General features: G+C 43.6%; 1 protein-coding gene across 1 annotated transcript; it reads left to right on the forward strand.

Moving 5' to 3' along the window:
- The first annotated feature begins 11,313 nt into the window (after positions 1 to 11,313).
- On the forward strand, positions 11,314 to 37,879 carry LOC138642050 (glycophorin-C-like). The gene is made up of 3 exons (XM_069729949.1): positions 11,314 to 11,480; positions 36,207 to 36,251; positions 37,138 to 37,879. The coding sequence occupies exons 1-3, from the start codon at positions 11,444 to 11,446 to the stop codon at positions 37,344 to 37,346; spliced, it is 291 nt and encodes a 96-aa protein (XP_069586050.1). The 5' UTR covers positions 11,314 to 11,443; the 3' UTR covers positions 37,347 to 37,879.
- Positions 37,880 to 72,089: the final 34,210 nt, after the last annotated feature.

Genomic DNA, 72,089 nt, shown 5'->3' on the forward strand with positions numbered 1-72,089 from the left:
AAAAAAATAACACTCGGACCATGTGTCCTTTAAAAAGCTGGCAATTCATGTGCCGAATGCAGCAAAATCACATTGACAGGTTAGAATAGAATAGATATAAACACATAGAATATATAGATATATAGAGGTCAATGAGATGTATATATATATATATATATATATATATATATATATATATATATATATATATATATATATATATATATATTACATACATAGATATAAGAAAAGTCGGCAATTCATCTGCCGTGTTCTGTAAAATCACTGCAGGAGCTGACACAATAGAAGAGATGGATTACATAAAGTAAATAAATTTAGAATAGATAGATATACAGATATCTGTGACAAATACAAATAGTACAGTGTGTGTGCAGCTTGCTGAACATGTATTAAATGAATAAAACATTTTTTGGAAAAAAAATAGAATGGACTCAGTTAGGGCTAGCGGAACGCACCAAATAATTAGAGAAAAGTAATAAGGTGCGTTCGCAGCCCGGGGTCCACCGTGCAGAGATGGAACCTGCTGCTAAGCTATGATGGACTATATGGCGGTACAATGAGGATACAAACGGGTTAGCTTCACCCTGTGTGAAAGAAGCGAACCCTGTTGAGTCACAGGGCCGCAGTACCGCACGTAACAGGAATAATAATTAAATAGCATGAGAGTGCATGCGATGCCGCACTGGCGGATGCCACTAACCACCCAGACTTGGGTTTGGAAAGCGCGGTGATAGCGCAAGGCGCCGCACTGACGGTCACAGCAATAGACGCTGTTTGTGTACCAGTGTTGGTTACAAGTCGGGCGCTAGATTACAATCATCCTCATTGCATGAGCATTCAAACACAAGGGAGGGGATGATTAAAGAGCGACTTTCACTCACAACACACACACATATACAAATGTATACTAGCGCATGGCCGTGCGGCCATGCGAACCTTTTATAGCTGCAGCAAGTTCAGGACCTTCCTAGAGGACCAATGAAAACTGTTACAGTAACTGAGCAACTTCAGGACTTTCCTAGAGGAACAATAGGAGCTGCTGGAGTACCTGAGCATGTGACCCCAGATCTCCACTGAGAGGTTTTCCTTTGGGCATGCTCAGAAGGGGAAAAGCAGGACTTAGTACCAGAGACGTCTGCTCGCTGCTGATCAGTACAGGCTACAATGGCAGAGCCTGGAAAGGCAGCAGTAACCCTTTGCACAGAATCAGACTGAGCGAGACGCTGGGACCGACGTCTCTGCCGAGCAGGCTCCACTGCGGCTGATGCAGAATGAGAGACCGCAGCAGACATGGTTCGATATTCCCCCTGTGCAGCGGTGGGAACTCGACTCCTAACAGGCTCCCATGCAATTTTTGTAACCAGCAGAGGGAAAGCTGATGGCTGGGGGCCGATGTTTATAGCCTGGGAGTGGGGTCATACCCATGGAGCTTCCCAGGCTATTAATATCAGCTCACTTTACTGGCTATCAAAATGGGGGACCCTCCCAAAAATTATGTAGAGTCCTCCCATAATTAAAGGGAACCTGTCACCTGAATTTGGCGGGACCGGTTTTGGATCATATGGGCAGAGTTTTCGGGTGTTTGATTCACCCTTTCCTTACCCGCTGGCTACATGCTGGCCGCAATATTGGATTGAAGTTCATTCCCTGTCCTCCGTAGTACACTCCTGCGCAATTGCCTTGCGCAGTCGTGTACTACGGAGGACAGAGAATGAACTTCAATCCAATATTGCGGCCAGCATGCAGCCAGCGGGTAAGGAAAGGGTGAATCAAACACCCGAAAACTCCGCCCATATGACCCAAAACCGGTCCCGCCAAATTCAGGTGACCGGTTCCCTTTAATAACCAGCAAAGGCTATGCAGACAGCTGCAGGCTAATAATAGCCTAGGAAGGGGCCATGGATACTGCCCCCCAGGCTAAAAACATCAGCTCTTAGCCGCCCCACAAAAGGTGTATCTCTAAGATGTGCCAATTCTGGCACTTAACCTCGCTCTTCCCACTTGCCCTGTAGGGGAGGCAAGTAGGGTGATAGTTGAAGGGGTTCATGTCACCTTTGTATTGTCAGGTGATATCAAGCCCTGAAGTTAGTAATGGAGAGGCGTCAATAAGACACCTATCCATTAGTAACCCCATAGGCACATTGTATGAAAACACAGACACCCAGAATAAAGTCCTTTAATTGAAAGAATGACACAGACTCCTTTAATAGTCTTAATTAAACCATACTTATGACCTCGCCCATTCCACCGACGCCCTTGTCATCTGCAAAAGAGTTAAAAATTAAAAAAAACAACCATATTCCTCACCTTTCCGCAGAGAGGCTGCAAATCCATTTATCCCACGACAGGTCTAGCTCTGTTACATCTAGTTGGCAGGCTGCATGGTTGCATGATGCGACCATACAGCCGGTCATTTAGCAGAGACACTGAGCAGCATGTGCTCAGGGTCTCCCTGTGAACTCCTATTCCCTGTCTGATGTCGGTGCTGTCAGACTGGTCCTGCGAGTTCACAGCCAATTAACTCACTTCACCTATCATGGGAAAGGGCCTCTCTCCTCCTATACTAGTTGGTGACTTGAATAGTTTAAGATTACTGAACTCAATTTTATTATGCATACCCATTTTCACATGTAAAGCGGCATGGAATAAATGGCGCTATAATAATTAGCCTGCTTGGTGGAACAGTAGGATTACACTGGGGAACAATTTGAAAAAAAAATTTCTGTTGAGTTAGGTTTTTGAGCTGATTTATACTAAAATTGGCATGCTGATTCCAAAAATGTAGTCAGTTTTTTTCTAGCACGTCAAGTTTTTCCTCCACAACTTACCTGCCAGAGAAGCACAATTGCACTGATATCTGTAATAAGACTTGTTATCTGATTACAATTCGACTCATATAGAACTACGTGGCAACTTGTAAGAGTAGTCACAACTGAGACAGTGTGGTGAGAGGTGTGTGCAGCTCCCAATACGTCATAATTATCAATATCTTTACACAAAAAATTTATCATAGTAGGAATAAATAGGATTTGTGATAGCTTTTCTCTTTACATTGGGCGCTTAGTTGTAATTTATATATCTTTTATGATTTTTTTCTTTGTTAGTTTTCAAAGCTTGTAACTTTCCATCTCAGTGTTTTATTTACATATGTACATATTTCCTTTGTTTCAGATCATGTCTGCTCCTTCTTCCTCTCCTTGTAAATGCCTATTTGTACTATTTAAAAAAAACAACACTTTTTAGGTACAGTAGTTTACATATTTTTGAGAAGACAAAAATCCTATAGTTCAAAAACTTGACGTGATAGAGAAAAACTGAGATCATTTCTGGTTTCAGCATCCAAAAATTAGTTAAGAACAGTTGTCTGACCTAACTCCTAAAAAAATTGTGTTCCCCAGTGTTATTGAATCTATCAATTCCCTGAGATCATCGCTTCTGTGACGTCACCTGTATTATCAGATTTTTATTCCACTACGACACCTAAATCGTCAGTCTATGTGATAATAATGTCCATATCGCCTCTTGTAATTTTGATCTGCCAGGACAAGTCACAGACATCCATATCTATAGAGAAGGGTATATATTTGGAAAAAAAAGGGCACTATTCGGAAACCTGAAAATGTAAAAAATGAAAGAACTTTGCAAACGATTTCATATTATTTTGCATAGTGGTCAGATGCTGTAGTAATATTCCCTTTCTGTCACATGTATGAAGGTGAAGGATATTTAGAATAGTTAAAAATGGCCGAATAGACGCCTTTACATTGAGTAAAAAACGTATAGTGAATAAGAGCTCCTTATGCTCCTTCCTCCCCCTCCGCCGCCTTATTGTCATTATTTGGTTTTGAATGCATCATTGGTAATAACAGTTCTCTGCAGCGCAAGGAGCACCATCTAGAGCCGCATGGTAATCCACTGTAAATCTCGGCTAAATGACTGGGGATGTGACACTAATAGCAGGTAATGGAAGCTCCGGAGCTCAGCCGGTGATGGGGATTTAGCCACAGACTCATTATCACAATATGCACTGAATATCTGGAGGCAATTGAGATAAGGGTCCTGTATTTCCAGGAAAGCCTTTTTATTCCAGTGATTGCTTTTTAGCTACAGTGCTTACCTTGGATGTATCATATCTCTGTGAGGCGCATGTGAGGATCCCCGGCTGGGAACATACAAAGTCGGGATCATCTTTAGGTCCAGAAGACCAGGGTCAAACTTCAGTTCTCTTGCGCACTATAGAAGGAGAATAATTTATCAAAAAATGACCTACATTTTTTTACTATGATCTATCTGTATTAAAAATAAAAACTAGAAATTTGCAATTTTTTATTTTTTTATTTATTTATTTTTTTTACACTGACCACGGTGTCTTTTTTAGACGCTAACTTGTTGTTTCTGGAAACACCACATTTACATTAGTCATGAACAGACGCTGACTATCTTTTGAACTTAAATCGGTGGTCCACTACTAGGACAACCCTTTCTTGAACTAAATGTTGGGCCCTGATAAAATAAAATAAAAGCTATATGTATATTAGTTGCAGCCTTGGCTTCCTCTTCATGTTCAATCCGTAACACGTGCCATTCCACAGCACCTGAGCGATGGGGACCACGAGTGCTGACACTGCTTGAGCGGCACCGGAACAGGAGATGAGAATAGTTAAGTTTTCTTTTATTTTAAGAAGGGGTTGTCCTAGTAGTGGACAACCCCTTTAAGCATGTAAATGAGCATGTGCAGAGATCGTTGTGAAGAGAGGGGAGAAGGTGAGCTGTGACATCCCCTGTTATGATTGGTGGATCCTGCATTATAAGCTGTATACAGAGGTGTGACCTGCGTCTGCTGATAAGGAACCTGCTGAAAACTCTTCCTAATATAAGACAAAGTATAAACCTAAAAAAAAAAAAAAAAAAAAACAGTGGTTAGTATGAAAATTGCAAGACTTAATTTTGCGTTCAACCTCTTGGCACACAATAGTATTTGGGTCAGATTTTTGGTCAATGTCCATTTTTACTGCCACTTATTTCTTGTATGAAAAAAAAAAATAGCAAAGCTTTTCCTTTACAGATTTATGATCTATGATTTTCAGGAAACAATAAAATGACGTGTGTTATAATGATCTATGACTTGTGTAAAAAATAGATACATCCCCTCGTCTTTTCATGGATACACAATAACATTCACAGAAAAAAAAAACCATTTGAACAGCACCATGGAATAGAATGGTGAAGTTCCGTGAAAAACGCGAATAGAACATGTACATGACCTATTGATGTCTAAGGCCTGTTTCACACGTCAGTGTCTCCGGTACGTGAAGTGACAGTCTCCTCATGTACCGGAGCCACTGACACACGTAGACATATTAAAATCAATGTGTCTGTGCAGATGTCATTGATTTTTTGCGGACCGTGTCTCCGTGTGCCAAACACGGAGACATGTCATTGTTCGTGGGAGCGCACGTATTACACGGACCCATTAAAGTCAATGGGTCCATGTAAAACACGTACCGCACACAGGCGTTGTCCGTGTGCAGTCCGTGTGCCGTGCAGGAGAAAGCGCTACAGTAAGTGCTGTCCCCCCCACTGGTGCTGAAACCGCAATTCATATCTTCTGTGCAGCAGCGTCTGCTGCAGAGAAGATATGAATAATCCTTTTTTTTTTTTTTTAAGTTTATCGTGTATAAAGTAAAGGTCCATGTCCCCACCCCCTGTGCGCCCAACCCCCCCCCACTGTTCTGAAAATATTCACCCAGCTCCGTCGTTGGCTGTCGCTGCTTTCTGTCCTGGCCGCACCTTCTACTGTATGCGGTCACGTGGGGCCGCTCATTTACAGTCATGAATATGCGGCTCCACCCCTATGGGAGGTGGAGCCGCATATTTATGACTGTAATCGGCGGCCCCACGTGACCGCATACAGTAGAAGGTGCGGCCAGGACAGGAGGAAGCAGCGACAGCCAACGAGGGAGCTGGGTGAGTATTTTCAGAACAGCGGGGGGAGGTGGGGGGGGGGGGGCGCACAGGGGGTGGGGACATGGACCTTTACTTTATACACGATAAACTTAAAAAAAAAAAAGGATTATTCATATCTTCTCTGCAGCAGACGCTGCTGCACAGAAGATATGAATCGCGGTTTCAGCACGATGCAGGGGACAGCGCTAAACTTTAGCGCTGTCTCCTGCACACTCCGTGTGGTACCCAGTGGGCACACGGGCGGCACACGTGTGCCGCTCTTGTGCCACACTAATGTGCCACAGAAACGCAGGGGCACACAGACACGGATAATTCCGGTACCGATTTTTTCCGGTACCGGAATTATCTGGACGTGTGGGACTGCCCTAAATGAGGCCTCTAATGTTGAGGTTTTTTTAAAAGAGGATTTTAAAGCAGATCTGCTCCAAAATCCACATAAAAAAATTGTTATAAAAGCTCTTGAAGTTCATTTCCTCTCCACGTCAACGCAAAATCCACTTTGCTGTTTGTGTGACTATTTTTTTTCTTTACCTTTTGGTGTTGATATCTTGAAGATTTCTGCATGTAAAAAAAAAAAAAGAAATGACATTTCACCAGTTTGTGGCAGATTAAGATTGGCAGCTAAGGTCCTGTAGAAATCAAAGCTAAAAAAACCCACCCACATCAGATTTTTATGACTCCAAAAACCTGTGTGTGATCATTCCCTTAGTAGACCCCCTCAGCCATTTTGCCTCAATGACCGTGTCATGCGCAGGTCATGTTGGGTGAGGAACTCCTCAAGCAGTGAGGGGCTTATTCCTCTCTGCAGCTGTTGGAAGACTCTCCGAAATATTAGTATCGGGGAGGGCTGAGAAATTTTAAGAGCAACTGTTTCCAGACTTAAACTTTCAAAAATGTGGAACTCGCCCGCACCACAACAAGTGTGCAGACACCCTGCCCCCACTCCACCAAAGGACTATATACAGCCATCATGCATAATGCCTGGACAATAAAAGGGGCAGCTGTTCAGCTGTGTGGGCAGGATAACTGGCACAGTCATTTAGGAAGCTGCAAAATGCACAGAATTTACCTGACCGATTCCACCTCAGTCCCTTATGCTGCTCCTGTTTTCCCTAATATAACTTCTGTAGTGACTACAATGGTCCATGAGGCTATGTGCACACGTATTCTAGGTTCACTGCGGATTTTTCTGCAGCGTATTTGATAAATCCGCAGTGGAAAACCGCTGCGGATTTATCGCGTTTTTTCTGCGGATTTCACTGCGGTTTTACAACTGCGGATTTTTATTGGAGCAGTTGTAAAACCGCCGTGGAATCCACAGAAAGAAGTGACATGATGCGGAATGTAAACCGCTACGTTTCCGCGCGTTTCTTTCCGCAGCATGTGCACAGCGTTTTTGGTTTCCCATAGGTTTACATTGAACTGTAAACTCATGGGAAACTGCTGCGGATCTGCAGCAAAATCCGTATCATGTGCACATAGCCTTATTGGTCTTCAAATGTGGCATTCAGGATATCGTTCGGACAATGCAGCCAAAATAAACTTTTTATCAGTGTGCATGGTGCACCAAAAAAAAAAAAAGTTAACATCCATAAGCCCAAATTGTCAATTTTTTAAAGTAAATATTTTAAATTAATATATTTAAGGTTTTTTTTATATCATGTTTATTTTATATCAGTTTCTATTTTTTTTGTTCTAAACTTGTATTTCTTTGCAATGTAATTTTTTTGCATTTTATTTAAGTTTATCTCTTTTTCAGTTACCGTACGTATATGCTTGTATTTATTTTTTATTTATCTATTTTGTTACATTTTTTGTAGATTTGTAATTTTATTTTATTTTTAAAATTTATATATATATATATATATATATATATATATATATACACACACACACGCACCAGATGGTGGCCCGATTTTAACACATCGAGCATTCTAGAATGTGTATGTAGTTCATTTATGTCACTGATTGTTCGCGCCCGCGCGGTACATTGCGCAGCCCGCGCGGTACATTGCGCAGCCCGCGCGGTACATTGCGCAGCCCGCGCGGTACATTGCGCAGCCCGCGCGGTACATTGCGCAGCCCGCGCGGTACATTGCGCAGCCCGCGCGGTACATTGCGCAGCCCGCGCGGTACATTGCGCAGCCCGCGCGGTACATTGCGCAGCCCGCGCGGTACATTGCGCAGCCCGCGCGGTACATTGCGCAGCCCGCGCGGTACATTGCGCAGCCCGCGCGGTACATTGCGCAGCCCGCGCGGTACATTGCGCAGCCCGCGCAGCAATGTGGGCATCATATCCCTGTTTTAAAATAAAATTAAAATAAAAAATAGTTATATACTCACCTTCTGTTGGCCCCCGCTTCGCACCGATGCTCCTCGCGCGCTCCGATCTCAAGAGTGCATTGCGGTCTCGCGAGACCGCTATGTCATCATCTCACGAGATCGCAATGCATGGAGCGGTTACCGTCCCATGGTTGGTATGAGCGCAGGACCTGTGATGACGTCACAGTCACATGACTGTGACGTCATGGCAGGTCCTTCTCGCACAGCATCCCTGGCACCAGAACCTGCCACTTGCACTGCCGAGGACAGCGGGCAACGTCAGAGGGTGAGAATAACCTTTTTTTTATTATTATTTTTAACATTAGATCTTTTTACTATTGATGCTGCCTATGCAGCGTCAATAGTAAAAAGATCTAATGTTAAAAATATTTTAAAAAAATAAAAAATCATCATATACTCACCCTCCGGCGCTTTTCCCACTCTTCGCGACATTCCGGTGCCAAGGATGGCATGCCACAAGGACCTACCATGACGTCACGGTAATGTGACCGCGACGTCATCACAGGCCCTTCACACCTGCGCGAGAAGGACCTGCCATGACGCCACAGTCATGTGACCGTTGCGTCATGGCAGGTCCTTCTCGCACAGGCGTGAAGAAGCTGCAGTACCATGGAACAGGCAGGGACAGCGTCAGGAGCAGGTGAGTATTTAATATTCACCTGTCCGCGTTCCATCCGCCGGGCGCCGCTCCTTCTTCCCGTCCTCTTGCAGTGACTTGCAGGTCAGAGGGCGCGATGATGTATTTGTGTGCGCGCCGCCTTCTGCCTGAACAGTCAGTGCAGAGAAACAGGACGCTGAGGAGGTGAGACGGGACGCTGAGGAGCAGCGACGAGAGGTGAGTATGTGATTTTTTTTTATTGCAGCAGCAGCATTACATGTGGCACAATGCTGTATAGAGCGTCTATGGGGCCATAAAGAACTTCATGGAGCATTAAATGGGACATCTATGGGGTCATAACTGCATGGAGCATTATAAGGGGCATCTATGCGGCCATAAATGCATGGAGCATTAAATGGGACATCTATGGGGCCATAGCTGCATGGAGCATTAAATGGGGCATCTATGGGGCCATAACTGCATGGAGCATTAAATGGGGCATCTATGGGGCCATAATGAACTGCATGAAGCATTATATGGGGCATCTATGGGGCCATAACTGCATGAAGCATTATATGGGACATCTATGGGGCCATAACTGCATGGAGCATTATATGGGGCATCTATGGGGCCATAATGAACTGCATGGAGCATTATATGGGGCATCTGTGGGGCCATAACTGCATGGAGCATTATATGGGGCATCCATGGGGCCATAACTGCATGGAGCATTATATGGAGCGTCTATTGGGCCATAAAGAACTGCATGGAGCATTATATGGGGCATCTATGGGGCCATAAATGCATGGAGCATTAAATGGGGCCATAACTGTATGGGGCATTTATGAGGCCATAATGAACTGCATGGAGCATTTTATGGGGCATCTGTGGGGTCATAACTGCATGGAGCATTATATGGAGCATCTATGGGGCCATAAAGAACTGCATGGAGCATTATATGGGGCATCTATGGGGCCATAATGAACTGCATGGAGCATTATATGGGGCCAAACTGCAGGGAGCATTATATGGGGCCATAATGAACTGCATGGAGCATTATATGGGGCATCTATGGGGCCATAACTGCATGGAGCATTATATGGGACATCTATGGGGCCATAACTGATTGGAGCATTATATGGGACATCTATGGGGCCATAACTGCATGGAGCATTATATTGGGCATCTATGGGGCCACAATGAACTGCATGAAGCATTATATGGGGCATCTATAGGGCCACAATGAACTGCATGAAGCATTATATGGGGCATCTATGGGGCCATAATGAACTGCATGGAGCATTATATGGGGCATCTATGGGGCCATAAAGAACTGCATGGAGCATTATATGGGGCATCTATGGGGCCATAACTGCATGGAGCATTATACTACGTGGCTGTGCAATATACTACGTGGACATGCATATTCTAGAATACCCGATGCGTTAGAATCAGGCCACCATCTAATATATCGGGCCACCATATATATATATATCACACATATATAATTTTTTTCTTTATTACATTTTTGTATTTTATGCACTTTTTTCTTATTTAGTTATATTTGTACTTAATTTGTGTTATATCTATGTCTTTGCTTTCTATACTTTTGTATTTTATTTAAGCTTAATTTCTCTTTTCAATTTATTTTTGTATTTATTCTAGTCTATTTCTATTTTAGTTACTGTATATATATTTGTACTTTATATATTTTAGCTTTATTTGTAATTTAATAATAATAATAATTTTATTTCTATAGCGGCAACATATTCTGCAGCACTTTACATTTTAGAGGGGACTTGTACAGACAATAGACATTACAGCATAACAATAATCACAGTTCAAAATAGATACCAGGAGGAATGAGGGCCCTGCTCGCAAGCTTACAATCTATGAAGAAAAGGGGAGACATGAGAGGTGGATGGTAACAATTGCTTTTTTTGTTTGGACCGGCCATAGTGTAAGGATCGGGTGTTAATGTAAAGCTGCATAAACCGGTTATCAGCGCAAGTATGTAACAGTACTTTCTGTTTTCCTTATTTTTTTTGCATTTCAGTTTATTTCTATTTTGGTTACATTTTTGGCATTTTATTTTATCTTTGTTATTTATGTTTTCATCATATTTCAGCTTTCATTGTATTTTATCTTTTATTTGTTATTTCTGCTTTGTTATTTTGTATCTCTTTCAGTTTATGTTTGTTTTTAATCCAGTTTGTTCCTGTTTTGATTGTATTTTTTGCAGGTTACTTATTCTGCATTTGTTTTTTTGCCATTCTAATCTCTGGAAATTCCTCCTGCAGTCCTCTGTTTTTTGTGTGCATCCTCCTCTGCAGAAAAGCAGCCCTGATGGCAGCCTAAAAACAGTTCCTGTTATCTGTAAAGTTGTGCGCCCCTCCCTCCTGTATGATCCACAACCCCCCTAACACATGTTATCTCTCTACAGAGGTCAGGAAACTGCCTGTACAGGAGTCCTGCTCCAGAAGCCTTGCTGCAGCCACCATCACACTAGCAGAAGCCCAGGAGGGATCTGTGACCATGCCTGCGCCTGATGAGAGTATCACTTCTCCAAGCTGTGAGTATGAGCTGCCTACATGACCTCACATGCATGGGTTAACCTCTTCAATGCCAGAGACAGTTGCAAGCGCCACTCGCGGTACAAAGAAAACAGGGAGATGAATCTTGCAATGCAAAACTCAACTCAGAAGGTTGAGTCATGAGTCAAAGCCTACAGAAACCCAACGAAGTTGGAATAATGCAAAAAAATATGCCACAGACTGTTATGCGTTAACCAGTTAAGTTACAGAAACGCAGACAGTGATGTGACAAATTTTTGTGGTGGTCATCATAGAATTTTCAGAATGCCCTCCCATTGGTTCGATCCCAGAAACATCCATAAATCAAGCATGCATGTCTGTACAGTTGAGTCCTCTATTAATAGTTTTCTTTAGTCTATAAATTGGTCACTTTCGCCTCCCCTAGGCAGCTGCCCACCCTTTTTTCCGACCCTGAATACAGCCACTGAAATGCACATGACAAGAGCACTATGTTTAATCCCTTCACCCTCCATGACGGACGTGATCGCCATGGAACGGGTCAAGATGGGTGGAGCGATCGGGAGAGGTCTCTGACAGTAGTGATTGTAGCTAGCAGAAATTGGAGATTTTCACCCAATAAATGCCAAGTGATCCAGCCCAATACCCATCACTTCTTTTGTGATGTGACCATAGGATGCCATTCAGGGGCCTTCCGCAGCGTTCTGCCATACTGGTACTCCTGCATTGCCCAGTCAAAGTCCTTTATGGGGACTAGAAGGAGGTCATTAAAATAGGTTTTAAAACTAAAAAAAAAAAAAAAATATCAAATAAAAACACACACGTCTACAGTTAAAAAAAAAAATTAAGCAAATAACATAAGATTTTTTGTACTGGTGTGTCCATAAACAGTCTGATCCATGAATAGAAAACAATACAGGTTTGGTATTGCCATAAATCGTACTAAGATGTGGAATCATGCCGCCAGGTCATTTTTAATCACAAAATTAATGTCATAAAAATAAAACCCCAAAAATAAATGGTGGAAGCGATGGTAAAATTATGGGGAATTGTGTGTTTTTTCACCAAACTTGGATTTTATTTAGAATTTTTAAGTTGGTAAAGCGATTGAAGTCAGTCAAAATCTACAGCTCATCTCGTATAAAAAAACAACAGGAAAGAAAAAAAACAACAAACCCTCATACAGCTGTGTGGATAGAAAACAAACAAAAAAACTTCTGGCTCTTAAAGGGACTGTCACCTGAATTTGGAGGGAACAATTTTCAGCCATAGGGGCGGGGTTTTCGGGTGTTTGATTCACCCTTTCCTTACCCGCTGGCTGCATGCTGGCTGCAATATTGGATTGAAGTTCATTCTCTGTCCTCCATAGTACACGCCTGCGCAAGGCAAGATTACCTTGTACATGCATGTACTACGGAGGACAGAGAATGAACTTCAATCCAATATTGCAGCCAGCGGGTAAGGAAAGGGTGAATCAAACACCTGAAAACCCCGCCCCTATGGCTGAAGATTGTTCCCTCCAAATTCAGGTGACAGTGTCCCTTTAAATCCTCATAAAACCTGACCAAAGGGGTTGTATGCCCAGCGTAACCTCTGATTGCCAATGATCCCTCACCACCTAGTAATGACCGCCACCAAACAATTCATCCAAATCTTGTGACTTATTTTTATAGAAAACTTACAGGTGGACACAACACATGAAGCTGGGTGGGTGCAGAACAACAAACATCTAAACCAAGCCCTGGAAAGAATTGGGACCACCCATCCCAGGAGTGCCATAAATAACAATGAGGCAGGACTCCTGACCTCCATCAATCAACCCATCATGTTCTACTTCTCCAATTATTAACTACTTATCCCTCTAATCTTGTTGCCTAAATCCCTGACCATTAACCTCTTATTCACCACCCCCTTACCACTACTCCATGCAGTCAGGGAGCATGCCGCTTCTACTGTGCTGGCCCTTGATAAATTCTACAACTCCCTTAGGCCTTGTTCACACGCTGCATTTTACTAGGTTTACAACGCTTTACAGATACCCGCAAAGTGAATGAAATATCTGAAATCTCACGCTCATTTTTTTCCCTTACCATAATTTTTTTTTTTCTTTTTCAAATCGGCAGCATTTTTTACTCATTCAAATGAATGGTAAAAAAACAACAACAAAACTTAAGTAAATATGCATCAAAAACGTACACAATAATGCCTCAAAATGTCATTTTTTTACACAGCACTGTTCCCACCAACACTCTGGTTCTCGGTGCAAATGTTCAACATGTTCACGCAATTGAGTATTTGGTGCATTTTTGATGCCGCAGATTTTCCGCAAATCGCTCCAGTTGATTTGGAAAATCAGCAAATAAAACTCAAATTTTCAGCAAGGGAAACTGATCCGTTGCAGACTTTTGCAAGACACGCGGCGTAAAAAAAAAAATCAAAGTGGGCACGGCAATTAAGTAAATCTCATCCACTTCTGCTGGATCTGTAAGGTGCGGTACTTTTTTTGTGGAGCAAAAATAGGCAGCGTCAACAATTAACCGAAAATTCATTGTGGGAACTGGACCTACTGGTCTTTAATTTCAGCTTCCGTGTCCTTTTAAGTCATTACTGTGTATGCGTCTCTTGTCGCCGTGCGCTCTGTCCTGCCGTCCTTCCTCCAGTCCTGGGGTTCAGGATACACAGACAGGCACATTGCACCGTCATGCTCTCTCCTGTAACGGCCGCACAGTCAGTCTTCCCCTAATGTAAACAGGATATCCCTGCGTCCGGTCCTGTGCACCGATCCAGGAGGCCACTATATATATATTTTCCCTGAAATCCTGAGATCTCGAGCTGTCTTCTTCTGTTAAAAGGTTACCTTTGGACATCTTGGATAGCCTGTGTAAATACAAGACATTTTGCAATTTACTGCTTATTGACATTTTAAGCCTTTCTTGAGCCATTAAAGCAAATCCGTCAACAGATTTTTGCTATATAATCTGAGAGTAGCAAGACATAGGGTCATAGATCCTGATTCCAGCAATGTGTCACTTACTGGGCTGCTTTGGTGCAGTTTTGATAGAATCCCTATGTAGGTGTAGCAGAGCTATGACTGCTGAGCGGTTTAGAACCCCACCCACCCTCCTGATTGGCAGATTTCTGTGTATATTGTCAGTAAGCTGCAAATCAGTAGTGAGGACAGAGTTACACAGATTAGCTGGACTGGCTTGCACATGAGATCTAGTCAGGTTGTGATAATCTCCTGCTGGTAAAACACTGATTGTATTGAAGCTCCTGAAACTGCTGTAAAGTGACACATCCCTACTTTAATTTATATCACTAATTTAATTAAACTGTACTCAATCCTAAGTGCTATTTTCAGGTGAGGACACCAAGACACTTTGGTTTATATTTGAGAAAATAAAAAAATGGGTTAAAAATCCTGTTCATCCTGCTTTTTTTTCCACAAAAAAAACGCTTCAACAACTGACGGCAATGTGTTTTGCTGATTTTTTACACTTACTCATTGCTTTCTATGGGTGGAAAAAATGTTGCAAAAACTGCAAAAATGTAGAAAGAAGTGACACACTGCAGTTTTTTAATTCAGTCAAGGAAAAAAAAACTGTGCATGAAATTTCTCAAGTCTCAGATTTTACTGGTACTATAAAAATCAGCTTTTTAATTTGCATAAAAAAAAAAAACAGCAAAAACGCAACGTGTGAACATAGCCGGAGACAGCTGGATGATCGTGTCTTTCAGATATGATATTGGATGTTACTCAAATATCTCAAAAGAACAATGTAACACAAGATATTATTTTTTAATGGAATTCTGGGTGTTGTTCAAGTGGAAAATATGCAAAGGGTTGGGCTCGAAAAAATAGTGTGAAAAGTTGGAGCCGCGCTCGCTGGCCTCACAGGTCACCTCTGTACTCCTGCCTGAATAAGTGCACCCATAAGGAAAAGACTCCCAGTTCTTCAAAGTGTGAATGAATGTGATCGATAACACATTAGAATAAATCATGTGGAATAATCATCAGCTGCAGGATAGCCGAGTTTGTCAGCTACAGAAGATAGCACTGTGCCCAATGTTCTACATACAGTGCAGGTCTGCATTTGTTCTCAGTCTGATTCGACATGCTGCTAGAAGCTCCACACACCAGATGGCACTCACCCATTCACAGCTATGCGTGCGTGGAAAACACTGGACAACACTCAGATGACATCCGAGTGCAGTTTGATTTCTGCTGACTCACGGAAGAGAATAGGCTCACGCTATGCAGACGCTCAGATATTAAAGCTGATTCAGAGTTTTACCAGAGCGCCATTAACATAATCGGCCTCACTCTCTCACATGAGAGAATCTACCCTTATGTGACCCTGAAATTATAGCAGTTATATTCTTGTACATAGGAGCAGTATTATAGTAGTTATATTCTTGTACATAGGAGACAGTATTATAGTAGTTATATTCTTGTACATAGGCACAGTATTATAGTAGTTATATTGTTGTACATAGGAGCAGTATTATAGTAGTTATATTCTTGTACATAGGAGCAGTATTATAGTAGTTATATTCTTGTACATAGGAGACAGTATTATAGTAGTTATATTCTTGTACATAGGCACAGTATTATAGTAGTTATATTGTTGTACATAGGAGCAGTATTATAGTAGTTATATTGTTGTACATAGGAGCAGTATTATAGTAGTTATATTCTTGTACATAGGAGCAGTATTATAGTAGTTATATTGTTGTACATAGGAGCAGTATTATAGTAGTTATATTCTTGTACATAGGTGCAGGGGTGGATTAAGGGTAGCCAGGGCCCCGGGCTGTTCAGACACTGTGGGCCCCCCCCGGTCATGTGACGGGGGTCATGTGACGGGGGTCATGTGACGGGGGTCATGTGACGGGGGTCATGTGACGGGGGTCATGTGACGGGGGTCATGATATACCCGAACCAGATTATTCCAGAAAAATGGCCGGGCCCTACTCTACTGTAACCTATTAAATATTTGTTAGAATCTGCAATAAAATTTAGGTATATTTTGACCAATAATATCACATACAAGGAACAAATACCACCGCACCATGACCAGACCACAAATTACAACCACAGTGATCGAATTATATTACATACAAGGATCAAATACCACCGCGCCATGACCAGACCACAAATTACAACCACAGTGATCGAATAATATCACATACAAGGGACAAATACCACAACACCATTTCCAGACCACATATTACCACCACATAGTGACTGAATACTACAATACTGATCAGTAAAAAACAACAACACAATACTATCACCATAAGTGCCAGTATTCACAGGAGATCTGTACTTAGTATGCAGTGTCTGTGTAGAGGTAATACAGAGATCACTGGTGGTATTATACACAGGAGCTCAATATAGTATACATTGTATAGTGTCAGTGTATAGGTAACACTGACTCACCAGTGACGTCTCTAGGTGAAGTCCTTCATCTTTCAGCCAGCACAGACCGCCATCATTTCTCCCAGCCAGGACTCGTTTCTGCAGGAAATAACACAGTTATCTCGAGCTCCGCTTGCAGAACACATTACTTAATTTTCACAACTTCTACATTACACCACATGAAGAAAAAAAGGTGATATAGTGTCACTCTGCACAGTAACAGGACCGCCCCCCATTTAAAACAGTATACTCAAAAAATAAAATAAATACATCACTGCAGTAATAATATCCCTAAATTAGCCCCTATGGTAATAATATTCCACATCCTGGCCCCGTGTGTCTCATTCCTGGCTCCAGCCATATGTTGTCGCATCCTGCCCTCATGAGTATCCATTCTACCCCATATGATCTCCACATCCTGCCCCATATGTCTCCATCGTATCCATCCTGCCACATGATCCAATCCTGCCCAATGTCTTTAATTCTGCCCCGTGTCTCCAATCATGCCCCGTGTCTACATTCTGCCCATGCCTCCAGTCCTGCCCCCATTGTGTCCAGCAATCTGCCCCAGTATGTCCAGCATATTGCCCCAGTGTCCAGCAATCTGCCCCAGTGTCTCCAGCATATTGCCCCCAGTGTGTCCAGCATTGCCCCCAGACAGTGTGTCCAGCAATCTGCCCCAGTGCGTCCAGCATTGCCCCCAGACAGTGTGTCCAGAATATTACCACCAGTGTGTCCAGAAATCTGCCCCAGTAAGTCCAGCATTTCCCCCAGTGTCTCCAGCATTGCCCCAGTGTCCTCCAGCTCCAGCAATCTGCCCCAATGTCCTCCAGCATTGCCCCAGTGTCCTCCAGCATTGCCCCAGTGTCCTCCAGCAATCTGCCCCAGTGTCATCCAGCAATCTGCCCCAGTGTCATCCAGCAATCTGTCCCAGTGTTATCCAGCAATCTGCCCCAGTGTCATCCAGCATTGCCCCAGTGTCATCCAGCCATCTGTCCGTGTCCTCCAGCATTGCCCCAGTGTCTTCCAGCATTGTCCCAGTGTCCTCCAGCCATCTGCCCCAGTGTCCTCCAGCCATCTGCCCCAGTGTCCTCCAGCCATCTGCCCCAGTGTCCTCCAGCCATCTGCCCCAGTGTCCTCCAGCCATCTGCCCCAGTGTCCTCCAGCCATCTGCCCCAGTGTCCTCCAGCGTTGCCCCAGTGTCCTCCAGCATTGCCCCAGTGTCCTCCAGCCATCTGCCCCAGTGTCCTCCAGCATTGCCCCAGTGTCCTCCAGCCATCTGCCCCAGTGTCCTCCAGCCATCTGCCCCAGTGTCCTCCAGCCATCTGCCCCAGTGTCCTCCTGCCATCTGCCCCAGTGTCCTCCTGCCATCTGCCCCAGTGTCCTCCAGCATTGCCCCAGTGTCCTCCAGCAATCTGCCCCAGTGTCCTCCAGCATTGCCCCAGTGTCCTCCAGCATTGCCCCAGTGTCCTCCAGCATTGCCCCAGTGTCCTCCAGCCATCTGCCCCAGTGTCCTCCAGCATTGCCCCAGTGTCCTCCAGCCATCTGCCCCAGTGTCCTCCTGCCATCTGCCCCAGTGTCCTCCTGCCATCTGCCCCAGTGTCCTCCTGCCATCTGCCCCAGTGTCCTCCAGCCATCTGCCCCAGTGTCCTCCAGCCATCTGCCCCAGTGTCCTCCAGCCATCTGCCCCAGTGTCCTCCAGCCATCTGCCCCAGTGTCCTCCAGCCATCTGCCCCAGTGTCCTCCTGCCATCTGCCCCAGTGTCCTCCAGCCATCTGCCCCAGTGTCCTCCAGCCATCTGCCCCAGTGTCCTCCAGCCATCTGCCCCAGTGTCCTCCAGCCATCTGCCCCAGTGTCCTCCAGCATTGCCCCAGTGTCCTCCAGCATTGTCCCAGTGTCCTCCAGCAATCTGCCCCAGTGTCCTCCAGCATTGCCCCAGTGTCCTCCAGCATTGCCCCAGTGTCCTCCAGCCATCTGCCCCAGTGTCCTCCAGCATTGCCCCAGTGTCCTCCAGCATTGCCCCAGTGTCCTCCAGCCATCTGCCCCAGTGTCCTCCAGCATTGCCCCAGTGTCCTCCTGCCATCTGCCCCAGTGTCCTCCAGCATTGCCCCAGTGTCCTCCAGCATTGCCCCAGTGTCCTCCAGCCATCTGCCCCAGTGTCCTCCAGCATTGCCCCAGTGTCCTCCTGCCATCTGCCCCAGTGTCCTCCAGCCATCTGCCCCAGTGTCCTCCAGCCATCTGCCCCAGTGTCCTCCAGCATTGCCCTCAGTGTGTCCAGTCCACCGTTGTAAAAAAAAAAAAAAAAAAAAAACAAAGTCTCCTCACCTGTCCTCGCTCCAGCGCCGCGGTGAGCTCCCTCCAACAGAGCACACTCGCCGGCGACTGACAATGACGTCAGACGCCGGCGACGTGTGCGCCTGCGGCCGACATCAGCCGCCAGCCTCCAATTGGCTGGCGGCTGGTGTTAACTATTGACGTGCGGGCGCTTGCCCGCACGTCAATAGGAAACCGCCGCAGGCAGCGCCGGAAGGGGCCCGGTGAGCAGATGAGAAGGGGCCCCATGCGGGCCCCCTCTCTCTGCCCACCGGCTACGGCAGGGGGCCGGGGGCGGGCACATAAATGCCGGCGGCGGCCGCCGGCAGCGGCATTCGAATAACAGATGATCAGAGGGTCAACAGTGCGGTAGCCCAGGGCCCCCCCAGACCACTGGGCCCTGGGCTACCGCCCATATTGACCCTCTGATAATCCGCCCCTGCATAGGTGTAGCAATATAGAAGTTATATTCTTGTACATAGGAGCAGTATTATAGTAGTTATATTCTTGTAGATAGGAGCAGTATTATAGTAGTTATATTCTTGTACATAGTAGCAGTATTATAGTAGTTATATTCCTGTACATAGTAGGCAGTATTATAGTAGTTATATTCTTGTACATAGGGGCAGTATTATAGTAGTTATATTCTTGTACATAGGGGCAGTATTATAGTAGTTATATTCTTGTACATAGGAGCAGTATTATAGTAGTTATATTCTTGTACATAGTAGGCAGTAATATAGTAGTTATATTCTTGTACATAGGGGCAGTATTATAGTAGTTATATTCTTGTACATAGGAGACAGTATTATAGTAGTTATATTCTTGTACATAGGGGCAATATTATAGTAGTTATATTCTTGTAGATAGGAGCAGTATTATAGTAGTTATATTCTTGTACATAGGAGCAGTATTATAGTAGTAATATTCTTGTACATAGGAACAGTGTTACAGTAGTTATATTCTTGTACATAGGCACAGTATTACATTTGTTATATTCTAATATATAGGAGCAGTATTATAGTAGTTATATTGTTGTACATAGGAGCAGTATTATAGTAGTTATATTGTTGTACATAGGACCAGTATTATAGTAGTTATATTGTTGTACATAGGAGCAGTATTATAGTAGTTATATTGTTGTACATAGGAGCAGTATTATAGTAGTTATATTCTTGTACATAGGAGCAGTATTATAGTAGTTATATTCTTGTACATACGGGCAGTATTATAGTAGTTATATTCTTGTACATAGGAGCAGTATTATAGTAGTTATATTCTTGCACATAGGAGCAGTATTACAGTAGTTATGTTCTTGCACATAGGGACAGTATTATAGTAGTTATATTGTTGTACATAGGAGCAGTATTATAGTAGTTATATTCTTGTACATAGGAGCAGTAAATAAAGTATTATTATTATTATTATTCTTGTACATAGGAGCAGTATTATAGTAGTTATATTCTTGTACATAGGAGCAGTATTATAGTAGTTATATTCTTGTACATAGGGGCAGTATTATAGTAGTTATATTCTTGTAGATAGGAGCAGTATTATAGTAGTTATATTCTTGTACATAGGAGCAGTGTTATAGTAGTTATATTCTTGTACATATGGACAGTATTATAGTATTTATATTGTTGTACATGGGACCAGTATTATAGTAGTTATATTCTTGTGCATAGGGGCAGTATTATAGTAGTCATAATCTTGCACATAGGAGGCAGTATTATAGTAGTTATATTCTTGTAGATAGGAGCAGTATTATAGTAGTTATATTCTTGTACATAGGGGTAGTATTATAGTAGTTATATTCTTGTACATAGGAGCAGTATTATAGTAGTTATATTCTTGTACATAGGAGGCAGTAGTATAGTAGTTATATTCTTGTACATAATAGCAGTATTACAGTAGTTATATTCCTGTACATGGGGCAGTATTATAGTAGTTATATTCTTGTATATAGGAGCAGTATTATAGTAGTTATATTCTTGTACATAGGGGGCTGTATTATAGTATTTATATTCTTGTACATAGGGGGCAGTATAAGGCTATGTGCACATATTGCGGATTAGGCTTAGGAATTTCTGGTGCGGATTCTGCCTCTCCAGGCAGAAAACGCACCTGCGGATTTGTCGCGTTTTTTGTGCGGCTCCGCAACGTTTTTTGTGCGTTTTTGCTGCATTTTTCTTGCGGATTTGCTGTATTTTTTACCCCTGCGGTTTTCTATAATGGAATGGGTACAAAAATGCTGCAGATTCACAAAAAAGTAGTGACATGCTACTTCTTTTAAACCACAGCGTTTCCGTAGCGGATTTTCCACAAAGTGTGCACAGCATTTTTTTTTTCTCATTGATTTACATTGTACTGTAAATCAATTGAAGATCTGCAGCGTTTCTGGACATCAAAAAATGCTGCGGATCCACAGAGAATCCGCAACGTGTGCACATCCCCTTATCGTAGTTATATTCTTTTATGTAGGAGCAGTATTATAGTAGTTATATTCTTGTACATAGGAGCAGTATTATAGTAGTTATATTCTTGTACATAAGGGCTGTGTTATAGTAGATATAATCTTGTACATAGGAGCAGTATTATAGTAGATATATTCCTGTCCATGGGGACAGTATTATAGTAGTTATATTCTTGTACATAGGAGCAGTATTATAGTAGTTATATTCTTGTACATAGGAGCAGTATTATAGTAGTTATATTGTTGTACATGGGAGCAGTATTATAGTAGTTATATTCTTGTACATAGGGGCAGTATTATAGTAGTTATATTCTTGTACATAGGTGTAGCAATATAGAAGTTATATTCTTGTACATAGGAGCAGTATTATCGTAGTTATTTTCTTGTACATAGCAGTATTATAGTAGTTATATTCTTGTACATAGGAGCAGTATTATAGTAGTTATATTCTTGTACATAGGAGCAGTATTATAGTAGTTATATTGTTGTACATAGGAGCAGTATTATAGTAGTTATATTCTTGTACATAGGAGCAGTATTATAGTAGTTATATTCTTGTACATAGGAGCAGTATTATAGTAGTTATATTCTTGTAGATAGGAGCAGTATTATAGTAGTTATATTCTTGTACATAGTAGCAGTATTATAGTAGTTATATTCCTGTACATAGTAGGCAGTATTATAGTAGTTATATTCTTGTACATAGTAGGCAGTAATATAGTAGTTATATTCTTGTACATAGGGGCAGTATTATAGTAGTTATATTCTTGTACATAGGAGACAGTATTATAGTAGTTATATTCTTGTACATAGGGGCAATATTATAGTAGTTATATTCTTGTAGATAGGAGCAGTATTATAGTAGTTATATTCTTGTACATAGGAGCAGTATTATAGTAGTTATATTCTTGTACATAGGAGCAGTGTTACAGTAGTTATATTCTTGTACATAGGCACAGTATTACATTTGTTATATTCTTATATATAGGAGCAGTATTATAGTAGTTATATTGTTGTACATAGGAGCAGTATTATAGTAGTTATATTGTTGTACATAGGACCAGTATTATAGTAGTTATATTGTTGTACATAGGAGCAGTATTATAGTAGTTATATTGTTGTACATAGGAGCAGTATTATAGTAGTTATATTCTTGTACATAGGAGCAGTATTATAGTAGTTATATTCTTGTACATACGGGCAGTATTATAGTAGTTATATTCTTGTACATAGGAGCAGTATTATAGTAGTTATATTCTTGCACATAGGAGCAGTATTACAGTAGTTATGTTCTTGCACATAGGGACAGTATTATAGTAGTTATATTGTTGTACATAGGAGCAGTATTATAGTAGTTATATTCTTGTACATAGGAGCAGTAAATAAAGTATTATTATTATTATTCTTGTACATAGGAGCAGTATTATAGTAGTTATATTCTTGTACATAGGAGCAGTATTATAGTAGTTATATTCTTGTACATAGGGGCAGTATTATAGTAGTTATATTCTTGTAGATAGGAACAGTATTATAGTAGTTATATTCTTGTACATAGGAGCAGTGTTATAGTAGTTATATTCTTGTACATATGGACAGTATTATAGTATTTATATTGTTGTACATGGGACCAGTATTATAGTAGTTATATTCTTGTGCATAGGGGCAGTATTATAGTAGTCATAATCTTGCACATAGGAGGCAGTATTATAGTAGGTATATTCTTGTAGATAGGAGCAGTATTATAGTAGTTATATTCTTGTACATAGGGGTAGTATTATAGTAGTTATATTCTTGTACATAGGAGCAGTATTATAGTAGTTATATTCTTGTACATAGGAGGCAGTAGTATAGTAGTTATATTCTTGTACATAATAGCAGTATTACAGTAGTTATATTCCTGTACATGGGGCAGTATTATAGTAGTTATATTCTTGTATATAGGAGCAGTATTATAGTAGTTATATTCTTGTACATAGGGGGCTGTATTATAGTATTTATATTCTTGTACATAGGGGGCAGTATAAGGCTATGTGCACATATTGCGGATTAGGCTTAGGAATTTCTGGTGCGGATTCTGTCTCTCCAGGCAGAAAACGCACCTGCGGATTTGTCGCGTTTTTTGTGCGGCTCCGCAGCGTTTTTTGTGCGTTTTTGCTGCATTTTTCTTGCGGATTTGCTGTATTTTTTACCCCTGCGGTTTTCTATAATGGAATGGGTACAAAAATGCTGCAGATTCACAAAAAAGAAGTGACATGCTACTTCTTTTAAACCACAGCGTTTCCGTAGCGGATTTTCCACAAAGTGTGCACAGCATTTTTTTTTTTCTCATTGATTTACATTGTACTGTAAATCAATTGAAGATCTGCAGCGTTTCTGGACATCAAAAAATGCTGCGGATCCACAGAGAATCCGCAACGTGTGCACATACCCTTATCGTAGTTATATTCTTTTATGTAGGAGCAGTATTATAGTAGTTATATTCTTGTACATAGGAGCAGTATTATAGTAGTTATATTCTTGTACATAGGGGCAGTATTATAGTAGTTATATTCTTGTACATAGGGGCAGTATTATAGTAGTTATAATCTTGTACATAGGAGCAGTATTATAGTAGTTATATTCCTGTACATGGTGGCAGTATTATAGTAGATATATTACAGTCATGGCCAAAAGTATTGACACCCCTGCAATTCTGTCAGATAATACTCATTTTCTTCCTGAAAATGATTGCAAACACACATTATTTGGTATTATTATCTTCATTTAATTTGTCTTAATTGAAAAAACACAAAAAGAATTGTCCTAAAGCCAAATTGGATATAATTCCACACCGAACATAAAAAAGAGGGTGGACAAAAGTATTGGCACTGTTCGAAAAATCATGTGATGCTTCTCTAATTTGTGTAGTTAACAGCACCTGTAACTTACCTGTGGCACCTAACAGGTGTTGGCGATAACTAAATCACACTTGCAGCCAGTTGACATGGATTAAAGTTGACTCAACCTATGTCCTATGTCCTTGTGTGTACCACATTGGGCATGGAGAAAAGAAAGAAGACCAAAGAACTGTCTGAGGACTTGAGAAACCAAATTGTGAGGAAGCATGAGCAATCTCAAGGCTACAAGTCCATCTCCAAAGACCTGAATGTTCCTGTGTCTACCGTGCACAGTGTCATCAAGAAGTTTAAAGCCCATGGCACTGTGGCTATCCTCCCTAGATGTGGACGGAAAAGAAAAATTGACAAGAGATTTCAACGCAAGATTGTGTGGATGTTGGATAAAGAACCTCGACTAACATCCAAACAAGTTCAAGCTGCCCTGCAGTCCGAGGGTACAACAGTGTCAACCCGTACTATCCGTCGGCATCTGAATGAAAAGGGACTGTATGGTAGGAGACCCAGGAAGACCCCACTTCTTACCCCGAGACATAAAAAAGCCAGGCTGGAGTTTGCCAAAGCTTACCTGAAAAAGCCTAAAATGTTTAGGAAGAATGTTCTCTGGTCAGATGAGACAAAAGTAGAGCTTTTTGGGCAAAGGCATCAACATGGAGTTTACAGGAGAAAAAAAAAGAGGCATTCAAAGAAATGATCACGGTCCCTACAGTCAAACATGGCGGAGGTTTCCTGATGTTTTGGGGTTGCTTTGCTGCCTCTGGCACTGGACTGCTTGACCGTGTGCATGGCATTATGAAGTCTGAAGACTACCAACAAATTTTGCAGCATAATGTAGGGCCCAGTGTGAGAAAGCTGGGTCTCCCTCAGGCCGGTTTCACACGTCAGTGTCTCCGGTACGTGAGGTGACAGTTTCCTCACATACCGGAGCCACTGACACACGTAGACACATTAAAATCAATGCATCTGTGCAGATGTCATTGATTTTTTGCGGACCGTGTCTCCGTGTGCCAAACACGGAGACATGTCAGTGTTCGTGGGAGCGCACGTATTACATGGACCCATTAAAGTCAATGGGTCCATGTAAAACACGTACCGCACATGGACGTTGTCCGTGTGCAGCCCGTGTGCCGTGCAGGAGATAGCGCTACATTAAGCGCTGTCCCCCCCACTGGTGCTGAATCCGCGATTCATATCTTCCCTGCAGCAGCGTTTGCTGCAGAGAAGATATGAATAATAGTGTTTAAAATAAAGATCTATGTGCCCCCCACCCTCCCACCACCTGTGCGCCCCCCCACCCCCTGTGCGCCCCCCCGCTGTTCTGAAAATACTCACCTGGCTCGCTCCCTCACCGGCGCTGCTTCCTCTCCTGGCCGCATCTTCTCCTGTATGAGGTCACGTGGGGCCGCTCATTTACAGTAATGAATATGCGGCTCCACCTCCCATAGGGGTGGAGCCGCATATTCATTACTGTAATCGGCGGCCCCACATGACCACATACAGGAGAAGCTGCGGCCAGAACAGGAAGCAGCGACAGCCAACGAGGGAGCCGGGTAAGTATTTTCAGAACAGTAAGGGAGGGGCGCACAGGGGGTGGGGGGGCGGGGGGCAGATTCATCTTTATTTTAAACACTATTATTCATATCTTCTCTGCAGCAAACGCTACTGCAGAGAAGATATGAATGGGGCTTCAGCACCAGATGCTGGTATGTGTGGTACCCAGCACAGTGCGTGTGGTACTCAGTGGGCACACGGGCGGCACACGTGTGCCGCTCGTGTGCCACACTGATGTGCCACAAAAACGTAGGGCCACACGGACACGGATAATTCCGGTACCGATTTTTTCCGGTACCGGAATTATCTGGACGTGTGAAACCGGCCTCAGAGGTCATGGGTCTTCCAGCAGGACAATGACCCAAAACACACTTCAAAAAGCACTAGAAAATGGTTTAAGAGAAAGCACTGGAGACTTCTAAGGTGGCCAGCAATGAGTCCAGACCTGAATCCCATAGAACACCTGTGTAGAGAGATTAAAATGGCAGTTTGGAGAAGGCACCCTCCAAATATCAGGGACCTAGAGCAGTTTGCCAAAGAAGAATGGTCTAAAATTCCTGCAGAGCATTGTAAGAAACTCATTGATGGTTACCGGAAGCGGTTGGTCGCAGTTATTTTGGCTAAAGGTTGTGCAACCAAGTATTAGGCTCATTTTTGGAGTTTTGTGTGAAATGATCAATGTTTTGCTTTTTGCTTCATTCTCTTTTGTGTTTTTTCATTTAAGACAAGTTAAATGAAGATAATAATACCAAAGAATTTGTGATTGCAATCATTTTCAAGAAGAAAATGAGTATTATCTGACAGAATTGCAGGGGTGTCAATACTTTTGGCCATGACTGTAGTCATATTCTTGTATATAGGAGCAGTATTATAGTAGTTATATTCTTGTATATAGGAGCAGTATTATAGTAGTTATATTCTTGTACATAGGAGCAGTATTAGGCTGGAGACGCACACAACGTATAAAAATACGGTCCGTTTTTGATGGCCGAGATACGCAGAAAATTTCCTGAACAGTGATCAATATTCAATGTGAGGATACGATTTTTTATCCAAAAATTATCCGTGTGTCATCCATATGGCATCCGCATGGAATCCGTATGGCGAGATTTTCTCACCGACTTGCAAAATGGACATAGAATGGATCCATGACCTCAAATATTCGTAAAAACATATGTAAAGATTATATATATATGTCTATCATTGAGACACATATATATACATATATTTATATTTCATATAGCGCTAGATAGCAGTAAAGCCGGTAATTCAATTGCCGGCTTTTGCTATCTCCTTCCCAAACCCGACAGGATATGAGACCTGGTTTACATACAGTAAACCATTTCATATCCCTTATTTTTTTTTTACATATTCCTCACTACTAATGTTAGAAGTGTCTGTGTGCAAAATTGGCGCATCTTCCAGATGTGCCTTTTCTGGGGTGGCTGGGGGCAGATGTTTTTAGCCGGGGGGGGGGGCAATAACCATGGACCCTCTCCAGGCTATTAATATCTGCCCTCAGTCACTGGCTTTACTACTCTGGCGGAGAAAATTGCGCAGGAGCCCACACCAGTTTTTTCCGTGATTTAACCCTTTATTTTAACAGCTAGAGCCCCCAAATTTTGCACACAGACACTTGTAACATTAGTAGTGAGGAATATGTAAAAAAAAAGGGATATGAAATGGTTTACTGTATGTAAACCATGTCTCATATCCTGTCGGGTTTGGGAAGGAGATAGCAAAAGCCGACAAATGAATTACCGCTTTCCTGCTATCTAGCGCTGAAATAAATATACATATATACTGTATATGTGTCTCACTGACACAGAAAGCAATTGTTACCATCCACCTCTTGTGTCTCCCCTTTTCCTCATAGTGTGTAAGCTTGCGAGCGGGGCCCTCACTCCTCTTGGTATCTATTTTGAACTATGATTATTGTTATGCTGTAATGTCTATTGTCTGTACAAGTCCCCTCTATAATTTGTAAAGCGCAGAAGAATATGTTGGCGCTATATAAATAAATTTATTATTATTATTGTTATATTCCTGTACATAAGGGGCAGTATTATAGTAGTTATATTCTTGTACGTAGGTGCAGTATTATAGTAGTTATGTTCTTGTACATAGGGGGCTGTATTATAGTAGATATAATCTTGTACATAGGGGGCACCATTATAGTTGTTATAGTTTTGTATATAAGAGCAGTATTATAGTAGTTATGTTCTTGTACATAGGAGCAGTATTATAGCAGCTATATTCTTGTGTATAGGAGCAGTATTATAGTGATTATATTCTTGTACATAGGGGCAGTATTATAGTAGTTATATTCTTGTACATAGGAGCAGTATTATAGTAGTTATATTCTTGTGTATAGGAGCAGTATTATAGTGATTATATTCTTGTACATAGGGGCAGTATTATAGTAGTTATATTCTTGTACATAGGAGCAGTGTTATAGTAGTTATATTCTTGTACATAGGAGCAGTATTATAGTAGTTATATTCTTGTACATAGGAGCAGTATTATAGTAGTTATATTCTTGTACATAGGATCAGTATTATAGTAGTTATATTCTTGTGTATAGGAGCAGTATTATAGTGATTATATTCTTGTACATAGGAGCAGTATTATAGTAGTTATATTCTTGTACATAGGAGCAGTATTATAGTAGTTATATTCTTGTACATAGGGATCAGTATTATAGTAGTTATATTCTTGTACATAGGAGCAGTATTATAGTAGTTATATTCTTGTACATAGGAGCAGTATTATAGTAGTTATATTCTTGTACATAGGGACAGTATTATAGTAGTTATATTCTTGTACATAGGAGCAGTATTATAGTAGTTATATTCTTGTACATAGGGACAGTATTATAGTAGTTATATTCTTGTACATAGGAGCAGTATTATAGTAGTTATATTCTTGTACATAGGGACAGTATTATAGTAGTTATATTCTTGTACACTATAGCTGGTCCGAATAACTAAAGCAATTGTTACCATCCACCTCTCGTGTCTCCCCTTTTCCCCATAGTTTGTAAGCTTGCGAGCAGGGCCCTCACTCCTCCTGGTATCTGTTTTGAACTGTATTTCTGTTATGCTGTAATGTTTATTGTCTGTACAAGTCCCCTCTATAATTTGTAAAGCGCTGCGGAATATGTTGGCGCTATATAAATAAAATTATTATTATTATTATTATTATTTGTACATAGGAGCAGTATTATAGTAGTTATATTCTTGTATATAGGAGCACTATTATAGTAGTTATATTCTTGTACATAGGAGCAGTATTATAGTAGTTATATTCTTGTACATAGGGACAGTATTATAGTAGATATATTCTTGTACATAGGAGCAGTATTATAGTAGTTATATTCTTGTACATAGGAGCAGTATTATAGTAGTTATATTCTTGTACATAGGGACAGTATTATAGTAGATATATTCTTGTACATAGGAGCAGTATTATAGTAGTTATATTCTTGTACATAGGAGCAGTATTATAGTAGTTATATTCTTGTACATAAGAGCAGTGTTATAGTAGTTATATTCATGCACATGGGAGCAGTATTATAGTAGTGATATTCTCGTACATAGGAGCAGTATTATAGTAGATAAATTCTTGTATATAGGGGCAAAATTATAGTAGTTATATTCTTGTACTTAGAGGGCAGTAGTTATGTAGTTACATTCCTGTTCATGAGGCAGGATTACTGTGTAAGTAGAGTCACATTAGTACACAGGCTCTGCTCTGGTCTGCTATTGCTCTGCCCCTTCGTTTGCTATCATTGTAATGTTCATATTGTATTTCCTGTTTTATTTTTTTATTTTGATAAGTTGTTGATTTTGTAGCAAAATATAATCAGAAATCCACATAACAAGATTGGATTACAGGGATCCAGATACAATCTTGACCGCACAGCTGCCTGGTAATGTCACATCTCTTGCAATTGTCTATTCGTCTGCCAGATGCCATCGTCACCCGTTCTTTATAGCTGCTACTGACTAAGAAAAGGCTAATTTTCTATTCTTATGAACATTTTGTGCTCAATGCATAAAACATCCCAGGGGTCTTTTTTCTATTAGTTCATAAAATTAATAGTCTAAATTCAATTAAAGCTGGCTGAGACCTGGAGGGCACCGTGCCCAGAGGAGGAAGGCGAAGAACAGACAAGACAATATAACATCTCACCCTCGGCCTCTGTAAAAAGACATTTTCCCCACTGACTTTCTGGGTCTGGTTTTCCAAAGCTTCTGCTCATTAACTGAAATTGTAATATAAAGAAAATGAGAGACTGGAAAGAAGGCATCGGGAAACTCGACCGAACGTTTCAAGAGACTGGAATGGTAAATTGTAAAACTGGATTATAAAGAGACACTTCTGCTGAATACTAAAACTTCCCTACCCTCATCAGTCATCCTGTTCTCATACACTGCACAACATTTCAATTCTTGGAGCAGAAGTTTGTGCTCCAGAGCTGTCCTTTGTACATAAGCTGTAGCAACCACAATGAGCCATTTTCCCTTATTTCTATGCAGATAGACATGCGGAAGACATCTGTTTTTGCACCGAGGGGGTTAAGTTTCAAGTTTTAGCTTCCTTCCTCACTTAATGAGCTTTCTTTCCTAATGACATAGCTTTTAATGGCTCAGAAACAGGTCTCTTATCTTTCTGGCTTGACTTTATTTCCAGCAGCTTCTTATAAATGCTGAGGAGCTGAGCTGTTTATCAGCTCTGTACAGGAGGAATGGAAAAGTAAGAGAGGAAAAAGGAGCCAAGGAATGGCTTTTATTTTGACCACCTACTTGCTTTTTGGTCTTCTTCCCTGTGTGACCTTTTAGTATTGACCCCGCGTGATGACCCTTCTTGTTGCCAGCTTGCTCCTTAGGTCAGCTGCTGACTTTGTGACCCCAGTCCAGCTGTCCTCCTGTAGGTTCAAATCCCTGTACTAGGGTTAAAGTGTGAAGGCGGAGTGGCTTTTGCGAGTGACCAAACTAGAGTCCCCCGATGCAAAAGTTGGACTTGTCCCACCCCCTGTATGTTGGTCAGATGCATGGACCCTTGTAGCATTCCAAATCCTATAAAGACATATGTTTTGTACCCTCCCCATTATATAGTAAAGTTCCCTATCCTGCACTACTGCCCCTCATCATGGGCCCCTTCCTGGTCTATATGCCCCATATCCTGGTGTATATTGTATGTCCCCTATTTGGGCCCCTTGCAGGTATATATAAAAAAATGTCCCTGATCCTGAGCCACATCCAGGTGTATATGCCTCCCTTTCTTATTTATATGCCTCAATCCTGGCATCCTGGGTTCCTTCCTGATAGATATACCCCCCCATCCTGGTATGTACAGCTCTGGCAAAAATTAAGAGACCACCACATCAAAACCCTGCACCAGAAGCAGTGTGAAAGACTGGTGGAAAGCATGCCAAGACGCATGAAAGCTGGGATTAAAAATCATGGTTATTCCACAAAATATTGATTTCCGAACTCTTGAGTTAAAACATTAGTATTGTTGTTTCTAAATGATTATGAAATGGATTTCTTTGCATTACTGTATTTGAGGTCAGAAAGCACTGTTTTTTTTAATTTTACCATTTTACTTTTTCAGAAAAAAAAATACAAAATTTATTGCTTGAAACTTTGGAGACATGTTGTCAAAAGTTTATAGACTAAATGAACAATTTACATTTTACTCAAAAATATACCTATAAAGAGAAAAATCAGACAAACTGAACATTTTGCAGTGGTCTCTTACTTTTTACCAGAGTTCTATTTCCCGCTTCCTGACGCTTTTCTATGTCGCATAAAAAACCTAATTCAACCTCATTCTACTGCTCACATAAGGCATGGAGTTATCTTCCATAACCAGCGCAAAGACCAGCAGCTGACATCGGCGTGCTATGGGCAATGTATGAGGTCACTGCAATGCATTGTCTACCGACGTAAACTGCCGGCCTTTGATTGGCCAGCAGCGTGTATTGCCCCATTGGATCTCTGTGACACCCTGTGCAACCAGGATTGTTACGCCATTGTTTCTAAAAATGTGTGTTGTCTCTTTTAACAATTGCCATGCTTCCACGAACAGTGCAACTATGCAAAGTTACTATTACACTATCCTCTACAACAATATAACTACTATAATACTTCTCCTATGTAAAAGAATATAACTGCTATAATACTGCCCCCTATGTACAAGAATATAACTAGTATAATACTGCCCCTATGTAAAAGAATATAACTACTATAATACTGCTCCTATATACAAGAATATATCTACTATAATACTGTCCCCTATGTAAAAGAATATAACTGCTATAATACTGCCCCTATGTACAAGAATATAACTACTATAATACTGCTCCTATGTAAAAGAATATAACTGCTATAATACTGCCCCTATGTACAAGAATATAACTACTATAATACTGCCCCTATGTGTAGGAATATAACTACTATAATACTGCTCCTATGTACAGGAATATAACTACTATAATACTGCTCCTATGTAAAAGAATATAACTGCTATAATACTGCCCCTATGTACAAGAATATAACTACTATAATACTGCCCCTATGTACAAGAATATACCTACTATAATACTGCTCCTATGTGCAAGAATATAACTACTATAATATTGCTCCTATGTGCAACATTATATCTACAATAATACAGTCCCTATGTACAAGAATATAACTACTATAATACTGCTCCTATATACAAGAATACAACTTCTATAACACTGATCCTATGTACAAGAATAAAACTACTATAATACTGCCCCTATGTACATGAATATACCTACTATAATACTTTTCTCTGTGTACAAGAATATAACTACTATAATACTTCCCCTATGTACATGAATATAACTACTATAATACTGCTCCCTATGTACAAGATTATATCTACTATAATACAGCTCCTATGTACAAGAATATAACTACTATAATACTGCCCCATGTACAAGAATATAACTACTATAATACTGCTCCTATGTGCAACCTTATATCTACAATAATACAGTCCCTATGTACAAGAATATAACTATTATGATACTGCTCCTATGTTGAAGAATATAACTACTATAATACTGCTTCTATGTACAAGAATATAACTACTATAATACTGCCCCTATGTACAAGAATATAACTACTATAATACTGCTCCTATGTACAAGAATATAACTACTATAATACTGCTCCTATGTACAAGAATATAACTACTATAATACTGCCCCTATGTACAAGAATATAACTACTATAATACTGCTCCTATGTACAAGAATATAACTACTATAATACTGTCCCCATGGACAGGAATATATCTACTATAATACTGCTCCTATGTACAAGATTATATCTACTATAACACAGCCCTTATGTACAAGAATATAACTACTATAATACTGCTCCTATGTACAAGAATATAACTACTATAATACTGCTCTTATGTACAAGAATATAACTACTATAATACTGCCCCTATGTACAAGAATATAATTACTATAATACTGCTCCTATGTACAAGAATATAACTACTATAATACTGTCCCTATGTACAAGAATATAACTACTATAATACTTCCCCTATGTATAAGAATATAACTACTATAATACTGCTCCTATGTACAAGAATATAACTACTATAATACTGCCCCTATGTACAAGACTATAACTACTGTAATACTGCTCCCATGTACAAGAATATGGTATATCTAAAACACCTACATGAGTATAAGGAGCTATATATAAGTATTGTACACTGTGATACTGATACAAATGCCCAAACGTTTTAAGCGTGGCTGGGCAATATACTATGTAGCTGGGCAATATACTACGTGGCTGAGCAATATACTGCGTGGCTCTGTGCTGTATACTACATCGCTGTGCAATATACTACGTGGCTACGTAATATATTACATGGCTGGGCAATATACTACGTCACTGGGCAATATACTACGTAACTGTGCAATATACTAAGTGGGCTGTGCAATATACTACATAGCTGGGCAATATACTAAGTGGGCTGTGCAATATACTACATAGCTGGGCAATATACTACGTGGGCTGTGCAATATACTACGTCGCTGTGCAATATACTATGTGGCTGGGCAATATACTACGTGGCTGCGCAATATACTACGTGGCTGGGCAATATACTACGTGGCTGGGCAATATACTACGTGGCTGGGCAATATACTACGTGACTGGGCAATATACTACGTGGCTGGGCAATATACTACGTGGCTGGGCAATATACTACGTGGGCTGTGCAATATACTACGTGGCTGGGCAATATACTACGTGGCTGGGCAATATACTATGTGGCTGGGCAATATACTACGTCACTGGGCAATATACTATGTGGCTGGGCAATATACTACGTGGCTGGGCAATATACTACGTGACTGGGCGATATACTACGTGGCTGGGCAATATGCTACTTGGACATGCATATTCTAGAATACCCGATGCGTTAGAATTGCGCCACCATCTAGTTCACTATAAATACCATTCATTCATTTTCCTTCCATCCTTTTTTTACATGGAATTATTTTTTTTGTGTGATAAAAGCTTTAACCATGGAGATAAGTAAATCATTGTTGTATTGTGAAATCATTATTAGACTTATTTTGATCACTTTTCGTCCATATCGACAATATTTTGCTGAGACCATACATAGTACATAGGATCACGCAGCTCCTACCTGCTGCCACATTTCACCCATGTGCAGTCAGAGCAAAGAGACAACATTTATTTCGCAGTTATTTTTGGTGCACTCAAATAGCATTTTATCAAGTTTTTTTGGCACAGGAACTCTGGAAAAAGCGTGAATCTACTCTTATTAATCATGGAGCGCCACGGGCGTTAATGACAGCTGCCATGCTTTTAACCAGGGAATCTGTCACCAGCATAATTTAGAGACAGAGACCCCGATTTCAGGGATGTATCACTTAGGCCTCTTTCACACTTCCATCTTTGGCAAACTTTCCGTCGTTTTGGGAAAAAAACGGATCCTGCAAATGTGCTCGCAGGATACGTTTTTTTCCCATAGACTTGTATTAGTGATGGATCGCGACGGATGGGCACACGTCGCATCCATCGTGCGACGGATCCGTCGTGTTTTGGCGGACCATCGTCACAAAAAAATGACGCGTCCGCCATTTTCGACCGCCCCCTCCTTCCCGGACTTCAGAATGCCCACGTCGTCCCCAAATTTCACAACGTCCGTCGGTACGTCGGCCCGACGCATAGCGACGGACCCGTACCGATGGAAATGTGAAAGAAGCCTTACTGAGCTGTTTGCTGTAGTTTTGATAAAATCACTGTTTTATCAGCAGGAGATTATCACTTGAGGACTAGTAAACGTGCTGCCACGTAGTCCTCCACATTCATGAGCTCTGTATAACCCCGCCATCCACCACTGATTGGCAGCTTTCTGCACAGAGCACACAGGAAGCAGCCAATCAGTAGGTTGGGCGGGGTTATGGGCAGCTCAGCATTCAGAGAGCTGATAGGTCTGCAAAAGAAAAAACAGGGATTGTACCCAAATTATAGCGAGTAGTTTCTGGAATCAGAGTCTCTACTCCTACATTAGGCTTCTGTCAGATGGGGTAGTAGAAACCTGGTTCACTTTTAACCCGTTAAACACAGGTATTACAAAATTGCCAAATTGGGAAAGGGTTAAAAGGACACCCCTGCGAATGTTATGAATATATAGAAAGCAGGCAGCAGGGTGAGGAAATAACGGAAAGCAACTATTAAAAGGGACGGATGGCATGAATCCAGGGGGATGAGAGCAGTAATGATATCCGCCAGTGACCCGGGGGACAAACTTCCCAGGAGGAGCCGCCATTTCCGCAGACTAGATGCTACATCCTTTGATTCCAATCTGTGCGGGCAGGAAGCCTGATGATGTATATACTGTGTACATATGACAGGACAGGATTTGCTGCAGTCTCCTGATATATTATTTTATTGTACTAGAACGTGTTTTTTTTTTTTGCTTTTTTTTTTTTTTTACAATTCAGGAATGAAAGCAGCGAAAATGTAAACGTATTTTTTTTCTGATGTGTTCACAGCTCCTGAAATATCCAGCAGTGGAACCGATGCCGCCATTATTGGGGGTAAGAAATCTGATTCTAGTAGAAAAGGCGCGAAGAGTCCAACGTGGTCCGATATTAGAATTGTCAGAAATCGTTAAGTGATGACTGCGCTGCTAAACATAAGACCGGGTGCAGACAGCCGCATTCCATGGTCTGTATATGGACCCCAAATCACTGCCTCCTGGGCATAGATCAGGTCTGGAGATACGCTCCTGTGTAATATTGCTGCCTGAGCCTTCCCTAAAGGGGACTTCTTAACTTGACCATTTTTTGTAGGAAGGGGCCACCTGATGATTTTGGCCACAACACTGGTCTTGTTGCCTAAAATCCTTGTATGCCGCTTGATAGGAAAGGAGGCAGGAAAGGGTGAAAAGGGAAAGCAGAAGTAGGGAAAAAAAACAGGCTCTGAGGAAGACTGAAAAAGGACCCAGAGGAAGAAAGAGCAAGAGTAGAGGGGAGAGAGACAAAAGAATATGGGACATGTCACCAGGTTTTTGCTATCTAATCAGAGAGCTTCATGATATATATGGGCAGAGACCCTGATTCCAGCACTTACTGGACTGATTGCTGTAGTTTTCATAAAATCACCATTTCATCAGCAGGAGATTATCACTAGAGGACTAGTAAACCTGCTGCCATGTAGTCCAACCCAGCCCCCACCACTGATTGGCCCATTATTGCCTATGCACAGTGTACACAGAAAGCTGCCAATCAGTGGTGTGGGTGGGGTTTTGCACAGATCATTCTGAGTACTGCTGGATCTGCAGCGGAGAAAACAGATTTTAATCAGAACTGCAGCACCCAGCCCAGTTAGTGGCACATCACTAGAATCAGGGATCTGTCCCTACATTGTGTAGAAAAAAAACAGATGTCCTTGTAACGTGATGTCACTTTATTTTCTTCCCAGGCATTGTGGCTGCTGTGGTCGTCGTGGTTGTAGTTGTGGTTGTAGTTCTAGCTATAGTCCTCCTCAGTTACCTGTATCGACACAAGGGGACGTACTTCACCAATGAGGATAAAGGCTCGGAATTCGCAGAAAACCCTGACACAGCATTACAAAGCGACCCATCATTGCAGGAGGCAGTATCCGAATCAAAAAAGGAGTATTTCATCTGAGCGACCTCCAGCACCATTGTGACCGTACACCCACAATGGTCTCCAAAGGGGGTTTACCGTATGTGCGAGCTAGTGGGTCTGAATTGTATATGTGTGGGCAAGCACTTACAGCATATGTCAGGGGAATCATCACTAACAGTCTGGATTATGTACTGTAAAATGTGACACCAAGAACGTCCGCCTACGAGGTTAAGTGGCTGCGGAGGCGTGAGGTCCAGCATGGAGCCTCCGGAGATGAAGACGTAATGACCTGTTCTTAATGGCCGCGTTCAAAGCAGAAGCAATTCCACTTATTAATAGAAAATATAAACGTGAGAAAATCATCATTATATCTAAAACTTGCACTAACACCATCTTCACGAGATTTCATGCTGTATTGTCTGCAGGGCCGGACTGGAACTGAAACTCAGCCCTGGCATGCGAGAGCCCACCGGCCCACCCAATGTGTGGTGAATGGGAGATATTTCCATGCTCTTGTGGGTTATGACTGTTTCCCGTATAGGTCACATTTTTTAAATAAAAATTGTCATAAACTTCACTTCATCATTAACAGACAAAACTAATGTCTAATACAAATTTCCTTCCAGGACAATGTTAATTTCTTTCAACTGGACTGACGGACATATTTGTAATAAAGACCCCCGAAAACTGCTATGCTTGATAGTACCAGAGAAGTGAATGAGATGTCTGAAATCTCATGGGGATTATTAATTCCTTGCAGATTTGAAGCAGTTTCATGTCCGCAGCGTCTATTCTTTCGGCATTCTTGGAGTGTTTTTTATTCTTTCTAAGGCTGCCGTCACACGATCAGTATTTGGTCAGTATTTTAGGCTTCTTTCACACTAGCGTCGGAATCTCCCCATCGCTAGCGTTTGCTGCATTGCACAATGGGTGCAGCAGATGCATTTCTCTGGCGCATCCGCTGCCCCATTGTAAGGTGCGGGGAGGTGGGGGCGGAGTTCCGGCCGCGCATGCGCGGTCGGAAAAAGCGGTCCGTCAGGAGAAAAAAACGTTACATGTAGCATTTTTTTCTCCCGACGGTCCACAAAAGCACGACGCATCCGTCGCTCGACGGATGCGACGTGTGACAATCCGTCGCAAATGCGTCGTCAATGCAAGTCTATGGGGAAAAAACGCATCCTGCAAGCACTTTTGCAGGATGTGTTTTTTCTGCAAAACGACGCATTGTGACGGATTGCAGAAAACGCTAGTGTGAAAGTAGCCTTACATCAGTATTTGTAAGCCAAAACCAGGAATGAATGGAACAAATAGAGGAAAAGTATAATAGAAACATATGCACCACTTCTACATTTATCACCCACTCCTGGTTTTGGCTACAAATACTGATGTAAAATACTGACCAAATACTGAACGTGTGACGGCAGCCTAAAGAACGTGAAAAAAAAAAAACCAAAAAAACAAAAAAAAAAAATCGCAGCAAAATCAAAGCGATTTACCTGCCAAGAAACACTTTTTTTTTGCCAGACAAAACAGGTGTGACTGCACAACTTTGATCGCTGCGGAATCCGTTCTGATTACTGGGCATGTGAACAGAGCCTTACTTTAGGGAGTCTCGCTTTTCTGTCCTTGGGCCATGGTACCTGATATTGCAGGTTATTGCTATGTAATCTGAGGACATCATGAGGTAGGGGTTAAAACACTGAACTCAATGATGTGTCACGTATCCGGCTGTGTGTGGTTTACTTAGACTGATGCTTTAAATTGCCTTGTCATTAACGCCTTCATGACCGGAGGTATTTTGTTTTTGCTCCCCTTCCTCCAAGAGCCATAACTTTTTTACTTTTCCATCAATAAGGCCATGTGAGGGCCTGATTTTTTGGCAGGATAAGTTGTACTTTTGAATGACACCATTGGTTTTAGCATGTCGTGTACTGGAAAACGGGAAAAAAATTCCAAGCACGGTGAAATTACAAAAAAAAAAAGTGTAATTCCACACTTGTTTTTTTTTAACCATATTCATTAAATACTAAAACTGACCTGTCATTATGATTCTCCAGGTCGTTATGAGTTTAAAGACACCAAACATGTCTAGGTTCTTTTTTAAGTGGCGAAAAAAAATCCTAACTTTGGTAAAGAAAAAAAAATTGTGTAATTTTCCGATACCCGTAGTATTCTGCCACCGATATACGTGGATGAGATGTGTCTGAGGGATGTGATCACAAATCGCTATATAAACAATGGCAGGTAGCGTTGCTCGCCAACCTTTGCCACCAGTCTCTATCAGCCGTGCGTGGTGATCCGGAAGGATGATGCAGTGATACATTCAACAGGTTTATTTACAGTACCTTGGTGAGAGTGAGGACTGTAGGTTAGAGCTGTTACAGAATCACCAGATAGAGATAATAGAAGCTTCAGGTTAGAGGTAACAAGAGAATCCTTTCTCCAGCTCTGCAGCACATGTGGGATCCAAGATGGCACGGAGTACAAAACAGGAAGAGAAGGAAAAAGATAGGAGGAGCTAAAGACAGAAAGGTGTTGTGGGAAAAATGCCATAACAAATATTACAGTGTGATATAGCAACGGCCAGTAGATGGCAGCAAAGTATAACAAATACAACAAATGATAGAACCAGGCATTTTAGCACTACATAAATGTCCATGTAAGACTGAAAGTCTATCAGAATAAACTGAGCAGCACACTCCCCGTCTGAAATCCTCGGATTTCACTATACCAGTCTCAAATTGGAAGTGTTTACCAGAAGTGCATGGAGGGATACCTCAACCTGTAAGATGAAAACAACGCATGCAATGCAACAATAACATATTGAATAACAAGATAGACAAATGTCTATAACGAGTTCTTGTAGTAATCCAACGGATAACCCATCTTCGGATTGGAGAAGCCGCGCTAGGCCAAACTGTCTCCAACCCATTTGTAATCCAAAGGTTGAAGTTCCTTGAAAGAGTTCCTACTGATTGGATGGATAATCAATCCTCAACCGGTATGAGTAAGATAATCTCTGATATAGGCCTAATGAAAGTTTTGGGGTCACCTTGCTTAGTAACTGTCACTTCTACCTTGCGTACCTTGCCATCGTCACTTGGAAAGGTTTTAGATATAAGTCCCATAGGCCATGTGCTTCTTTCCTCCTTCTGGTCTTTCATGAGGATAATATCTCCTACTTGTAAATTTGGCTTTACTTGTTGCCATTTTCTTCGTTTTTGGAGAAGTGTCAGGTACTCCCTCTTCCATCTATTCCAGAAACAATTAGCCAGATGTTGCACATATTTCCACCGTCTCTGATATTTGTTACCGGACACAGAGTCTTCAGGCGGGTTTGGAACAGTTCCAAGTTTCTGGGTGAGGAGAGTTGCTGGAGTGAGAATTGTAGAAGATTCTGGATCCATAGATATGGGTACAAGTGGTCTTGAGTTTACTATAGCAGAGACTTCTGCTAAGAAAGTGGTCAAGGTCTCGTGAGTGAGTCTTGAAAGATTTGAGTCCATCAGCATAGATTCCAGTATCCGACGAGTAATGCCTATCATTCTTTCCCATGATTTCCACTTTAGTTGTTTGTCTGCAGGGAGTGGTATATCCCAGTCCTTAATGTACTCTGAGAGTTGTCTTAGCAGGAGCTTGCCTTGTATAGTCAGGGGTGCGACAAACCCAAGTGGATCATATAGACTGTTCACCACTGACAGAACCCCACGCTTAGTAAATGGTTTTTCTGCACCGCTAACCTGAAAGCTGAAGGAGTCATTTAGCAAGTTCCACCTCAGGCCTAGACTTCTCTGTACTGGTGGATTGTCTGAGCCTAGGTTCAAGTCCCTAAATTCTGCGGCATGATCATTAGGGTGAAAGGCCTTCATGACAACAGCACTATTGGAGGCAATTTTATGCAATCTTAAATGAGCTTTAGAAAGCATACCTTGTGTCCGTTGGAGCAGATCTATGGCTTCCTCCACTGTAGGAAGGGATTTAAGACCGTCGTCCACGTAGAAGTCCTTTTCAACGAACTGTTGGGCATCCTTCCCGAACTCCGCAGCACCATCGGAGGCGGTCCTACGTAGGCCATATGTAGCGACTGCAGGAGAAGGACCAGGCAGGGAGATACCAGCATTCTTCATCAGCTTGCAATGGTGGAGCTGGCTCTGCATGATCATTGCGAAATATCTTGTCCATAAAGGCTATGAAATGTTCCTTCATTTCAGGCTTGTTCCTTAATGTTCTCTGCAGTGAGATGAATCTAGATAAGGCCTGTTTTCTGTTGTTAGGAAGCCTGGTCCTTGAAGCCTTGAAGGGTAAGGGAGCAACCCAGCGGTCCGATTCATTTTTGAAGAATCCACTGTCCATAATTTTAAGAAACTCCTTGTCTTCTATGGATAAGGTGACTTTGTTGTCATCTTTTGTTGTGTGAAACACTGTTCTCCCTAAGTCATCACCGTAGGGAGTGGGAATGATGTCAGGCTCCTGGATGCAATCAGAGAACCTCTCTTTCACTTCGTAGTTATGAAGGCATGGCTTAAAGTGAGTTGCGCGACCATTTTGGAGCACATACGTTTTACAGGCGTTGACTTCGGATGCCTTGTGACTCCTATCCAGACATACATCGCCCACGATTACCCAGCCTAGGTCGAGTCTTTGGGCGTATGGAGCATCATCTGGGCCATTGCATTGTTGGCGTACCTTGTGTACCTTCAGAATGTCCCTTCCGAGTAGGATTAGAATATCGGCATTCATGTCCAGAGGAGGAATTTCATTAGTCAGGTGCCTCAAGTGGCGATGATGAAGTCCGGCTTCCGGAGTGGGAATCTCCTCCCTGTTATCAGGTATCTGGTCACATTCAATTAGGGTTGGCAAGGGTATATGCACGTTTCCCTTGATTGAAGAGACTATGTACCCAGAGGCTCTCCTGCCAGAAGTCTCAATACGACCAGAGCAGGTGTTGAGGGTGTATGGAGTCGTTTGTCCCTTTATGTTGAAGATCTCAAAGAATTTGGGCCTTGCTAGAGATCGGTTACTTTGCTCATCTATTATGGCATACATTTTGGAGACCTTGTCGGGTTGTCCTTCTGGAGAGACCTTAATCAGACATACCTTGGCACAGCATTTAGGATCAGTCCCTTCTCCACATACTTCAGTACATGAGGAGGAAACAGCAGCTGCAGTTGGGTCAGGGACCTGTGGCTCCCCGCCATGCTTTTGAGCAGGGTTAGATGCTGCAGAAGGTTGTGAGTTGTGTGGAGCTGGCGTGGGATGCATGGCTGTGACGTGTTTATCACTGCTGCATTCAGTGCACATAATGGCGGCCTTACAGTCCTTAGCGAGGTGGTCTGAGGAGGTGCAACACTTATAACATATCCCAAGCTCCTTGAGGGTATCTTTACGCTCCTGCAAATTCCTTGCTCTGAATCCACGGCATTCTTTAAGTGGGTGAGGCCTTTTGTGGATAGGGCACATGCGGTTACTGTCCATGACTTTAGGAGCAACATTATTTGTCTTAGTGAAGGTAAGTGGAACGTCAGTCTTTCTCACAGATACTCTGTTCCTTGAATCTCTACGTTTGGCAATGTTATCATACCTTGTAGATGATGATGATGCTGGTGGAGTAGGCTCAGTGAAGTCGAAGCTGGGATCATTCTTCCGAGCTTGGTCACTGATGAACCTGGAAAAATATGAAAAGGGGGGAAAGGACACATCATGCTGCCTTTTATACCGTGAGCCGTGGTCTGCCCATTTATCCTGCATGCCGTGTGGCAACTTGGACACTATTGGATTAACGCCATGAGCAGTATCTAGGTAGCTCAGTCCTGAGAGACGTGGGTCTAATTTTGCCAATTCTATTTCCTTTAGCAGGTCGCTCAGATCTTGAAGTTTTCTATTGTCCTTGTTAGTTATCTTTGGGAAGGTTTGCAGTCTTTTAAATAAGGCACATTCTATAGCTTCTGAGCTGCCGTAGGTTTGTTCCAGTCTCTCCCAGGCTGCAATAAGACCTGCATCTGAATAGTCTGCATGAACTGCCCTTATTGTCTTTATGCGCTCTGCTGATTCAGGGCTTAACCAGTTAACAAGCAAATCCAGTTGTTCCTTGCCGGTGAGATTAAGGTCTTGGATCACTGCTTGAAAGGTGGATTTCCAGGCTCTATAATTCTCAACACGATCATCAAACTTTGAGAGACTAATGTTTATTAACTCCCGGCGAATCATGTATCTGGCGAAGTCAGACATGTCCGATCTCCCGGTCATTGTTGCAGGATGAACTTGTGGTATCCGTAGGGAATGTAAGTTCTCTGGCTTATATGACTGCGACAAATCAGGACGAAATGATGCGGCATAAGGGTTAAACTGCGGTTTAGTCTCTATAGGGTCCGCTGGCTGTGGCCTAAATTGTGAGTTAGTGCTGGAAGTTACCTTGTCGGCAGTAGGTGGCGACATGTCTTGACTTGCGGGCGCATCCGTGTTAGAAACTGGAGGTGGTGCTGGTGCAGATGTTAGATGTCTTAGCACGTAGTCAGAGGTGCGATCAGCTGAGTCCTCCATTTCTTCTGGAATAAGACAGTCCGAGTTGTCTTTTTGTCCCAATGCTTGTTCAAAGACCTTCAGTTTAGCAAGGGCTGTTGCTTCTTCCCTTTCTGCTTGGAGTATTTTTAATTTCCTTTGAGCTTCCATCTCATTTCTTTGAGCTTCCACTTTATTTCTTTGAGCTTCCACTTCCACTTCAGCCTCCCTTTTAGCAAAGGAGCTTTTTACTCTAGCTTCCTCTTCAGCTGCACGGATCTCCAGTAGCTTGTCGGACAATGTTGACTTCCTGGAGTGAGATGATCTGGAAGACCGAGCTGTGATTTTAGTCGATGTTGTGCGATGTGACCTAACCTCTTGGAGGTGAGCGATGCGGAGTTCTGCTTTATCCTGGGCATCTCGTACTAATGAGGTCTTTTCTTGGAGAAGAGTTTTCCTTTCAGCTAGTTCTGCTGGGGCATCTTCCATGTCACAGTTACTCAGAAATGTGATGTACTTTGCAGACAGTCTCTGGTAGCGATCATAGGCAGCAGATAAACTCTTCAATGTGGTGGTTAAACCTGCAGCGTCACTGTGATAGCGTGGAAGAGCTGCTAAATAGTGATCAACTCTGCCCCATAAATGTTCTAGGTTATCATGGAACTCGTCTCTAGTAGTCTCAAAGTTCTCTCTGGCCTTTTGTGTCGGCTTGGTTACACGTTTGGGTCGTACGTCCTGCTCTGCAGTAAGTGTGGACTCTGCTCCTGCAGCATCTATGGTGTCGGGAACCTGATGTGCTTCACTTGCAGATGGGTCCACGGTGCTTTTTGTGGACATGTTTTAGCTAAGATGGCGGATGGTTAAGACTTGCTAGCAGACAATGCATATGCACACAGACACTGTAGACAGGTCTCTTGTTACTATTCTGCCACCGATATACGTGGATGAGATGTGTCTGAGGGATGTGATCACAAATCGCTATATAAACAATGGCAGGTAGCGTTGCTCGCCAACCTTTGCCACCAGTCTCTATCAGCCGTGCGTGGTGATCCGGAAGGATGATGCAGTGATACATTCAACAGGTTTATTTACAGTACCTTGGTGAGAGTGAGGACTGTAGGTTAGAGCTGTTACAGAATCACCAGATAGAGATAATAGAAGCTTCAGGTTAGAGGTAACAAGAGAATCCTTTCTCCAGCTCTGCAGCACATGTATATTCCAAGATGGCACGGAGTACAAAACAGGAAGAGAAGGAAAAAGATAGGAGGAGCTAAAGACAGAAAGGTGTTGTGGGAAAAATGCCATAACAAATATTACAGTGTGATATAGCAACGGCCAGTAGATGGCAGCAAAGTATAACAAATACAATAAATGATAGAACCAGGCATTTTAGCACTACATAAATGTCCATGTATGACTGAAAGTCTATCAGAATAAACTGAGCAGCACATGTAGCGTCTCTATTTTTCGTGATCTGGGGCCAGGTGAGGGCTTATTTTTTTGTGTGCCAAGCTGACCTTTTTATTGATATCATGTTGGCGCAGATACAATCTTTTGATCGCCTGTTATTGCAATATAGCGGCAACCAAAAAAACATAATTCTGGCGTTTTGACTTTATTTTCTCGTTACGCTGTTTAGCGATTGGGTTAATTCTTTTTTTTTTATTGATGGATCGAGCGATTCTGAACACGGCGATACCAAATATGTGTATGGTTGAGGGATATTTTTATTGTTTTATTTTGAATGGGGTGAAAAGTGGGGTGATTTGAACTTTTATTTTTAAATTTTTTTTAAATATTTTATAAACCTTTTTTTTCACTTTTGGCATGCTCCAATAGTCTCCGTGGGAGACTAAAAGCTGCCATAACCCGATCGGCTCTGCTAAATACTGATCGCTAGGGTTGAGCGAAACGGGTCGTTCATTTTCAAAAGTCGCCGACTTTTGGCAAAGTCGGGTTTCATGAAACCCGATCCGATTCCTGTGCGGGGTCGGCCATGCGGTACGCGACTTTCGCGCCAAAGTCGCGTTTCAATGACGCGAAAAGCGCCATTTCTCAGCCAATGAAGGTAAACGCAGAGTGTGGGCAGCGTGATGACATAGGTCCTGGTCCCCACCATCTTAGAGAAGGGCATTGCAGTGATTGCCTTGCTGTCTGCGGCGTCACAGGGGCTATAAAGGGGCGTTCCCGCCGACCGCCATGTTACTGCTGCTGATCTGAGCTTAGGGAGAGGTTGCTGCCGCTTCGTCAGAAGCAGGGATAGCGTTAGGCAGGGTCCATTAACCACCAAACCGCTTGTGCTGTAGCGATTTCCACTGCCCAACACCACCTTCGGTGTGCAGGGACAGTGGAAGTTACATTTTTTTTTTTTTCCCCTCAGCGCTGTAGCTCATTGGGCTGCCCTAGAAGGCTCCCTGATAGCTGCATTGCTGTGTGTACACCGCTGTGCAAACCAACTGCTTTTTTCAAAGCACAAATCCTCTTGTTCCTTCCTTTCTGCACAGCTATCTTTTTGGTTTGTACACACTTTTTATTTAATTTGTGCATCAGTCCACTCCTTATTGCTGCCTGCCATACCTGGCTGAGATTACTGCAGGGAGATAGTAATTGAAGGACACTCCCTGTTTTTTTTTTTTTTTTTTTTTGTGGGAGATTAAGATTGGCATTTCTGCTAGAGTGCCATCCCTGTCTGTGTCATCTCTCACTCAGTGGGCCATAGAAAGCCTATTTATTTTTTTGCTTGATTTGGGTTATAAAATCTACCTGAAAAAATCACTACATCAATCAGTGGGAGAAAAATATTGGCCTCAGGGCTTGTGTGCCACTCTTGACTCCTGTGTGCATCATCACTCACTCAGTGGGCCATAGAAAGCCTATTTATTTTTTTGCTTGATTTTGGTTCTAAAATCTACCTGAAAAAATCACTACATCAATCAGTGGGAGAAAAATATTGGCCTCAGGGCTTGTGTGCCACTCCTGACTCCTGTGTGCATCATCACTCACTCAGTGGGCCATAGAAAACCCTTTTTTTTTTTTTTTTTTTGCTTTATTTGGGTTCTAAATTCTACCTGAAAAAATCAATAAATCAATCAGTGGGAGATTAATATTGGCCTTTGGGCTTGTGTGCCAGTCCTAAGCGTGCCATCTCTCTCTCTCAGATAGTGGGCCATAGAAAGCCTATTTATTTATTTATTTTTTTATTGGGTTTATAAATTTTCCCTGGAAAAAAAAAAAAAAAGTGGGAGATTAATATTGGCCTCTGGGCTTGTGTGCCAGTCCTGAGCGTGCCATCTCTCTCACAAATAGTGGGCCATAGAAAGCCTATTTATTTATTTTTTTTTGGTTTTATAAATTCTCCCTTAAAAAAAAAGGGAGATTAATATTGGCCTTTGGGCTTGTGTGCCAGTCCTAAGCGTGCCATCTCTCTCTGTCTCTCAGATAGTGGGCCATAGAAAGCCTATTTATTATTTTTTTTATTGGGTTTATAAATTTTCCCTGGAACAAAAAAAAAAAAGTGGGAGATAAATATTGGCCTCTGGGCTTGTGTGCCACTCCTGACTCCTGTGTGCGTCATCTCTCACTCAGTGGGCCATAGAAAGCCTTTTTTTGTTTTATTTGTTTTCTAAATTCTCCCTGAAAAAATCATTTTATTTTATTTGGTTTCTAAATTCTTCCTGAAAAAATCATTTTATTCTATTTTTTTTTCCCTAAAGTCTCCCTGAAAAAAAACAAAAAAAAACAAATCAGTGGGAGATTAATATTGCCCTTTCTGCTTGTGTGCCAGTCTTGACTCCTGGGTGTGCCATCTCTCTCTCTCTCTCCAATTGTGGGCCATAGAAAGCCTATTATTTTTTTTAGCTTGATTTGGGTTCCAAAATCTACCTGAAAAAATCACTACATCAATCAGTGGGAGATAAATATTAACCTCTGGGCTTGTGTGCCACTCCTGACTCCTGTGTGCGTCATCTCTCACTCAGTGGGCCATAGAAAGCCTTTTTTTGTTTTATTTGTTTTCTAAATTCTCCCTGAAAAAATAATTTTATTTTCTTTGGTTTCTAAATTCTTCCTGAAAAAATCATTTTATTCTATTTTTTTTTTCCTAAAGTCTCCCTGAAAAAACAAAAAAACAAAAACAAATCAGTGGGAGATTAATATTGCCCTTTCTGCTTGTGTGCCAGTCTTGACTCCTGGGTGTGCCATCTCTCTCTCTCTCTCCAATTGTGGGCCATAGAAAGCCTATTATTTTTTTTAGCTTGATTTGGGTTCCAAAATCTACCTGAAAAAATCACTACATCAATCAGTGGGAGATAAATATTGGCCTCTGGGCTTGTGTGCCACTCCTGACTCCTGTGTGCGTCATCTCTCACTCAGTGGGCCATAGAAAGCCTTTTTTTGTTTTATTTGTTTTCTAAATTCTCCCTGAAAAAATAATTTTATTTTCTTTGGTTTCTAAATTCTTCCTGAAAAAATCATTTTATTCTATTTTTTTTTTTCCTAAAGTCTCCCTGAAAAAACAAAAAAAAAAACACAAATCAGTGGGAGATTAATATTGCCCTTTCTGCTTGTGTGCCAGTCTTGACTCCTGGGTGTGCCATCTCTCCAAAGCAACATGCCCGCTGCCTTGGGGTCATCCTTGATTCTGACCTTTCATTCACCCCCCACATCCGATCACTGGCTCGCTCTTCTTACCTGCATCTCAAAAACATTTCTAGAATTCGCCCTTTTCTTACTTTCGACTCTGCAAAAACTCTTACTGTTTCACTTATTCATTCTCGTCTGGACTATTGTAACTCTCTACTAATCGGCCTCCCTCTTACCAAACTCTCCCCGCTCCAATCTGTCCTGAATGCTGCTGCCAGGATCATATTCCTCACCAACCGTTACACCGATGCCTCTACCTTGTGCCAGTCATTACACTGGTTACCCATCCACTCAAGAATCCAGTACAAAACTACTACCCTCATCCACAAAGCACTCCATGGCTCAGCACCACCCTACATCTCCTCTCTGGTCTCAGTCTACCACCCTACCCGTGCCCTCCGCTCCGCTGATGACCTCAGGTTAGCATCCTCAATAATCAGAACCTCCCACTCCCGTCTCCAAGACTTTACACGTGCTGCGCCGATTCTTTGGAATGCACTACCTAGGATAATACGATTAATCCCCAATCCCCACAGTTTTAAGCGTGCCCTAAAAACTCATTTGTTCAGACTGGCCTACCGCCTCAATGCATTAACCTAACGATCCCTGTGTGGCCTATATTAAAAAAAAAAAAAAATTAATTAACTGGTTCATGCAGCTTTACATGAACACCCAAGCCTTACACTATGGCTGGTCCGAATAACTATAGCAATTGTTACCATCCACCTCTCGTGTCTCCCCTTTTCCTCATAGTTTGTAAGCTTACGAGCAGGGCCCTCACTCCTCTTGGTATCTGTTTTGAACTGTATTTCTGTTATGCTGTAATGTCTATTGTATGTACAAGTCCCCTCTATAATTTGTAAAGCGCTGCGGAATATGTTGGCGCTATATAAATAAAAATTATTATTATTATTATTATTATCTCTCTCTCTCTCTCCAATTGTGGGCCATAGAAAGCCTATTATTTTTTTAGCTTGATTTGGGTTCCAAAATATACCTGAAAAAATCACTACATCAATCAGTGGGAGATAAATATTGGCCTCTGGGCTTGTGTGCCACTCCTGACTCCTGTGTGCGTCATCTCTCACTCAGTGGGCCATAGAAAGCCTTTTTTTGTTTTATTTGTTTTCTAAATTCTCCCTGAAAAAATCATTTTATTTTATTTGGTTTCTAAATTCTTCCTCAAAAAATCATTTTATTCTATTTTTTTTTTTCCTAAAGTCTCCCTGAAAAAAAAAAAACAAATCAGTGGGAGATTAATATTGCCCTTTCTGCTTGTGTGCCAGTCTTGACTCCTGGGTGTGCCATCTCTCTCTCTCTCTCCAATTGTGGGCCATAGAAAGCCTATTATTTTTTTTAGCTTGATTTGGGTTCCAAAATCTACCTGAATAAATCACTACATCAATCAGTGGGAGATAAATATTGGCCTCTGGGCTTGTGTGCCACTCCTGACTCCTGTGTGCGTCATCTCTCACTCAGTGGGCCATAGAAAGCCTTTTTTTGTTTTATTTGTTTTCTAAATTCTCCCTGAAAAATCATTTTATTTTATTTGGTTTCTAAATTCTTCCTGAAAAAATCATTTTATTCTATTTTTTTTTTCCCTAAAGTCTCCCTGAAAAAAAAACAAAAAAACAAATCAGTGGGAGATTAATATTGCCCTTTCTGCTTGTGTGCCAGTCTTGACTCCTGGGTGTGCCATCTCTCTCTCTCTCCAATTGTGGGCCATAAAAAGCCTATTATTTTTTTTAGCTTGATTTGGGTTCCAAAATCTACCTGAAAAAATCACTACATCAATCAGTGGGAGATAAATATTGGCCTCTGGGCTTGTGTGCCACTCCTGACTCCTGTGTGCGTCATCTCTCACTCAGTGGGCCATAGAAAGCCTTTTTTTGTTTTATTTGTTTTCTAAATTCTCCCTGAAAAAATCATTTTATTTTATTTGGTTTCTAAATTCTTCCTGAAAAAATCATTTTATTCTAATATTTTTTTTTCCTAAAGTCTCCCTTAAAAAAAAAAAAAATCAAATCAGTGGGAGATTAATATTTACATTTGTGCTTCAGTGACAGTCCTGCGTGTGTGGCATCTCTCTCATTTGTTGCCACCAACAACAGAGTGTGTAACATTGTGCCTGATTTTCGTTGTGGTCTCACTCACCTGTAAAGGGGTAGCTAAATCATACTGAAGTTATAGCTCACCGTGTAATTTGTGTGACAGCAACAAATACCGTTAGTTTGTTTACGTTTTTAAAACAATGAGGAAGTCTGGTGGAAGAGGTCGTGGCCGGGGGCGTTCATTGTCAGCTGGTAATGAGGGTAGTGGTAGTGGTGGAGCATCAGCTGGTCGTGGGAAAAAAAATATTGCACCTAAGTCTGGAGCTGTGGAGCCAGGTTCGTCGTCAGGCTACACAAGGCCTCGAACGCTCCCTTTTCTGGGAGTAGGAAAACCGCTTTTAAAGCCGGAGCAGCAAGAGCAAGTTTTGGTTTTCTTGCTGACTCAGCCTCTAGCTCTTTTGCCTCCTCTCGTGAAACTGGTAAATGTCAAAGCAGCGCGTCGCTAGTGGATGTTCACGGTCAGGGACAAGTCGCTTCCTTGTCCTCTTCAGCAAAAACAACAACAGAGAAGAATGCAGCAGGCGACACAACGGGTTACTCCATGGAGCTCTTTACACATACCGTCCCTGGCTTAGAAAGTGAAGCAGTTAACAGTCCATGCCCATTACAAGTTGAATCTGACATGGAGTGCACTGATGCACAGCCACAGCCAGACTACTATGCTGGTCCTTTGACTCAGACCACAACATTGCCCTCGCAGGGTGCTGATCAAGAATCAGACCCTGATGAGACTATGTTGCCCCATCACGAACGCTATACCACCGACCGATACGGTGACACAGACGAAGTTGCACACGAGCTACAAGAAGAGGTAATAGATGACCCAGTTCTTGACCCCGATTGGCAGCCATTGGGGGAACAGGGTGCAGGCGGCAGCAGTTCTGAAGCGGAGGAGGAGGGGCCGCAGCAGGCATCAACATCGCAACAGGTTCCATCTGCCGGGCCCGTATCTTGCCCAAAACACGTGGCAAAGCCAAAACCTGTTGGAGGACAGCGTGGCCATCCGGTTAAAGCTCAGTCTGCAATGCCTGAAAAGGTATCCGATGCTAGAAAGAGTGCAGTCTGGCATTTTTTTAAACAACATCCAATTGATCAGCGCAAAGTCATCTGTCAAAAATGTTCAACTACCTTAAGCAGAGGACAGAATCTGAAAAGTCTCAATACAAGTTGCATGCATAGACATTTAACCACCATGCATTTGCAAGCCTGGACTAACTACCAAACGTCCCTTAAGGTTGTAGCACCCTCGGCCAATGAAGCTAGTCAGCAACGCAACATCCCTTCCGGCAGTGTAGGGCCACCATTTTCCGCACCACCTGCAGTATCTGTGCAGGTTTCTTTGCCAGGCCAAAGCAGTCAGGGTCAGGGAATCACCAGTTTCGTAGTAGGAAACACTGCATCTAGGGCACCGGTGGCAACAATACCATCTCCCACCGTCTCTCAGTCTGCCATGTCCACCGGCACCCCCGCTAGTTCCACGATCTCCAGCTCTCCAGTCCAGCTCACCCTACATGAGACTATGGTTAGAAAAAGGAAGTACTTAGCCTCGCATCCGCGTACACAGGGTTTGAACGCACACATAGCTAAACTAATCTCGTTAGAGATGATACCCTACCGGTTAGTTGAAAGCGAAGCTTTCAAAGACCTGATGGACTACGCTGTACCACGCTACGAGCTACCCAGTCGACACTTTTTTTCCAGAAAAGCCATCCCAGCCCTCCACCAGCATGTTAAAGAGCGCATCGTCCATGCACTCAGGCAATCTGTGAGCACAAAGGTGCACCTGACAACAGATGCATGGACCAGTAGGCATGGCCAGGGACGTTACGTGTCCATCACGGCACACTGGGTAAATGTGGTGGATGCAGGGTCCACAGAGGACAGCAAGTTTGGGACAGTTCTGCCTAGCCCACGGTCTAGGAAACAATTGGCTGTAGCCGTTCGCACCCCCTCCTCCTCCTCTTCGTCCTCCTGCAGAAGCGAGAGCTCGTCCACAGACCGCAGTCGCACAACCACTCCATCCGCAGCTGCCACTGTTGCACACCAGGTCTCCCATTATGGGGCAGCTACTGGCAAACGTCAGCAGGCTGTATTGGCTATGAAGTGTTTGGGCGACAACAGACACACCGCGGAAGTTCTGTCCGAGTTCTTGCAGAAAGAAACGCAGTCGTGGCTGGGCACTGTAGATCTTGAGGCAGGCAAGGTAGTGAGTGATAACGGAAGGAATTTCATGGCTGCCATCTCCCTTTCCCAACTGAAACACATTCCTTGCCTGGCTCACACCTTAAACCTGGTGGTGCAGTGCTTCCTGAAAAGTTATCCGGGGTTATACGACCTGCTCCTCAAAGTGCGTGGACTTTGCTCACATATCCGCCGTTCGCCCGTACACTCCAGCCGTATGCAGACCTATCAGCGTTCTTTGAACCTTCCCCAGCATCGCCTAATCATAGACGTTGCAACAAGGTGGAACTCAACACTGCACATGCTTCAGAGACTGTGTGAACAGAGGCGGGCTGTTATGTTTTTGTGGGAGGATACACATACACGGGCAGGCAGTAGGATGGCAGACATGGAGTTGTCAGGTGTGCAGTGGTCGAAGATTCAAGACATGTGTCAAGTCCTTCAGTGTTTTGAGGAATGCACACGGCTGACAACGCCATAATAAGCATGAGCATCCCCCTAATGCGTCTGCTGATGCAAAGTTTGACGCACAGAAAGGATCAGGCGTCTGCAGCTGAGGAAGAGGAAAGCCTTGATGACAGTCAGCCATTGTCTGGCCAGGGCAGTGTACAGGACGAGGTAGCGGGCGAAGAGGAGGAGGAGGACGAGGAGGATGATGGGGATGATTATATTTTTAATGAGGAAGCTTTTCCGGGGCCACTGGAAATTGGTGGCGCGGCAAGGCCGGGTTTTGTTTTTTTGAGGGACACAAGTGACGTGGATTTGCCTGAAACTGCCCCTCAACCAAGCACAACCTCAGATTTGAGAACTGGAACTTTGGCCCACATGGCGGATTATGCCTTACGTATCCTCAAAAGGGACACACGCATAACTAAAATGATGAATGATGACGATTACTGGTTGGCCTGCCTCCTTGATCCTCGCTATAAAGGCAAATTGCAAAATATAATGCCACATGAGAACTTGGAACTAATATTAGCAACCAAATATTGCTTCTGGCATTCCCTGCACACAGCGCCCGTGATCGTTCTCACACGAGCTGCAGGGGCCAGCAGACCAGAGGAGTTAGAGGGGCAGAAATCAGAAGTGGCGTTGGCCAGAGGGGTTTTCTGACCAGGTTGTGGAGTGATTTTGCTATGAACGCAGACAGGACAGGTACTGCAGCATCAATTCAAAGTGACAGGAGACAACATTTGTCCAGTATGGTTACAAACTATTTTTCATCCCTTATCGATGTTCTCCCTCAACCGTCATTCCCATTTGATTACTGGGCATCAAAATTAGACACCTGGCCAGAATTGGCAGAATATGCATTGCAGGAGCTTGCTTGCCCGGCAGCTAGTGTCCTATCAGAAAGAGTATTCAGTGCTGCAGGTTCAATACTAACAGAAAAAAGGACTCGTCTGGCTACCCAAAATGTAGATGATCTAACCTTCATTAAAATGAACCACAACTGGATTTCGAAATCTTTTGCCCCACCTTGCCCGGCTGACACCTAGCTTTCCTATGAAAAGGTCTTGCCTGTGGACTATTCTGAATGCCTTTTCCAATCTCGTAATTTTCTGCACCTGATTGTCCAGCATACGACATGTTTACACCTCAATAAATGGCCAAACTCCCCACACGGGGCCGTGGTATCGACACTTGGCGACAGCACCCGTGAGAGTGCAGTTTGTCTGAAGAGGTGGGTGAGCCCGCTTTTGGTCGAAGGCACTGCCACTGGGTCCCTCCTAGTACAATAAAGTGTCTCTGGCGGTGGTGGTGCGCACCCAACGTCAGACACACCATTGTAATATGAGGGGCCCTGGGCCTGTACCGCCGGCCACAAGACAGTTTCCCCCCACCCCAGCTCAAACAGTGCTCTACCACTTGCAAAATTATCTCACAGCTCCACCAATGTTTAGTCTATGCGCTGACATCCTTCAATGCCTGCCACTGACAATACCATTGTATTGACATTTTTGTTATGTTAGGCCTTCGATGCCTGTCTGTGGTCACTCCTTCCACTAGGCCTCCACTGACCACACCACTGCTGCCCGTGTACCCCTGTAACCAATTTAAAATTGCCTACAGCCATGTGTTATTATTTTAGGCCTTCGATGCCTGTCTGCGGTGACTCCTTCCACTAGGCCTCCACTGACCACACCACTGCTGCCCGTGTACCCCTGTAACCAATTTAAAATTGCCTACAGCCATGTGTTATTATTTTAGGCCTTCGATGCCTGTCTGCGGTGACTCCTTCCACTAGGCCTCCACTGACCACACCACTGCTGCCCGTGTACCCCTGGAACCAATTTAAAATTGCCTACAGCCATGTGTTATTATTTTAGGCCTTTGATGCCTGTCTGCGGTCACTCCTTCCACTAGGCCTCCACTGACCACACCACTGCTGCTCGTGTACCCCTGTAACCAATTTAAAATTGCCTACAGCCATGTGTTATTATTTTAGGCCTTCGATGCCTGTCTGCGGTGACTCCTTCCACTAGGCCTCCACTGACCACACCACTGCTGCCCGTGTACCCCTGGAACCAATTTAAAATTGCCTACAGCCATGTGTTATTATTTTAGGCCTTCGATGCCTGTCTGCGGTCACTCCTTCCACTAGGCCTCCACTGACCACACTACTGCTGCCCGTGTACCCCTGGAACCAATTTAAAATTGCCTACAGCCATGTGTTATTATTTTAGGCCTTCGATGCCTGTCTGCGGTCACTCCTTCCACTAGGCCTCCACTGACCACACCACTGCTGCCTGTGTACCCCTGGAACCAATTTAAAATTGCCTACAGCCATGTGTTATTATTTTAGGCCTTCGATGCCTGTCTGCGGTGACTCCTTCCACTAGGCCTCCACTGACCACACCACTGCTGCCCGTGTACCCCTGGAACCAATTTAAAATTGCCTACAGCCATGTGTTATTATTTTAGGCCTTCGATGCCTGTCTGCGGTGACTCCTTCCACTAGGCCTCCACTGACCACACCACTGCTGCCCGTGTACCCCTGGAACCAATTTAAAATTGCCTACAGCCATGTGTTATTATTTTAGGCCTTCGATGCCTGTCTGCGGTCACTCCTTCCACTAGGCCTCCACTGACCACACCACTGCTGCCCGTGTACCCCTGGAACCAATTTAAAATTGCCTACAGCCATGTGTTATTATTTTAGGCCTTCGATGCCTGTCTGCGGTCACTCCTTCCATTAGGCCTCCACTGACCACACCACTGCTGCCCCTGTACCCCTGGAACCAATTTAAAATTGCCTACAGCCATGTGTTATTATTTTAGGCCTTCGATGCCTGTCTGCGGTCACTCCTTCCACTAGGCCTCCACTGACCACACCACTGCTGCCCGTGTACCCCTGGAACCAATTTAAAATTGCCTACAGCCATGTGTTATTATTTTAGGCCTTCGATGCCTGTCTGCGGTCACTCCTTCCACTAGGCCTCCACTGACCACACCACTGCTGCCCGTGTACCCCTGGAACCAACATCAGAAAATATAAAAATAAGTATTTTGCTTATAAAAAAGAAAATACTGGAGAGATATCAAATGCAGACATTTTAACATTAAAAACAAACACATACAACAAAAATCTGGTACAGTACTAAAAATGGCCACCAGCTACAATAACTTTCTCCTGCAAGTAGTTAACTGAAAGGTTTTTTCAATTTTAAACACAGATATGGCATCCACCGAGTGTTGTACTGTCGCGTCTTCTTTATATTATTGCCAAGAAGATGCAAAACAATGAAAATAATAAAATCATTATTTACCAAAAAAATAGAGTAAGTCAAAACCACATTGCAAATAAACATTCATTACAAATAAAGAAGCAGGGCGCGTCCGAGGGTGAGTATATACCTAATAAGAATATAATCACCCTCGGACGCGCCCTGCTTCTTTCCGACAGCCTTCCTTCCTAAGAATCAGCCCTTCCGTGGTGTAGAGAGAGGGTTTGTTACACTCCAAGGTGTTCCCCAAGTTGCCTTTCCTGAGCTTCGATCTTCCGGCTCTCGTTTAGTAGTTGTTGGAAACTACGCTGCATTAGGCCTACAAATTGGGTATGGGGTGTAGAGAGATAGTGTGTTCCACTGTAGAGAGATGGTGTGTTCCACTCCAAGGTGTTCCCCAGGTTTCCTCGCCAATGCTTCGATCATCATGCTCTCGTTTAGTAGTTGTTGGAAACTACGCTGCATTAGGCCTACAAATTGGGTATGGGGTGTAGAGAGATGGTGTGTTCCACTCCAAGGTGTTCCCCAGGTTTCCTCTCCATTGCTTCGATCATCATGCTCCACTGACCACACCACTGCTGCCCGTGTACCCCTGGAACCAATTTAAAATTGCCTACAGCCATGTGTTATTATTTTAGGCCTTCGATGCCTGTCTGCGGTCACTCCTTCCATTAGGCCTCCACTGACCACACCACTGCTGCCCGTGTACCCCTGGAACCAATTTAAAATTGCCTACAGCCATGTGTTATTATTTTAGGCCTTCGATGCCTGTCTGCGGTCACTCCTTCCACTAGGCCTCCACTGACCACACCACTGCTGCCCGTGTACCCCTGGAACCAATTTAAAATTGCCTACAGCCATGTGTTATTATTTTAGGCCTTCGATGCCTGTCTGCGGTCACTCCTTCCACTAGGCCTCCACTGACCACACCACTGCTGCCCGTGTACCCCTGGAACCAACATCAGAAAATATAAAAATAAGTATTTTGCTTATAAAAAAGAAAATACTGGAGAGATATCAAATGCAGACATTTTAACATTAAAAACAAACACATACAACAAAAATCTGGTACAGTACTAAAAATGGCCACCAGCTACAATAACTTTCTCCTGCAAGTAGTTAACTGAAAGGTTTTTTCAATTTTAAACACAGATATGGCATCCACCGAGTGTTGTACTGTCGCGTCTTCTTTATATTATTGCCAAGAAGATGCAAAACAATGAAAATAATAAAATCATTATTTACCAAAAAAATAGAGTAAGTCAAAACCACATTGCAAATAAACATTCATTACAAATAAAGAAGCAGGGCGCGTCCGAGGGTGAGCATATACCTAATAAGAATATAATCACCCTCGGACGCGCCCTGCTTCTTTCCGACAGCCTTCCTTCCTAAGAATCAGCCCTTCCGTGGTGTAGAGAGAGGGTTTGTTACACTCCAAGGTGTTCCCCAGGTTGCCTTTCCTGAGCTTCGATCTTCCGGCTCTCGTTTAGTAGTTGTTGGAAACTACGCTGCATTGGGCCTACAAATTGGGTATGGGGTGTAGAGAGATGGTGTGTTCCACTCCAAGGTGTTCCCCAGGTTGCCTTTCTTGAGCTTCGATCTTCCGGCTCTCGTTTAGTAGTTGTTGGAAACTACGCTGCATTAGGCCTACAAATTGGGTATGGGGTGTAGAGAGATGGTGTGTTCCACTGTAGAGAGATGGTGTGTTCCACTCCAAGGTGTTCCCCAGGTTTCCTCGCCAATGCTTCGATTATCATGCTCTCGTTTAGTAGTTGTTGGAAACTACGCTGCATTAGGCCTACAAATTGGGTATGGGGTGTAGAGAGATGGTGTGTTACACTCCAAGGTGTTCCCCAGGTTTCCTCTCCATTGCTTCGATCTTCCGGCTCTCGTTTAGTAGTTGTTGGAAACTACGCTGCATTAGGCCTACAAATTGGGTATGGGGTGTAGAGAGATGGTGTGTTACACTCCAAGGTGTTCCCCAGGTTTCCTCTCCATTGCTTCGATCTTCCTGCTCTCGTTTAGTAGTTGTTGGAAACTACGCTGCATTAGGCCTACAAATTGGGTATGGGGTGTAGAGAGATGGTGTGTTACACTCCAAGGTGTTCCCCAGGTTTCCTCTCCATTGCTTCGATCTTCCGGCTCTCGTTTAGTAGTTGTTGGAAACTACGCTGCATTAGGCCTACAAATTGGGTATGGGGTGTAGAGAGATGGTGTGTTACACTCCAAGGTGTTCCCCAGGTTTCCTCTCCATTGCTTCGATCTTCCGGCTCTTGTTTAGTAGTTGTTGGAAACTACGCTGCATTAGGCCTACAAATTGGGTATGGGGTGTAGAGAGATGGTGTGTTACACTCCAAGGTGTTCCCCAGGTTTCCTCTCCATTGCTTCGATCTTCCGGCTCTCGTTTAGTAGTTGTTGGAAACTACGCTGCATTAGGCCTACAAATTGGGTATGGGGTGTAGAGAGATGATGTGTTACACTCCAAGGTGTTCTCCAGGTTGCCTTTCCTGAGCTTCGATCTTCCGGCTCTCGTTTAGTAGTTGTTGGAAACTACGCTGCATTAGGCCTACAAATTGGGTATGGGGTGTAGAGAGAAGGTGTGTTCCACTCCAAGGTGTTCTCCAGGTTGCCTTTCCTGAGCTTCGATCTTCCGGCTCTCGTTTAGTAGTTGTTGGAAACTACGCTGCATTAGGCCTACAAATTGGGTATGGGGTGTAGAGAGATGGTGTGTTCCACTGTAGAGAGATGGTGTGTTCCACTCCAAGGTGTTCCCCAGGTTTCCTCGCCAATGCTTCGATCATCATGCTCTCGTTTAGTAGTTGTTGGAAACTACGCTGCATTAGGCCTACAAATTGGGTATGGGGTGTAGAGAGATGGTGTGTTCCACTCCAAGGTGTTCCCCAGGTTTCCTCGCCAATGCTTTGATCATCATGCTCTCGTTTAGTAGTTGTTGGAAACTACGCTGCATTAGACCTACAAATTGGGTATGGGGTGTAGAGAGATGGTGTGTTCCACTCCAAGGTGTTCTCCAGGTTGCCTTTCCTGAACTTCTATCTTCAGGCTCTCATTAAATTGTGGTTAAACGGAACAACTGCATTTGGCGTACTAGTTGGTTTGGGGCCTACTATCGGTGTCTGCCGCTCCTTGCTGTTCTCCTGGTTTCCTGTCCTGAAATTCCGTTTTCAGGCGCTCGTTAAGTAGATGTTAATGTTAGACTGCATTTGGCCTACTAGTTGGGTTGGGGCCTACTATCGGTGTCTGCCACTCCTTGCTGTTCTCCTCCACTGAACAAAGCTGTGCCGCCTGTTTACTACTGTTGCCAATTTTGAACTGCATTTCGACTACTTACTGATTTGGGCCTACTCTCTGTGTCAGCCTCTCATTCCAGTTGTCCTCCACTGCAATGCCCCCTGATTAGTCCTGTGTTACCAATTTTGAACTGCATTTAGCCCACTTTATTCTTTGGGCCTATATCTGTGTTTCCTCCTCATCCTGCCCATTGCCCAGCCAGTGATAGATGAGTCTGCTGGTACATTGACCCATAACGCAACATTTCCCGTGCACGCTACACTGCAAGATTGTGACCCTGCTGAAAGTCAGGTCCCCCTTCCCGCATACCATACCACCTTACACGGGGACAAACAGGAAGGTGCAGATGAAAGTGCAGGTTCCTTCATCAGGTGGGGGGGAGGAATACTAGTTGGCGACGTCACTGGCACAGGGCCTCTCATGGTACGCAAAAGTGTTGCTGCCGTTGGGAGGCGCCCCTGCCGTGCAAACACACCGCTGTACTTTGAGGGGCCCTGTGCCAGTGCCAATGCCAACGAGTGGGCCCCCCCTGCTTGCTCAGGTTCACAGCACTTGCAAAGTTGAAATACTTACCTCTCCCTGCTCCACTGCCGTGACGTGGTCCAGATTTCCTGGGCCCACTAATTACTTGAACCAGCCCTACCCACCACAACTTTAGCCAAATGACCCCCAATTTCAAATGCCTTCCAATTATTATAAGGTAAATTACGCTTGACAAGCTTCATTAAGAAGAATGGATGGTTTTGACATTAAAATGGGCACTCTAGGTGTTTTCCTGGCCCCCACTCACTGCCGACTATGCTGCCCCATTGACTTGCATTGGGTTTCGTGTTTCGGTCGATCCCGACTTTACGTCATAATCGGCCGATTTCACTCGACCCGACTTTTGAGATAGTCGGGTTTCGCGAAACCCGGCTCGACTCTAAAAAGGTCAAGGTCGCTCAACTCTACTGATCGCCTGTGTGTAGCAGAAATGCGGACTTGCAGAGATTGACAGCAGCATTTAACTAGTTAACAGCGATCCATCTGCGACTGTTAGGCTGCCGTCACACTAGCAGTATCTGAAAGGGTTAAATAATTTTGCAAGCAGGAGCCTGCTAATACAGCCGCCCCTGCCTGTAAAAATTGGGGAATGAATGGAAAGCAGGGGAACGTAGCTACCTAGACTTGCGGTGCGGCGCCCCCTGCTGGCATAACCTCATATGAACTCCAGCGTGAGAAAATATTCAGCAAAATTATTTAACCTCTTCAGATGGATTTACAGTGTGGGACAAGACTGAACGACGGAAGGTATGGGATGTTGTTGGTTTTTTATTTTAACTTTATTTCAGGTGACAAGTGTTGTGAATTCTGTGGCAGAGCTCCCTCCTGTGGTCACAAGTGGTACTTCGGCTGGTTCTCTCTGTGAGCTTCCGTTGGTGGAGGAGAGTGGTACTGCGGCTTCTGAGTTTCCTTCCTCAGGTGATGTGGTGAAGTCGTTAGGTGCTGCTCTATTTAACTCCACCTAGTGCTTTGATCCTGGCCTCCAGTTAATGTTCTAGTATTGGACCTGTTTCCTCCTGGATCGTTCCTGTGGCCTGCTGCTCTGCATAGCTAAGTTCCTCTTTGCTATTTGTTTGCTGTTTTTTTCTGTCCAGCTTGTCAATTTGTTTTTTTCTGCTTGCTGGAAGCTCTGGGACGCAGAGGGTGTACCTCCGTGCCGTTAGTTCGGTACGGAGGGTCTTTTTGCCCCCTTTGCGTGGTTTTTGTAGGGTTTTGTGTTGACCGCAAAGTTACCTTTCCTATCCTCGCTCTGTTCAGAAAGTTGGGCCTCACTTTGCTAAATCTATTTCATCTCTACGTTTGTCTTTTCATCTTAACTCACAGTCATTATATGTTGGGGCTGTCTTTTCCTTTGGGGTATTTCTCTGAGGCAAGGTAGGCTTATTTTCTATCTTCAGGCTAGCTAGTTTCTCAGGCCGTGCCGAGTTGCATAGGGAGCGTTAGGCGCAATCCACGGCTGCCTTTAGTGTGGTTGGAAAGGATTAGGGATTGCGGTCAACAGAGTTCCCACGTCTCAGAGCTCGTTCTTGTTTTTTGGGTTATTGCCAGGTCACTGTATGTGTGCTGACCTCTATGTCTATTGTGGTACTGAATTACCTTTCATAACAGTACTGGAGACCCTAAGTACTAATGATTCCCAATAGAGGGAAAAAAGAAGTTCTGAGACCATTTTTTTTTCTTTGCACTGTGTTTTGCCTTTTTTTCCCCTAGACATTTGGGTGGTTCAGGACACAGGTGTAGCAATGGACATTAAAGGTCTGTCTTCATGTGTGGATCAGCTCACGGCAAGAGTACAAAGTATTCAAGACTTTGTGGTTCAGAATTCTATGTTAGAACCGAGAATTCCTATTCCTGTTTTGTTTTTTGGAGATAGAACTAAATTTCTGAGTTTCAAAAATAATTGTAAACTATTTCTGGCTTTGAAACCTCGCTCCTCTGGTGACCCAGTTCAACAAGTTAGGATCGTTATTTCTTTTTTGCGTGGCGACCCTCAGGACTGGGCATTTTCTCTTGCGTCAGGAGATCCTGCATTAGGTAATATCGATGCATTTTTCCTGGCGCTCGGATTGCTGTACGATGAGCCTAATTCTGTGGATCAGGCAGAGAAGAATTTGCTGGCTCTGTGTCAGGGTCAGGATGAAATAGAGGTATATTGTCAGAAATTTAGAAAGTGGTCCGTACTCACTCAGTGGAATGAAGGTGCGCTCGCAGCTATTTTCAGAAAAGGTCTCTCTGAAGCCCTTAAGGATGTCATGGTGGGATTTCCTATGCCTGCTGGTCTGAATGAGTCTATGTCTTTGGCCATTCAGATCGGTCGACGCTTGCGCGAGCGTAAATCTGTGCACCATTTGGCGGTATTACCTGAGCTTAAACCTGAGCCTATGCAGTGCGATAGGACTTTGACCAGAGTTGAACGGCAAGAACACAGACGTCTGAATGGGCTGTGTTTCTACTGTGGTGATTCCACTCATGCTATCTCTGATTGTCCTAAGCGCACTAAGCGGTTCGCTAGGTCTGCCACCATTGGTACGGTACAGTCAAAATTTCTTCTGTCTGTTACCTTGATCTGCTCTTTGTCATCGTATTCTGTCATGGCATTTGTGGACTCAGGCGCTGCTCTGAATTTGATGGACTTGGAGTATGCTAGGCGTTGTGGGTTTTTCTTGGAGCCCTTGCAGTGTCCTATTCCATTGAGAGGAATTGATGCTACGCCTTTGGCCAAGAATAAGCCTCAGTACTGGACCCAGCTGACCATGTGCATGGCTCCTGCACATCAGGAGGTTATTCGCTTTCTGGTGTTGCATAATCTGCATAATGTGGTCGTGTTGGGGTTGCCATGGCTACAAGTCCATAATCCAGTATTAGATTGGAAATCCATGTCTGTGTCCAGCTGGGGTTGTCAGGGGGTACATGGTGATGTCCCAATTCTGACTATTTCATCATCCACCCCTTCTGAGGTTCCTGAATCCTGAGTTCTTGTCTGATTACCGGGATTTATTTGATGAGCCCAAGTCCGATACCCTACCTCCGCATAGGGATTGTGATTGTGCTATCGATTTGATTCCTGGTAGTAAATTCCCAAGAGGTCGACTGTTTAATTTATCTGTGCCTGAGCACGCCGCTATGCGGAGTTATGTGAAGGAGTCTTTGGAGAAGGGGCATATTCGCCCGTCATCGTCGCCATTAGGAGCAGGGTTCTTTTTTGTAGCCAAGAAGGATGGTTCACTGAGACCTTGTATAGATTACCGCCTTCTAAATAAGATCACGGTTAAATTTCAGTACCCCTTGCCATTGTTATCTGATTTGTTTGCTCGGATTAAGGGGGCTAGTTGGTTCACCAAGATAGATCTTCGTGGTGTGTATAATCTTGTGCGTATTAAGCGAGGCGATGAGTGGAAAACTGCATTTAATACGCCCGAGGGCCATTTTGAGTATCTAGTAATGCCATTCGGACTTGCCAATGCTCCATCAGTGTTTCAGTTCTTTATGCATGACATCTTCCGAGAGTACCTGGATAAATTCCTGATTGTGTACTTAGATGACATTTTGATCTTCTCGGATGATTGGGAGTCTCATGTGAAGCAGGTCAGAACGGTGTTTCAGGTCCTGCGTGCTAATTCTTTGTTTGTGAAGGGATCAAAGTGTCTCTTTGGTGTTCAGAAGGTTTCATTTTTGGGGTTCATCTTTTCCCCTTCTACTATCGAGATGGACCCTGTTAAGGTCCAAGCCATCCATAATTGGACTCAGCCGACATCTCTGAAAAGTCTGCAAAAGTTCCTGGGCTTTGCTAATTTTTATCGTCGCTTCATCTGCAATTTTTCTAGTATTGCTAAACCATTGACCGATTTGACCAAGAAAGGTGCTGATTTGGTCAATTGGTCTTCTGCTGCGGTGGAAGCTTTTCAAGAGTTGAAGCGTCGTTTTTCTTCTGCCCCTGTGTTGTGTCAACCAGATGTTTCGCTTCCGTTCCAGGTCGAGGTTGACGCTTCTGAGATTGGAGCAGGGGCTGTTTTGTCGCAGAGAGGTTCTGGTTGCTCGGTGATGAAACCATGCGCCTTCTTTTCCAGGAAGTTTTCGCCTACTGAGCGAAATTATGATGTGGGCAATCGAGAGTTGCTGGCCATGAAGTGGGCATTCGAGGAGTGGCGTCATTGGCTTGAAGGAGCTAAGCATCGCGTGGTGGTCTTGACTGATCATAAGAACTTGACTTATCTCGAGTCCGCCAAGCGGTTGAATCCTAGACAGGCTCGTTGGTCGCTGTTTTTTGCCCGTTTTGACTTTGTGATTTCGTACCTTCCGGGCTCTAAAAATGTGAAGGCGGATGCTCTGTCTAGGAGTTTTGTGCCCGACTCTCCAGGTTTATCTGAGCCGGCGGGTATCCTCAAAGAGGGAGTAATTGTGTCTGCCATCTCCCCTGATTTGCGGCGGGTGTCGCAAAAATATCAGGCTAATAAACCTGATCGTTGCCCAGCGGAGAAACTGTTTGTCCCTGATAGGTGGACGAATAAAGTTATCTCTGAGGTTCATTGTTCGGTGTTGGTTGGTCATCCTGGAATCTTTGGTACCAGAGAGTTAGTGGCTAGATCCTTTTGGTGGCCATCTCTGTCGCGGGATGTGCGTACTTTTGTGCAGTCCTGTGGGATTTGTGCTCGGGCTAAGCCCTGCTGTTCTCGTGCCAGTGGGTTGCTTTTGCCCTTGCCGGTCCCGAAGAGGCCTTGGACACATATCTCTATGGATTTTATTTCAGATCTTCCCGTCTCTCAAAAGATGTCAGTCATTTGGGTGGTCTGTGATCGCTTCTCTAAGATGGTCCATTTGGTACCCTTGTCTAAATTGCCTTCCTCCTCTGATTTGGTGCCATTGTTTTTCCAGCATGTGGTTCGTTTACATGGCATTCCAGAGAATATCATTTCTGACAGAGGTTCCCAGTTTGTTTCGAGGTTTTGGCGAGCCTTTTGTGGTAGGATGGGCATTGACTTGTCTTTTTCCTCGGCTTTCCATCCTCAGACTAATGGCCAGACCGAACGAACCAATCAGACCTTGGAAACCTATCTGAGATGCTTTGTTTCTGCTGATCAGGATAACTGGGTGTCCTTTTTGCCTTTGGCTGAGTTCGCCCTTAATAATCGGGCCAGCTCGGCTACCTTGGTTTCACCGTTTTTCTGCACCTCTGGGTTCCATCCTCGTTTCTCTTCAGGGCAGGTTGAGTTTTCGGACTGTCCTGGTGTGGATACTGTGGTGGACAGGTTGCAGCAGATTTGGACTCATGTAGTGGACAATTTGACTTTGTCCCAGGAGAAGGCTCAACGTTTCGCTAATCGCAGATGCTGTGTGGGTCCCCGACTTCGGGTTGGGGACTTGGTTTGGTTATCTTCTCGTCATATTCCTATGAAGGTTTCCTCTCCTAAGTTTAAACCTCGTTTTATTGGTCCGTATAGGATTTCTGAGGTTCTTAATCCTGTGTCTTTTCGTCTGACCCTTCCAGATTCTTTTTCCATACATAACGTATTCCATAGGTCATTGTTGCGGAGATACGTGGCACCTATGGTTCCATCTGTTGATCCTCCTGCCCCGGTTTTGGTGGAGGGGGAATTGGAGTATATTGTGGAGAAGATTTTGGATTCTCGTGTTTCAAGGCGGAAACTCCAGTATCTGGTTAAGTGGAAGGGTTATGCTCAGGAAGATAATTCCTGGGTCTTTGCCTCTGATGTCCATGCTCCCGATCTTGTTCGTGCCTTTCATATGGCTCATCCTGGTCGTCCTGGGAGCTCTGGTGAGGGTTCGGTGACCCCTCCTCATGGGGGGGTACTGTTGTGAATTCTGTGCTAGAGCTCCCTCCAGTGGTCACAAGTGGTACTTCGGCTGGTTCTCTCTGTGAGCTTCCGTTGGTGGAGGAGAGTGGTACTGCGGCTTCTGAGTTTCCTTCCTCAGGTGATGTGGTGAAGTCGTTAGGTGCTGCTCTATTTAACTCCACCTAGTGCTTTGATCCTGGCCTCCAGTCAATGTTCTAGTATTGGACCTGTTTCCTCCTGGATCGTTCCTGTGGCCTGCTGCTCTGCATAGCTAAGTTCCTCTTTGCTATTTGTTTGCTGTTTTTTTCTGTCCAGCTTGTCAATTTGTTTTTTTCTGCTTGCTGGAAGCTCTGGGACGCAGAGGGTGTACCTCCGTGCCGTTAGTTCGGTACGGAGGGTCTTTTTGCCCCCTTTGCGTGGTTTTTGTAGGGTTTTGTGTTGACCGCAAAGTTACCTTTCCTATCCTCGCTCTGTTCAGAAAGTTGGGCCTCACTTTGCTAAATCTATTTCATCTCTACGTTTGTCTTTTCATCTTAACTCACAGTCATTATATGTGGGGGCTGCCTTTTCCTTTGGGGTATTTCTCTGAGGCAAGGTAGGCTTATTTTCTATCTTCAGGCTAGCTAGTTTCTCAGGCCGTGCCGAGTTGCATAGGGAGCGTTAGGCGCAATCCACGGCTGCCTTTAGTGTGGTTGGAGAGGATTAGGGATTGCGGTCAACAGAGTTCCCACGTCTCAGAGCTCGTTCTTGTTTTTTGGGTTATTGCCAGGTCACTGTATGTGCGCTGACCTCTATGTCCATTGTGGTACTGAATTACCTTTCATAACAGACAAGGGTCTTTAATTGGATTGAGAGTATAATAAACTATTACAACACCCTGTGTCTTTACTTCAATAAAATACTTTATTCCTAATGTGTGTGTGTGTGTGTTTTATTAACCATTTACTACTATTGGATTAATAATGCATAGGTGTCTTACTGACGCCTCTCCATTATTAACCTGGGTTAATGTCACCTTACAATAGCAAGGTGACATTAACCCTTTATTACCCCATATCCCACCTCTACACGGGAGTGGGAAGAGAGTGGCCAAGTGCCAGAATAGGCGCATCTTACAGATGTGCCTTTTCTGGGTGGCTGGGGGCAGATGTTTTTAGCCAGGGGGGGCCAATAACCGTGGACCCTCCCCAGGCTATTAATATCTGCCCTCAGTCACTGACTTTACCATTCTGGCGGAGAAAATTGCGCGGGAGATCACGTCAGTTTTTTCCGCTATTTAAGCCTTTATTTTAACAGCTAGAGTCCCCAAATTTTGCACACATACACTTCTAACATTAGTAGTGAGGAATATGTAAAAAAAATACGGGATATGAAATGGCTTACTGTATGTAAACCATGTCTCATATCCTGTCGGGTTTGGGAAGGAGATGGCAAAAGCCGGCAATTGAATTACCGGCTTTTCTGCTATCTAGCGCTGTATTTTGGTTATAGACATTACCACAATGAATTTTAAACAAAACAATTCAGATGCAGTTGAAGTTCAGACTTTCAGCTTTCATTTGAGGGTATCCACATTAAAATTGGATGAAGGGTTTAGGAGTTTCAGCTCCTTAACATGTGCCACCCTGTTTTTAAAGGGACCAAAAGTAATTGGACAATTGACCCCAAGGCTATTTCATGGACAGGTGTGGGCAATCCCTTCATTATGTCATTCTCAATTAAGCAGATAAAAGGCTGGAGTTGATTTGAGGTGTGGTGCTTGCATTTGGAAGGTTTTGCTGTGAAGTAAACATGCGGTCAAAGGAGCTCTCCATGCAGGTGAAACAAGCCATTCTTAAGCTGCGAAAACAGAAAAAACCCATCTGAGAAATCGCCACAATATTAGGAGTGGCAAAATCTACAGTTTGGTACATCCTGAGAAAGAAAGAAAGCACTGGTGAACTCATCAATGCAAAAAGACCTGGGCGCCCACGGAAGACAGCAGTGGTGGATGATCGCAGAATAATCTCCATGGTGAAGAAAAACCCCTTCTCAACAGCCAAGCAAGTGAACAACACTCTCCAGGAGGTAGTCGTATCAATATCAAAATCTACCATAAAGAGAAGACTGCATGAAAGTAAATACAGAGGGTTCACTGCACGGTGCAAGCCACTCATAAGTATCAAGAATAAAAAGGCTAGACTGGACTTTGCTAAAAAAAATCTAAAAAATCCAGAACAGTTCTGGAAGAACATTCTTTGGACAGATGAAACCAAGATCAACCTCTACCAGAATGATGGAAAGAGAAAAGTATGGCAAAGGCGTGGTACAGCTCATGATCCAAAGCATACCACATCATCTGTAAAACACGGCGGAGGCAGTGTGATGGCTTGGGCATGCACGGCTGCCAGTGGCACTGGGTCACTAGTGTTTATTGATGATGTGACACAGGACAGAAGCAGCCGAATGAATTCTGAGGTATTCAGAGCCATACTGTGTGATCAGATCCAGCCAAATGCAGCCAAACTGATTGGTCGTCATTTCATACTACAGATGGACAATAACCCAAAACATAGAGCCAAAGCAACCCAGGAGTTTATTACAGCAAAGAAGTGGAATATTCTTGAATGGCCAAGTCAGTCGCCTGACCTCAACCAATTGAGCATGCATTTCACTTGTTAAAGACTAAACTTCAGAGAGAAAGGCCACAAACAAACAGCAACTGAAAACCACCGCAGTGAAGGCCTGGCAGAGCATCAAAAAGGAGGAAACACAGCATCTGGTGATGTCCATGAGTTCAAGACTTCAGGCAGTCATTGCCAACAAAGGGTTTCCAACCAAGTACTAAAAATTAACATTTTATTTAAAATTATTGAATCTGTCCAATTACTTTTGGTCCCTTTAAAAACAGGGTGGCACATGTTAAGGAGCTGAAACTCCTAAACCCTTCATCCAATTTTAAAGTGGATACCCTCAACTGAAAGCTGAAAGTCTGAACTTCAACTGCATCTGAATTGTTTTGTTTAAAATTCATTGTGGCAATGTCTATAACCAAAATTAGAAAAATGTTGTCTCTGTCCGATTATATCTGAACGTAACTGTATGTATATATATATATATATACATACGTGTGTGTGTGTCTCACTGACATATATATATATATATATATATTTATATATATACTAGCTGTTCCCAGCCAGCTAACGCTCGGCACGCTCAGCTCATTGCTATCTAATATAAACCTTGTGATATCTCTCTCTGTCCTTATCAATCTGCTCAGGTGTTCGTTGTTGATACCCAATCCTACAATTTTGTTGATATTGTTGTTGTCGATCAGCTACTGCATCGTTGTCCGGATTTTCCTGCGGCCTGTGAGATGGACCTGGTGACTTTTATTGGCTCATTTTGTTTGGGAGAATGCGGATGCAATTAAATGTACGTTTACCTTGGCTGAAGTGGTTGAATTACATAGAAAGGAAGTGCTGCTTGTGGTAATGTGGGGGGCGGAGCCTCATGTGGTAATGTGTGGGGACGGAGCCTCGTGTGGTAATGTGTGGGGGCGGAGCTTCGTATGGTAATGTGTGGGGACAGAGCCTCGTGTGGTAATGTGTGGGGATGCAGCCTCGTGTGGGGACAGAGCCTAGTGTGGTAATGTGTGGGGACGCAGCCTCGTGTGGTAATGTGTGAGGATGAAGCCTCGTGTTGTAATGTGTGGGGATGCAGCTTTGTGTGGTAATGTGTGAGGACGAAGCCTTGTGTGGTAATGTGTGGGGGCGGAGCCTCGTATCGTAATGTGTGGGGACAGAGCCTCGTGTGGTAATGTGTGGGGACGCAGCCTCGTGTGGTAATGTGTGGGGACGCAGCCTCGTGTGGTAATGTGTGGGGATGCAGCTTTGTGTGGTAATGTGTGAGGACGAAGCCTCGTGTGGTAATGTGTGGGGGCGGAGCCTCGTATCGTAATGTGTGGGGACAGAGCCTCATGTGGTAATGTGTGGGGACGGAGCCTCGTGTGGTAATGTGTGGGGGCGGAGCTTCGTATGGTAATGTGTGGGGACAGAGCCTCGTGTGGTAATGTGTGGGGACGGAGCATTGTGTGGTAATGTGTGGGGTTGCAGCTTTGTGTGGTAATGTGTGAGGACGAAGCCTCATGCGGTAATGTGTGGGGGCGGAGCCTTGTATGGTAATGTGTGGGGACAGAGCCTCATGTGGTAATGTGTGGTAAAGAGGCTACAAACCTTTGTCCTCCATTTCTATACCACCCACCTGTTCATACTACACCCGGAGCCCTGGGGACCCAGCTTCACCTGTGGGAAGCCATGCCATCACTACTTCCATAACATCACCCCAGAGGACTCCTTTAAGCAGCGTTGATCAACCCTGACCGAATACCACAGGTGGCATCCCAAACAAACTTTATTTCACCAACCCCTTTAAAGACTTTTCCCTTAACATGGGCTCCCAGGGCCACAAACAGGGTTACCGTGGCCGTGACAGATCCCTTTAAGTACCGGACCCGGTACAGAGTACCCCACGGCTCTGGCAGTTGTTTCATTATGGAACACTCGCCAGGGTCGTGTGGGTTCGTGGTCCTGGGCGCCCACCCATGTTAAAGGACGGTCTTTAAAGGGGTTACTTAAAGTATTAAAAGTTTGTGACGCCATCTGTGGTATTCGGTGAGGGATGACCGACGCTGCTTAAAGGGGTTGTCTGGGGTGTTGTTTTGGCAGCTGAGATGGTATGGCTTCCCAGAGGTGAAGCAAGGTCCCCAGGGCTCCCAGTGTAATAGATGAAGATGGTGATAGGTGGTGTAGTAAGAAACGGAGGAGACAGGGTTACAGTCTCTTTACCTTTTTACTTGGTTCAAGGTAACCACAGACAAGGGTACCGGATCACGGATCCTGCTGTGGTCCGGCCAGCTTGGAAGCGAATTGGGAATTCCTCTAACCAGGTGGGGTTGGAAGCCTTCCTTCTAGCACTGTGGTGTTGTAGTCCCTTGCTGCCTTAGGCCTCACAGAAGGTCCTCACGTTTTCTCTCTGTCTGCCCTTTAGGTAGGACACTACCCGTACGACAGGTAGCTTGAGCCTTTTTATAGGATCTCCGTCATGACCCGGGCTCTATTTGCTACTGTGTCCTCGTGTGTTAATGGTGGACGGGTAACTTGCAATCTGCTGTCTGCCGGTTTCTGCCGTGGGGGATAGTTGCCCAAACAACTTCGGTCTTCCGGCAACGGTATCTGCGTTCAGCATGGTGGAAGCCCAGTCACAGCGTCTATCGAGCTCTTCACTCTCCTGTGCTTCTTCTCCCTCTCAGTCTCCTACAGACTGCTCTGCTTTCTTTTGCCTTCCCAGGAGCCGCAGAATCACTCGTCGCCATGTCCCCAGCATTCCTACCTCTCTCTTCCTTCTCCTTTCACAAACTGTCTAACTCCAACTGCCTAGCAACTGACTACTCCTACCGACCAGAGAGAGCAACTCCCCTGACGTCGGGTGTAGAGCTCCCCCTTCTGGCCTGGAGTCAGAACAGTATTGTATGTGCTGAATACCTGTCAAAGGGATCCTTCCTCGCTTCCAAGCAAGACATCACTCTCCCAGTGAGGAAAGCAAAGCCACTGTAACAACCAGGAACCTGGGGTATTACACTCCCATTAAATCCAATACTCCCGGACAGGGAAAACAAATACAACAAGAAATTGGTTAACGATATGCAAAACATTTTTGGGAAATGCATTTCAACAGGTACAAACTTTCGGTGATGTGTTGGGGGGCGGGATTGTGTGTGGTGATGGGTTGGGGGGCGTGATTGTTTGTGGTGATGGGTTGGGTGCGAGATTGTGTGTGGTGATGGGTTGGGGGGCGGGATTGTGTGTGGTGATGGGTTGGGGGCGGGATTGTGTGTGATGATGAGTTGGGGGCGGGATTGTGTGTGGTGATGGGTTGGGGGTGCGGGATTGTGTGTGATGATGGGTTGGGGGGCGAGATTGTGTGTGGTGATGGGTT

This window comes from Ranitomeya imitator, chromosome 1 (assembly GCF_032444005.1).
Source record: "Ranitomeya imitator isolate aRanImi1 chromosome 1, aRanImi1.pri, whole genome shotgun sequence".
In the NCBI taxonomy this organism is placed as follows: Eukaryota; Metazoa; Chordata; class Amphibia; order Anura; family Dendrobatidae; genus Ranitomeya; species Ranitomeya imitator.

What these genes read in the sequence shown, in the direction of transcription:
- LOC138642050 (XM_069729949.1), top strand. Translation starts at nt 11,444, where the DNA reads ATGCCTGCGCCTGATGAGAGTATCACTTCTCCAAGCT. An exon ending in GAGTATCACTTCTCCAAGCT is followed by an intron (nt 11,481 to 36,206) that starts GTGAGTATGAGC and finishes ATGTGTTCACAG; the next exon opens with CTCCTGAAATATCCAGCAGT. An exon ending in CGATGCCGCCATTATTGGGG is followed by an intron (nt 36,252 to 37,137) that starts GTAAGAAATCTG and finishes TTTTCTTCCCAG; the next exon opens with GCATTGTGGCTGCTGTGGTC.